The following is a 58,119-nucleotide window of genomic DNA, read 5'->3' on the forward strand; positions in this document are numbered from 1 at the left end:
AAATGGATGCTACTGTATAATGTTAAAAAATTTATCTTTGACCCTTACAAAAAGTTGCATAAATATATAGAGACTGTCTGAGAATTTTTACTTTGCTAAATTATTAATACATGATGTCTAAGTCATAATTGTAATAATAATAATAATAATAATAATAATAATAATAATAATAATAATAATAAGAAGAAGAAGAAGAAGAAGAAGAAGAAGAAGAAGAACAATACATTAAAATAGCACAGTTTATGAAATGAAAAAAAATGTGAAAAATAAATAGAATGAAAAGATGGAAAACCTAATCAAAGGGTACAACCTTAAAATGCACAGCACATGCACAGAAACCCAATTGCATGAGAAGACAGCACAGACAGCAAAAGAACCTAAAAAAATAAAGTGAGACCATGAGGAGCAAAGGTAAGAACTGGAGTAACAAAAAATTAAATAGAAATATTTAGAAAGATAAAAACAAAACAAGTGTCAAAATAAAGAAAATAAAATAAAAGCTATGATGATCATAAAAGTAAAAGTCAAAAGATGAAATACTAATAATATTTTTTAGTTTAGTAACAAAAAAAGTAAATGAGTAAACTGGTAAAAACAATAAACTATTTATCACAAAAATATAGATACAACAATAAGATAAAACAGAGTAAATCAGACTAAAAAACTTCCCAAATTTTTAGTTATTTTACCCTGATGCATTCTGATTCGGTAATAACATCATACAGCTCTCACACCATTCTGGAAAACCCCATCAAAACCTGGAACCATACAGTTTACCAATAACAGGAAGCCTTCATAATCAGATATTATCCTTTCATGTATTTATGGCCTATTAACCGCACTGATGTTCTTATTTGTTTATTCATTTGAGCTTAAAGCTACACTGTTTCACGGGCAGAATGTGAAGCCATAGAATAGATTTAAAACAACCACACAGCTACGTGTCGTGACGTACATGCCGGTGTTTACTGGTGTTTTTGTTGTTGTTGTTGTTGTTGTTTTTATTTTTTTAACAGAGATGATTTAAATTTCCTTTTTCAAGAAGCCCCCATTGTACAGCACTCTCATACCTTTTTAATCTTTTGAGCTGATAAATATTTGTGACTGCTGAACTGAGATATAGATAACAGTTAAAACAGGTGATTAAAGTAGGATAAAACTTGGCTCCTGTGGCTGCAGTATTCAGTCTTTGACTTTTAAAACATATGTCAATTTAAAAAGTTCAGTCCAGACTCAGACACAGACATAAAGTGAATCTACTTGTTGGGGTTAAACCATCTGTTCAGAGTAATTTTCTTCAATCCAAAATATTCAATTTATACCATAATGATGGTAAGACTTTAGTGCTGTTGCTGCCACCTACAGGTGAAATGCTGAATGTCACTTGGTTTGAGATGGTTGTGTCAGTGTTTAACCTCATTTTATCAGCAGATGGCAGTGTTGATTTTTAGTGCAAGCAATGAGTGAAATGTAATAAGAGCATATTCAGACACCGGGTTATTCTATCTGCATGTAATTTCATTAGCTATTAATACAGTAATTTCTTCAGAATTTGTAAATAAGCCATAAAATATTTTAATCTGGAGAATTAAACAGCATTTAGTTAAAAAGTGAACATGAAGTGACTTCATGTTGCACTGGGGCGATAAAAATCATATTTCAGATTTATCAGGACAAGAGTTGCAGATGTGCAGCAGCTTCAGAGGTGAGGTAATCACGGTAATGCTAATTGGAGGTGTTTTACATCCCAGCTGGGTGCGGGACACCTGTGGGTTCTTGTAATGAATGTGTCTTAATTGTAGCAGGCTATTTGACATTTGAAAAGTCCGATGATCCCTCTCATTCTTGAGCATCATTTGCATTTCCGTCTTTAAGGTCAAACGAGTATGAATAATACATTAAGGAGGTTCTTAAGCTCACAGCAGCCATACCTATCCACACAAAGGCACCAGCTGAGTGTTGCTAAGCCTGCTGAATGTTACCGAAACAATCAATTAATTTCACTTTGAGAAAACCACATGTGAAGCAAACACTGCATCCTGTTATTAATGGGAATATAAGGTCATGAGTCAATGGAAGACACATGGTGATGTTTATTCTACTTGGTCTGATATTATTCTTCGCGTGACAAACTGAATACTGTGAGGACATACTCAGCAACACCCTGAGTTGATGGGTTTTTAGGCTGGATAGTGTGTTTTTTCTGTTGTTACCCATAAAAATGAACCCCCTTTTTTCATTTTAATCACATGACAGCTCTCTGAGCATTATTACGCATGAGAACTACTCAAGGGTTAACCTGGAATAATTTCAAGATCAAAGGAAGGCCCAAAAAAGAACCTTGGCAAGAGATTGGAAGAATTTAATGAGCAAAAATTAACATGTATTAAATCTGACCTTGTGCTTACATGGCAGATGTTGAGTGGAGCAGCAACCAGGTAGGTTGTTCTGGATAAACAGGGGTGTATAACACTCAGAGAGGAGCATGGGAATTTTCTAGGTATCACACATGTATAGATATTTACTACAGAATAAATGTGAGGAATTTCAACAATTACATTTTGAAGAGATTTCTTTCAATTTTATGGCACTGATGGGAGATAATAAGCAGGTCAAGGTAGGGGACTGTACTTATTAAAAGAAAAACCTGTAACCAGCACATGTGAAGTCATTTGGGGACCGAGTTTCATTATTACAGTCCTGTCTGAGGAGAATCAAACGTTGCTCTGGATGTCTGGCCTTGAGGAGGCAGATTTTCAGGCTTTGCTGACAACTCATTACCTGTAATTTCTCTGACGGACCGGTGAAATAGGCAGCGGCAGCAGCAGCAGCTCAGTGTGGCGATATAGTGTGGTGGTTTGTGTCTGGAATGATGTAAGATAGATTGGCAAACAAGCAAAGGGTTAATGCGGCTAATGACTGCTGAAAACAGAGCAGGGAGAGGTGACAGAGAGTGGAGCCACAGATGCAAACACATCTTCAGTCCACCTCTGTGAAGCTGTTTTTATTCATCTGTGCTATTAATCTGATGCTCTGACAATGAAAGCAGTAAATGACCAAAGCATCTGAACAGCTTGTAGATTAACCTCAGTTCATTTTAAGGTATTGCTGTTGCTTTAAATCATGTAATTGGCAGTGTCATTTGACAGACATTGTATGCTGATGATACTGTCTATTACCTGGACTCTTGTCTGTTCAGGTTAATTCCACGATGTGATGGAAATTATAAGGCAATATTTTCCAGGTGCTTAGGGGGGGCTCGGTGGGCTCTTCCAAGCCACCCCCCCTGCCCTGATGTAATTGGTCCATCCCTGGCACCACTCCTCATCTCCAAAGCCACCAAAAACTGTAACCTACCTTGTGTATTTTTCACTAATTGAAATGCCTAATGAGGTCCCAAGGGCTCCATCCCATTACCTCTGAGTTAATTAAAGCCTAAGCCGCGTGCCAAACGGTGAATAAAGATGCAGTAAAAAGTGCAAGAGGAACAGGGAACCCGAGCAGGGTTCGGCGTGTGGGGACAAGGTTGACCTGCTTTTCTGTCATTGTTGTGGGACGCTGCACTCCGAGAGGGAGCAGATGTCTATTATTTTTTTATTTGTATTTATTTTAGGCTTCACATTTTGTTACCCTGGATCAGACGCTCATTTTCCACTGTGGTTAGCCTCATTCTGCTTTATTAATCATTAAAATCTGCCACCATCAGCAGGGCTCTAAAATGATGATCCCTGTTTTGAGTTGAAGCACAACAAGGTTTAAAGAATGAAAGGTGTGTTGTGGACTTTTTCTGTCATGTGTGTGAGGCTGTTATAAATTATAGGGCTCATTTAATCTACGATACAACGCCTACAGAAGGCAGTTATCATTTTGTTGTGCTCCGTGGTTAAAATTATGAGTACACTAACCCAAACCGCATGACCTTGTTAAAGAAGCGTTGTCTTATTAAGTGAGAAAAACAAGGTGAAAAAACAAAGAGACATTTCTTTTAAGAAACAATTCAAATGTTTATTTAACAGGTCAAAGAAGGGGCACACACTCGTGAATTGAAAAGGAGGGGCTGCAATTATTGGCCAGTACTATGACTTCAACTTAATACTAACATTAATCAGCTTTTGGCTAAAAAGAAAACATGTTTTTTGTTCCTTTTTGTGTTTTATAAAGAAACTTTATGTACAATGGTTCTTTTATACAAGAGGTTCAATGGATAAATGCATCAAAAAAAGAAACCAGTTCTGCAGTAAACTTTACAAAAAATACATTTTTGTTTTTCATTGAGAGATGTAGAAAAGGAGACGGTCAAATATTGACCAATAATATTTCTTCCTTTTCATTATTTAGAAAAAAAACTTGTTCTAATACCTATTTAAAAGAAAAGCAATATACAGCACAATAAATGAGGGAAAAAATGCCTTTGCGGTTTTATTCGGTTGGTTTGGTAACCAAGGAGAGGGGCTGCGACTGGAACAAGGCATGATGGGAGTGAAGCGCCGCCTGATGGAAGGGGGAGGGAGGGGACAGCATGGAAGGGTGCAGGGAGGTGAAGGGGATCGGCCGAGTGAGGATAGGTGTAGTCGGCTGGCTACCTGAAGTACCAATGGGGATGGAGATGGAGGGTTGAGAGGAGGATGAGGAAGAGGAGGAAGAAGAGGACGTGGATCCAGAGGCTTTCCCAGCTAAGGAGAAGTGGTGGTGCATGCGCCCCTCTGGTTTGGTGGTGAGCGATAGCGGCTGGGCCTGTTCAGAGTGGGTGGCGGCGGGAGCAGCAGGGGAGGCCAAGGCTGCTGAGGGAGTGGCGGGCGAGTCCAGCATGCTGCCATGAGACGACGCAGGACTGTCACACATCTTCTCTGAGGGCAGGTACTGCACGCACTGCTTCTTGCTTCTTATGGAGAAGTCTGTGGGAAGTGAAGGAGAGGAAGAGGCTGAATTATGGATCTGCTGCTGGATGAAAATCTGGTTCAAGTCCCTCAATGGGGCCGAGGACTGAAGTGAGCAAGTGGGTATTAAAACAGCAACAGTGATGGCGGTGAAAACTGTGAAACATGACATGCTCAAATCAACTTTGTATAATGTTACCACGGGGAGCGGGAAACAGGATGTTAAACAGATTCAGATGGTATGCAAAAACACCACACACTACATCAAAACGTGCACTGAAGTGTGGAATGCTCTCTTATTTTGGCGGATTACAATGTTCACCAAGTTGCAACACAGCAGACATACCTCCCACTATTAGCACTGAACCTCATAAGCTGCTTGTCAAAGTATAGGAGCAGGGAAAGAAGTTGTGTTAGTGAGGAAAAAGAATGCATGCAGAAAACAAAGAGAAAAAAGGAGCAGGGTCACAGTTTGAACAGAAATACAAAGCTCTCGCCACTAGTTTCAACAACTTTTCTTTCACATTCGAGTCAGTGCAGATTAAATAAACAGAGGTGGTCAGGAAGAAAAGGCCTCTTACCTTCTGGTTTGGAGTCAGGTTTATTGTCTCTCTTCCTCTTTTTCCGCTTTCCCTGCGCAGATAGAGCAAAGCCGTTAAAAATGTTTTCAAAGTGAAAGTAAACGACCCAAAAGATCGTATCATTGCTACAACAAAACCATACTGGGATGATTCATGTGGGAATTAAAGTGTTTGTATGAGATTGGATCTATGCTCATGTGTTACTCACATAGTTATCTCGTGCTGACCATCCTGGATAGAGCTGCGAGTGCAGTTGCCGCTCTTTTCTTGCCAGCTCATAGTATTTGGCTTGTTCCTCTCTTGACAGGGAATGCCACTGCAGACACAAACAGGAGACATCAAAGGATTGTCAAAGACACACACACACACACACACATGCTCAAAAATATATAGAGCAGACTCAAAAGCACATCTGTGTCTGTGCCACTTACCCGTCTTCCCAGGATCTGGTTGATGGCGGCGCTCTCTTTCAGAGTGCACTCTGCCACCACTTTGGCTCTCATCTCCTTCATATACAGCATGAAAGCATTCAGGGGTTTCTTTATATGCGGCTTCTTGTCCTCTTCTTTCTTAGGAGGAACAGGGGATTTCCTGCTAATCGGAAAGACAGAGACAATGCAGTTAATAAAGTGTGAGAAGTGCTGGTGGGTCACAGCAAACAAGGGGTAATATTGTGCACTCATTGATAGGACTATTTCAGATGTTCTTACGCATGCATCGAGGCGCTGATGTTATCACTGTGGGGCTCCTGTTTGATAGCCGGAGAGACGATGGCGGGGTGGGGAATGCCGGTCTGGTGGAGGCTGTGTGGAGGCGGAGTCACCATGTGGGGGGAGAAACGGCTGGACACCAAACTGAGAGGGCAAAGAGAGGAGATGACTTTTTAACAGAGGACGTCCATTAATCTGACAAAGCAAAGGTTCAGTTAACTCTGCACACTGCTGCCCTGCTTCACCCTCAGGCTGAAACTCACAGCGCCTGCTGCATCCGTCTAGACCAAATTCACACACACGCACAATGAAGGAAATGCTTGCTTTTAGTTCAAATAAAGACTTTTTCAAAAGCTCCTTTATTCAGACATGGCTGGAGAAAAGTGGAGTGTGTTGTTACCATGGCGATAGCATGGCCGTGACACCTGAAACCACTTTCCGTGCCACGTTCCAGACCACGGAGCCGACCGTCCACACAGAACACCTTCACAAAGTGTCTCTCTCCGTTTCCAATTGTTCACACAAAGGAGCATTGTGGCGATTGATGGGGAATGAAGCCCTTTACGCTTCTATCACAGAGCAGAGTTAATGATGGTTTAAGAAAAACAACTGCTCTAACTCTGACATGACACAGATTATCATGAGACACAGCGCTCAGTGAAGCCTTGCGCTCACATGAGGTGAGGACAGTCATCGGCTTTACCTCATGTTACACCTACGATAGAGAGTAAGTTTTCACTGCTGAAAACAGGCTGTTTTAACTGTTTATAAGCATTGAAATCATCCACATTCAACCTGATAAAGAGCTTATATGCTCTTTAAAATAGAAAATGTGAGTGAAAAACTTAAAATAAATGTGTCACTGGATAGAATCTCTTCAATTTAGCGTGCTGCTTTTTTCATTTTCTAACATGAAAAACCTCATGTTGCAAGGAGGTGCTGTTTTATGCCTTTGCATTCACTGTTTCACAACTCAGTAAATATCCAGATTAGGCTAATGAAGTACCAGCACACAGGCAGGCTTCATATATTTAACCTCCTGAGGCCTTCTGTCCATGCTCTGCCTTCACTTCTGCACGTTTCCACAAAATTTACGGATACAGGCAAAACGGAGCACTACCACCATAAACCATGCGGCGGTGTTGGTTACCACCCGGTACGTACAAAGAAGAAACAACAACGGCAGAACTTTCACATTGTATTTAACGGCCTCACCAACCACAACACTGGCTCTGTTTTTGTTTTTTAATGCAAGGGGCAACATCAGTTTTTTTTTTTAAATGAAGCCTATATGGAAGTGCTAAAAGTTGCTGTCCAATGAGGATCCGCTTAAGACTAGAAGTCAAATCAAGCCAAAAAAACTTAATTAAAATCATATTTACAGCCTGGTTCAAAAACAGCTTGGGTCTGGAACGCTGATTTCTTTATCGACACACTGTACAGTGGATGATTTTTTTCTAACTCGGTGGTTAAGAAGATATTTGTATCATTTGATTGTCCAATCAGAGACACAGCTCAGCTCACATGACTGACAGGCGCCCTATAGCTGATAGAAAGGAAACTCAAAGCCCGCATCATATCCAATATGGCCGCATCCACAGATTGGCTTCATTTCACTGTATCAGAAACAGACGGGTGATGTTGTGGAGACAACGTCCATATTTTATACAGTCTATGCCTTTAAGCAAGAGGTACATTACCAATACCTTCGCCATATTTGTTTTTGAGTTTGTTGTTGTCATTAACTTTTGACTCTGGGCTGCGCCCCCTAGGGGAAGTATTGGTAACAGCAATACCAGCGTAAAGGAAATATGTGAGCAGTGGCGGTGACATCATCTGAAAAGGACGTATACATTTTTGTACAGAAAGGGAGTAAAAATGGGCCTTTGGAGGCATTACAGTGACATTACTTTTCTGCCTCTCAGACACATAATAATTCATTCTTTAAAACTTTGACCTATTAGTCACATCTAGGGACATTGTGCATGTCGGGGGTTATATGCCAAAGACTTCTAGACTTGTAAAATAGAGAAAGGTGACAGATAAAATTCAATAACATAAACAATAAGACTGATAACTTAATAATACCACAAACAACTAACAACTTCCTCTACAATGACCAAGTTTAGTTATTATCCTATGATGTATTACTCATACCAAATAGCAAGGAGAAATAAAAAATGCACACCAGACATAAGCTCAGGTCTCAGGAGGTTAAAATAAAAGCTCCCATTAGCTTTCATGTCTTTTGGTCACATTCAAACAAACGAGGCTGGTGCCATTCTCTTTTTATCTTTCACACTCTTTATTTTTCTCTACAGAAACACAGCTTTTAAGTTAAATCTTGTTAAGTCATAAGAACAAAATGCCAATATAGAGCAGGTCTCCAATTGCATGAGACAGCAGTCAGGCCTCAGACATGAAAACGTTTCGATTTGTGAAATAGCGGATGCTTCAACTAGTGCAACAGAGCCCCTATGAGCTATGTTCCTGTGCGTGTGAGCCTGTCCCAGGACAGAGCTACACCTGCTATCGATCCCACAGAACCCTTTGAATATTTCCTCTCATCCTACCAGAGGAAGGCCAGCTACAAATCTTTTCTATTTCGAAAGAGGGCGAGAGAGTTAAGTCTGATGGGACGTGTAGGTTCAGATGAGCTTTGATTTGTCCTAATCGATTCTCGGCCCTTTCATCTCTGCATTATGTGAGCGTGTGTGTGTGTGTGTGTGTGGTTAAGAACACTGGCCTGACCACAGAAGTTTAGCTCTGAGAGAAAGACAGGAGAGCAGAGCTGAATGCCAATAATGTGTTGGTTCTGTTTAAAAAGCTGGACCTGTCAGCCGCAGACTTAGACACTGCTGATAGTCTCTGACCTCATTATGTTTTTCACAAAACACTGTGTGCGCTATTTTATGTCCAATGTTGCTTAAAAAGCTTAAAATGAGAGACAACCAACCAAAAAAAAGCGGCTTGCCAGCTTTCTATTTGATTTAAAGTCCAAGGAGTCCATTAAAGAGCAGGAAATGATGAAAAAAATAAGAGATATTGGGTGTCACCCTCTGGGAGGGTCAGGGTGTTGCTGAATTTGATATGCTCACCTGGACATGGATGCGTTCATGGCTAGCGCTGGATAGGGGTGACGGAATCCCCCCGGAGGGATGGAGTACATGGACTGACCCTGCCTGAGAGACAGAGGGAGACAGAGGAGGAGAGAGTGAGTGAAAACTGCGAGGCGAGGTGGATCAAACAAAACTGACAGCTAGCCCAGCGGCACTAATCCTCTACTCATCAACTCAAATCCCAGACTTGGGGAACAGCACGGTAATAATTAATTTACCAAAGCTGAAAAAAGCCATAAATGATCGTAAGCTCTTTCTGGTAAATGTTTGAAATTATTATTCTGCTGATGATGTGCAGGGTGCAGTTTGTGATAAAATACATCTGTAAAACGTGGGATCACGTTTTATTCAGCCTCCTTTTATGTAATGAGTTGAATTTAGCGTTATTGCCAATAGGGATGTCCTGATATTACATTTTCACTTCCGATATGATACCGATACTGCAGCATTGAGTATTGGCTGATACCGATATTAATCCGATACGATATCAGCATTAAACATGCATACTTTTGTTACTTATTTTGTAGTATGTCTGTCATGTTAGAAAAGGCTTGATTAAGTGATATTATTCAAACAAAGAACAGTAATCAGCAACAGTAGGTATGAGGAAAAACTGACCCATTTATTATTAACCAATGGGTAACAGAAATCTTAACATTAAATATAAGAATATACTAGTAATTGAATAGAATGAATAATAAATTAGAAGACACAGAAAATAACCTAAATAAATCAAATAAAAACAGCGGGAGCGGAGTCTGGAATGGACTGATTATATCGGAGATTTTAGATGCATTCCGATACCATACCGATATTTTTTTTTTTTGCTGATATTGGACCGATATCTGATATCAATATCGGACTGGGACACCTCTAATTGCCAATCAGTTTTTCTTACCAGATTTAGTTTTTTCACAAATGTAGGCTTAAAAAAAGATTTATCTTGTAATCTGGGTCGGCATTAATAAGAGTTAATATTGTAACACGCTCTTCAGTCTTAAAGCAAATAGCTGGTATGATGACATAACTGTTTGGAAAAATCAGATCAGCTGTGTGAAAATCTGAGCTTTAGAGACACTCACTGCTGCATGAACCAGCCCAGAGGGTGTGCGATGGAGCCGACGGCACCGGGAGACAGGGGGTAGTACGGGGAGAGCTCTGATGGGTGAGGCGTTCGAGGAATACCTGCAGGTGTCATGCAGAGAAAGGAAAGCAGTTATTAAAAAGTTTGTGAAGCTGACACGCTAGCACAAAATAATTCATCATAAAACATCCCTGAAAAGTTTCCTTTCATCATCTTGTTGTGCTTTTATTGCTCCATCCTTTATTTACATCTTAAGACAAGAAGCTGTATGACTCTCAAGTAGCAGAGGAGAGTCTACTTTGAAGGTTCAAAATGTGTTGTTACACTGTAATAAGTGTCTACAATTACATCCTGTAACTGATTTAACCTGCCTGGGGACACAGCTAACTTTTTTATGGGCTCTTCAGTGCTTAAATTATCAGTTTCATGATTGACTTTAAGAGATATACTGAGGTTAAAGCAAAATCCATCTAAAAGGGTTTACCTGTCTTTGGGTCGAGGATCTCAGGGGAAAGGTGTGCTGGAGGTGTTCCGGGGGAGAAGTGTTCATTGCTGTAGGTAATGAGGGGCGTCAGTGGGTGCACGTGGTGGGCGTGCTGTACCACAGGGACTTTATTGGACTGTTGGTGAAAAAGAAACAGAAAAAAACATAGATGTTAATGAGCCAGAAGTGAACAATGAGTAACAAATACAATTACATTAGGGATGCAGGATATTATCGGCACAATATCAGTATCGGCTGATAAAAGCTTAAAAACACGTTTATCGGCAGATATGAAAATTTCTGTCAATATGCACAGCCGATAAGGTGCTATTCAGTTAGGATTATTATTATTTTCCATCTGAAAAATAAGCTCCTTAAATAAAATGTAGCACTTCATTTATTTGCACTGCAGAGCTCTGTGTCTGTCACCAGGTTGTTACAGTAGCTCTAAAATAATCAAATGCAACTTGGTTATGTTTAAAAATGCATTGTACATTTAAAGTTCATGTGATCTAAAGAAATTATTTTTCTGTATTTCAATACTGAATGTCTTGAGTTTGAAAAAATAATACATTTCTTATTTATGGTAAAATCAAATGTTTTTTGTCTTGTTTTATGTGTGTTTCTTAAACAAATTAGACCGTCACAATAAGAGTAACATATAAATTCCAGTACAGGATAGACTTGGCTTTCTTTACAGTGAAATAAACAAACTTGTGATTATCGGTATCGGTATCGGCCAAAAGGGGTTTCGATATATCGGCATATCTGATATCGGCAAAAATCCATCCCTAATTTACATATACAACATAGGAATCATATATGCCTGTAAACACACACACACAGGATTTCTGACTGTCATTGTTAAGGAGAAAGGATGGCAGTAAACAGGCCCTCGTGTGTGAATGCCCTGCATGGCAAACATCACAGTCTGTGCGTGTGACCAGCCCTGTGATGCAATCTGGACCAGCACCAAGCAACACTAAAAAAGGCCTTACTGACACATGCCAAGACCATTACAGACATTTAGCCGAGGAGGGAACTGTTTGTTCAGCCCAACAAGAAAAACAACAGTGCCACCGAGTCCAAAAGTCACAGCAGAGCCACAAACAAACACAATCACACAAAGGTAAACCAGGCAGCCGTAAACAAGTGGAGACATCATCTCCCACTCTGTCTGACACACATGGATGGATTAAACCGCCATGTGTTACTACACTGCAGTACTTCTCTGCAGCTTGAGATGGATTGTATCTACCATGGTGATGATGATGATGAAGACAATAACAATAATAACCAGCGTCTCTACTTTCATTAGGCCTCGCTCAGCCTCGCAGTCATTTCCCCTGGCTGCAGCGCTGAATGGAGCACTTGTTGGCTCGACTTGTCACATGGGAGGGTCAAGGGGTGGGGGGGAGAAAGGAGTCTTGTTCCTCTAGGCTAACCTTTCTTCAATATCCCTCCCCAACCCCCTCCTCAACCTCTCGTCTCTCTCCAATGTGGTCTGCTCGGGAACAAGGTTTGCATTGAGACTTCTGTACACTCTCCTGCTTCACGCTGCTCAGAATTGTTCCAAATCGTACCTTCTTTTCCTGCCACCCATTTTTTTTTTCAAGTTAAACCCAACCTTTTCCTCCTTTCTTAAACCTTTAGCAAATTGGTTTCTCCGCGATCTAAAGCACGCTTTGATTCTGCTAATGCCAAACGGAGAGAGGGGAAAATATTTACTGGTGTTAAACATTGCTATATTAAGATCTCTTTGCGCTCTTGGTTTTCTCCAGGCTCGGAGCATACGAGGTCAAAGCGTGTGAAGATGCGCAGAAAACAGGATTGAACACAACAACACAGGAAATGCTTTGATAGAGCTTCATGGCAGGAATAGTGTTGACTTGCTGGGTTTGAAACCCCAAGTCCCTCACGTCATGTATATTTGAGTTGTGCTTTGTTGTTTGACTTGGTGTACAATATGCCTGAGTTTCTCCCTATATTGTGAGGGCTGCTCGAGACCTCTAGACCTGGGTGCCAGCACATTTTGGGAAGCACTTCAGTGAGAATTTGAAATGATGCCTATTAATTATTCATATCCTGGAATACACCAATCGTGCGCTCTCTAAACACATTTCTAAGTTTGAAGGCAGGAGTTTTGATTCAGGGCTGCCTTTCACATCAGAATGTGGAGGAAAAATGAAGTTAGCAGGTCGCACACATGCAAAACTAGTCTGAAATGGATCCTACCTGCTTGAGTTTTTCCATTAAGAACAAAGATGGCTAATTCATCAGGCAAATTCCTCTTTTTTAATGAGGACATTTGTGATTTAAATCACATTTTATCATCTTTGAGCTAATTTGGATAATAAAAAGCTCTCTGGAGCTCTGAAAGCAGAGCATGTGTTTTTTTTTTTTTTAAATCACCACTTTAAACTAAACACTCATGTGTCAATGCCGTCTTTCACTGGGCCTCATGTGTAGGGGTTATATTCCTGAGGCCCATGACGGCTTCATACGTCTGGTTTCATGAGCGTAATAAGGAAACCACAAGGAACATGAGCCGTGTTTTAAATATAAACAACATCTACGTGATAGGACAGATAAAGGGCAACCTGGAACCAGATGGTATCTCCATCCACGGACAAGAAATCATGCTCTCGACATAGACGGGCTTGTTGCAAACAGGTCTGCAGCCGTGCATAACTCTGAGCTAGCAAGTGAAAACACCCAGAGCTGGTTTTAGGGAGATTAGACGTGGTAAGAGGAAGGTTTAAAGAGGAAGAAAATACAGGAGAAAGTTGCTGAGGCGGCGCAGAGAAAAGATGTCCGTCTCTTAAGTCGGTTTGAGAGTAAAAAGGCCGAGGTGGCAGTACCTCGCCTGGCTGTCCAACTTGGAACGGCGCTAAGAAAAGCACAGTCCTTGGTCAATGTGGGTGGAGGGGTGGATTTCATTCAAGCAAACATGTTTTTGGATCCTGCACATCTGAATTGAATTACTAGGCAAACAGCCGATGGGGAAGAGAGCTTAGAACAAACTGAATAACCCCGCAGCTTTGTGTGTCTTTATGCTCGGTGATTCTGGGTGGGAGGCTCAGAGGCCTTTCAAAACTCCAGGAAAGACGGGGCTGAAAAGAATGCCTGGCATGCTGAGAAATCCAAGCCTTGTTTGTCAACGCCAACAGGAAGCGGACATGAGAGAGGGGGGACCGGCCGTGTCGTATGTCCTTAAAATCAACGGCTCTCAAAAAGTATGCCATTCATCACAGAGACAACGTGTGCTTTGCGTAAGGTCGTCGCCTCTGAAAGGCTGGATGGCGGTAATATGCTAGCTTAAAACAATACGTGGCGAAGCGGCGTCAGGTTACCGATGCGTATCCTCAGGGGTCACTGGATAAATCGGAGAAAATGAAAATTTGTGGACATAAATGTGGACAAATCTCTGCGGGATCTACTGTAAAGATGAGCATTTGCAAATAAACATGTTGAGGTTATTTTCATCTGTAATTTCACTCATTCTGCCAAGCTGGCTCTGATCGTTTCAGAGTTTCCTTATCACATTTCTGTAGAGGATCTCATCCCTGCAGTGGCCCAGCAGGGCTGCAGACCCTCAGATCAGTATTCAGTTCAGTCCTCTCAAAGCCTTTGATTTCATGATGGATCCCGGTTGTTCACTGCCTAATGCAAAGCGGGTAAATCTCACCGGACCCCCAGTCAAAGGTCTGTCGACAGAATATGGGTCGAGAGAGAGCACATGTATCGCTCAGAGAGGAGGAAAAAACAGCACATATTCAATTAACATCTCAACTTAAAGCGCCTTAAAGCTCCGAGAGCGGAGGACTGCACATGCAGGAGGACAAAAAGGCATCTGAAGAATGCTGCTCCAGACCTGAGCACTTGAATTGACTTAAACAGCTCAGTGAGTAAGTGACTTATGACAGGCTGACGGGACCAGGGCCCTCTGTGTCTCAATTAGTCCAGACGTAAACACAGTATTCAAACAAAGAGGGACGTTCATGTGAGTGAAGATCAGCACATTTCTGTGTCCTGATCTGATCAGTCTGTGACACACGGACTCTCAGGTCAGGTCTCCCTCATGAAGGAGTCTCAGCCCGGGCTTATCCGGACTAACAGTACGAGTCAGTGTGAAGTAAAGACACAGAGAACAGAGCGTCAGGAGAAATGAAGTGACTGAGCTAAGAGGAGGAAGAGAGCAGCTCTGACATCATGACCAGGAGAGTGTTAATGACTGTGAAGTGTCGTGTCCTTCAGGATGAGTCTGATTGGAGAAACAGGAGAGACACATGTACTGCCCTTACTGTCTGTTTCTTGTCTAAGGTAACATTTCTATTTCTTTCTTTCTTTCTTTCTTTCTTTCTTTCTTTCTTTCTTTCTTTCTTTCTTTCTTTCTTTCTTTCTTTCTTTCTTTCTTTTCACTGTCTCTTCTTCTCCCCTTTTACTTTAATTTTCCTTTCATGTTCTGTTTTCTTTTGGCCTCCTTTCATCTTGTCTTTTCTTTTAATTCCAATTTGTTCAATCTCTTATCCACTTATCTTATTATCCTCATATTCCCTTCCCTTTCCCCCTCTTTCATCTGTTTTCCCAACTTTTTCTCTTCCCTCTTACTCTTTTTTTTAACCTTTCTTTACTTAATTCCTCTCCTTTCCTTTGCTTCCTCCAACCCCCTTTTTCTTTACCCCCTGCTTTATTTTTCTTATCTCGTAATTGTTCCCTTTCTTTTCTCCTTTTCCTCACTCTGCTTCCCAGTCACTTCCATCCATGTGCTCTCATCTCCTTTCTTCTTTCCTTCTTTTCCTTGAACCTACAGAGTAGCTTTCTTTCTCGTTTCCTTTTCCTCTTTCATCCCCAAAAATGTTATTTACTTTCTTTCAGTTTGTTACCTTACCCATCGTTTCCTCTTCGTCCCTTTCCTCTCCTATAGTTTCTCATACTCTTTTCTCATTTCCTGTCTTTTTTCTACACACGTTACTCTTTCAGGTCTCTCCTCTCAGTTTTCCTCCAATTCTTCTCCTCTCCTCTCATTTCCTCTCCACTTCTCTCCTCACTTCTTGTTTCCTCCCCTCTCGTTTCCTCTCCTCTCCTCTCCTCTCTGGTCCAGCTCGGACACTCCTGACGGGCTGACAGGTTCCTGTGCTGGCTCACCTGGCCTGCTGCCTCTTTGATGTTTAATTCATGAAGAGGCAGACCTCTGAACATTGCAACTTATATGGGGGGTTTGGGGGTGCAGGACATGTGTGTGTCTGTGTGTGTGTGTGTGTGTGTGTGTGTGTGGAGGGCTTTGGTGTGTTCACAGGAAAGCTGAGTCCCCCCACCACACCGCCCTTACTAGCAAAAAGCAGTACCTACTGAATGCTAAACAAACCTGTCTGTTGAATAATTGAGGATCTCAGGCCGGAGCGGACTGCGATTAGCATACAGGCCTTATGGACCCAATCTGGGATGTGACACCACGGTCTTCCCCTGGACTCTCCCTATCAGCTGAATGCTCTGATTCTCTTTTTTCCAACATGCTCTTGGCCTGTTGCCAAGCTCACTTGACATGTCAAAGCCATTTTTAACTCTAATTGTGTTGATCTCTGCAGGCTAACACAGGAATGTGAGATGATATCATTCAGACACAAAAAAATCAACACGGTGTGCATGTGGTGGCTCGCCGTGGATGACTTAGGGATTCACAGAGCTGCTGAAATGAATAGGCTTCTAAATTCTATATCTGGTAAACAAACATCATGCATAGTTGACATGCATGTTACATATAAGACACACATGTGGCTACAAGCAGGTCTTGACAGATATTCCATCAGCAAAACAAAACAAAGCTGTCAGATTTTACACATGCGTGCAGAATGACTGCAGGAGCACAGGTCTGCAGCTGGAGTCCACGCTGGTGTCTCCTCTCCCTCTCTCTGGCTCCTCTTGGCCCTGGGCAGTAATCCCTGGCCCCCCGTGTGCGCCCATCCGCTCCCCCTGATCTCATTAGTGCAGTGTGGGGGCCTGGGGAGCCTGCAGGCCTGGGGAGCCAGCCTGCTGCTCCCACTCTCCCTCTCCCCACCTCCACTGGAGTAATGAGCACATAATCAGCCTGGCTCCCTGTCAGCAGCAGCACAGCAGAGGGGCATGTGGGCTCCTGGCCCAGAGTGGGGGGTAAGGCCACAGCGGGGTGTATCGCTTTCTATCCTCTGTGCACCAGAGTTCACCGTGCTCCGTATCAGAGCCTCCCAGCACACATCAAATGACCTGCTCGCACAGGTCAGCAGATCAAGCAATGCTGCTTCCTCTTTTAGTTTACATACCGAAAGCTGCTGCACTCCACATGAACTCCCCCTCCTTTAAAACGACTTAAAGATGAGACGTGAACATGAAGTGAGAATAACGTCATGTAGTATTAAGTTCTGGCGTTTTTAAGTGTTTCATTTGATGTGTTTGGCTTGTGGAGTGGAGTTGCGCAAATCAATGCTTGTCCTAGAACAAAAAGAAGTCTTGTCCAGTTAACAGCTGATCTACCGAGATATTCATCAGCTTTAATGTGCACATCAAACACAACCAGGGAAACATATGTGAGAAAAGGCCTCTTCACTTTCTCAGACTTGTACAATGTTTCTTCCCGTGTTTACTTCTCTGGTTTCATGATGTTTAAAGAGACAAAGGCAGAGCAACAACAGAAAAACACACAGCCACATGAAAAGTAGCAGCAACCAGCGAAGGACAGAACAGAAACAATCCAATACAAGAACTTAACCTCAGCCAACGTACTTTCATTTCCTTTAAATCCAACTGTACTCGTTGTTTGACCTTTCCTCTTAATTCTTCCTCCCAGGTTTTTAGTGTGACACATTCGCTGGATTAGTCAAAAACGTGTTCCCCGCAACAAAACTTCAAACAGTAGCTTCTTTGTTTTAAAGGAAGGGTCGACAACAGGTCAGCATTTCTTCTAATAAAATATCTCTAATTGGTTTCTATTGAGACTTTAGTCAGTCCTGGATTCCCATGAGCAAACTCAGTATCCTTAAACAACAAGTTCTCTTTCTGTGTGCTCAATGAGGACTTTGTCATGTGCATCACTGCGATTATGTGATCCAGCGAATCAACCACAAACTCAGAGAGCGCGTCTGGCCGGGATATGTAAGGTCAAGCAGCTGAGTCACAACAGCTCTTTTTTTTCTGCTCAAGTGTGGTGATAGTGGTTTTTCTGCTAAACAAGACTTCCTGGACCTGAAAACACTCCTGATACAATCAAACAGGTGAGATGCTAGATTAACTCTCCAGGCTTTGTGTTATCTCGTGTTTTCGATCCTGAACACACACACACATCCCTCAGCCAGAACCACAAACCAAACAGGTCCGCTGAGGCCCCGCATTGTCTAACCCCAGTGAGACACCCTGATGACTACTTCACACCTGTGTGGGAAAGTTCAGGAACGACAAGGAGGTTCAGACTTGAGAGATTTATGATGGAGACTGAGTTACTGTGGTAAAGACAGATGTAGTGTTCAGCGGTTCAGCCTGCGGGTGCTGCTGGGGTTGAGTAAGGGGGAAAGACGCGCACGCAGACAGACGAGAACCAGGGATTTTTAAATGTGCACAATGACTTCATTATCAGCAATAACCACATTATGGTGAGAGTTTGATTAATGCATTTATACGCTTTGCAGTAAACTGATTGCTTCAATAAGTTGACATGATTTGTCTGATAATTAGATGAATGTTTCGTAGGAGGAACCCCGGAGGAAACATCTTATTAGTGCTGCAAAATGAGGGAGGGAAGGCTGCTGGTGTGCTCATTCATAAATTCACTCAGCTCAAGAGTCAAGTCATTTTACGAGATGAGAATCTGACTGTACCAGTGTTTCTTCTCTTTTCCACAATGTCATCTTATGGATGCATGCAGCCAGTGAAGGAAAGAAGGAAAGAAACTAGTGTATGCACATAAAAAATCTGGTATAAAGAGGAGTATACACAGAGTTTTAGGTTTGATAAAGGATGCACTGATCCAACTTTTCTGGTCACTATACCGATACCTGACCAATCCTGATCTGATATCTGTGTTTTAATAATAACTTGCACACCCAGCAATGGGATAAGACTGGAAGACTTTTGAGTAAAAGACAAAAAATGATCACATATGGAATTACTGAAGTTGATATTTTTTTTTAACTATCGGTGTTTAAATGATTACAAGCAGTGTGGTTAAAACAATGCTTCAGGACTTTACTTTTCAATTGTAAAATTTTATACCCTGTAAACTAATTCATAAATCAGTCATGGTGTCAAGTCCAGACTGATCCTTTCCCCCCGGATACCCGATCCAGCTTTGAGGGGCTGTATTGGGACACCAGGATCGGTGCATCTCTAGGTTTGATCTAATAATTAAAAAAGATTTGATTGTTTTGAAAGAAAGAAAGTATCCACTCACTAAATGTCCTGGTGTTGGAGAACGAGAGTCTTTCAATCCTGCAGATCCGGGGACGTCCAAAAGAGGCCATTTCATCTGCAGGTACTGTGAACAAAAGAATAAGAAAGTTATTTTAAAACAGAACCAGAAAAAAAAAATCACATTGAAACTCTGAGACAGATTTGATAGTTTCAGTGACCCCTGTGATCAAAGTGGTTTCTCTTATTGCTTTCCTGTAACTTGTAAACAGAAATTAACTGTGCAGTGGGAAATGTGGGCAAAGACAATCCTGATCTGTGTCCTATAAACCACTTTAAATGAAACTTGTATGCAAAAAAAATAATAATCTTTTCCCTGTATGTTAATTTGCATCTGTAGCACATATAGAGTAATACATTTTATTTTTAGCTGAAAACTCCTCGCAGTTGGATTAAAAAGTGCATTGAAGAGAGGGACATGATATGGAGGTGATAAAAGGTCAGTCTGAGAGTCATAAAGGAGAAACATGTCTCTGAGTTTACAGTCTGAACCTTTTCCTACAGTGTGTAAACTTGGACTGAACGGTGTCAAGCCCAAACACCTGTACGAGACCCGCACTGCTGCTGGAGTCAGACAGTCAGTTTTGGCACGGGGGAGAGCAGGCAGAGCGATGTGAACACAGCGGACTGGTGGACGACTGTGAAATTGCCGTTTGTCAGGGAAAAACAAGAGGCCAGCTGTGGGCGCCCATCGCCGAGCGGGTGGGAAGAGACAGCTGGAAGGAAGCTGCATGTACAGAGCAGCTAACACCACGCTCACTCCTGTCTGTTTGTCCCCTTTAGTCTGGCCTTTTGACACCAAAAGAAACAGTCTCCTCACAGCTTTAAGTACACCATTTCTCCACATGGGTATCAAAGTTATCGTGATGGTTTGTGCAAGTGTTTGCTCTTTGCAAAGGTTTCCACCATACTCCTCCAGCTGCTCCGTGAAGCACTGCAGAGGACTTTTTTATGATTTACTACTTGATGCAACAAGCTGAGCATGTTTTTTTTTTGTCCTCCAGCGATGGAGATAGCATGAAGCCAGAGCTCCAAAAGCACGGCTCCACCATCTGGTTTATGAATCAGTTTAAATACCGGACACAGCAGCTTGTCATGCATGTGGATTTTTCTCCCTGGTGCAATTTCAAATTAATTAAAGAAGGTTTTATATCATGGGTTATGTTATGCTCATCCAGCCCCATGTTGTGCAGTTCTTTATTTAAGATGCCTTTTGGGTACGGAAGTGTGTTATGGGTTATAAATTCAGCCTGTAAGAGGCTGTTGCAGAATCTCAGCACGCATCCTCTGTTATCATTCTGCGATGTATACTCTGGTTATTTACATAGCACAAAGTGCTTATGAATTCCTGCGCACAAACACACTGAGGTCCACCAAAAGCAAATATCTGATGGAGGGAAATGACAAGACATGAGGCCTGACACTTAAAAAATGACTGAGAGAAACAGTTAAAAAATATATGCAAAGCTTTGTCCACGTTTCAGGAGCTGCAGCAGACAAATGATGACAAACAAGCAAACTGGAGGAGTCATGCATTCAGGTTGTGCTTTTTAAAACTTCATTCATCACTCCGGGTTTGTAAGGAGGAAGGAAGCCTGGACGACCGTGGGTTAAAAATGGAAAAGACATTATAGCAGGAGGGGTGAAAAGGGAGAAGGGAAGGAGGAAAAAAAAACATTTTCAGGAATGAGTTTGTCGGAGCAGGCAGAGGGTATTGTTTCCTGACAGCTGGGGTCCAACAGAGCGCCCAGGCAGGGGGAAGGGGACCCTTTTTCCCTTTCCAAAAGAGGGGGAAATTCTTGGAGTTGACATCAGCCCTCTTCATTTTCACTATACTGCTCAGGGCTGAATCGCAGGTTCCAACTAATGGGCCCGAGTCCATACAACTGTCAGGAGGCAGTTGCTTTTAGAGGCTGCTAGCTCCCTATTGAAACTTTCCTCCGCTGTGTGCAGGGTGCCTAATGAATGCTGCTCTCCGGAGAGAAAATCCAAAACAATGCAGTTTTCTCTGTCTAATCTATGTCAATCATGAGTCCTTCCACAAATGAAACAAGCGCTATTGTGAGCGTTTGGTCTTGCCCCGGCCGTGCCCACCCCGGCTCTCCCACCCGATCCGTCCCTTTTTTGACAGCTTCTGCCAGCGCGGAGGAACATACCCCCGGGCGCTTTTTTCTGAGCGCCTACTTTTCTTTTAATTGCCAGTGTGCCCTGTGGAGAAACTGTTCACACACTTTCACCCCCCCCCCCTCCTCCCTGAAACATCCAGCCAGGTAATGCCAGCCGCTCACTGTCACATTAGCTGCTCGCAGCACGCCGCTCACCAACACATGAGAGGGAGAGAGGGAGGGAGGGGGAGGGTGTTTGGGTCTGTGAGCTGTTTCAGGAAACAAAAGGCAAGGAATTGTGGGCCATGCTGCTCAGCAAAAACTTTCTCAGTGTTAAAGAGAGAAAAAAAAACACAAGGGAAGTGCGAGGGAAAAGTTTGAATGAGAGCCAGCGCTTAAAATGGAAGATTCAAACAGTTATGACATGGCTTAAGTGATACTCAGTGTTTTTAGAAGATTGAAACTGGAGATAGACTAATATCAGTGCGTCTGTCAGACATTTAGTAATGCATCACACATGCCCTTATTTCATTGGAAACAAACACAGACATATGGTTGGGCCCATTGCAATGTCTGTTTCAGTCAGGGAGCTGGGGGCTCGGCTAAATCGACTCGGACAGAGTACTGAAGGAAACCAAAGGGAAGTTAAGCTGATCCATTTTTTCATAGCTCTCTAATTGTCTTCCAGCTTTCACTGCTGCCTCCAACACTCAGAATAGACATCAGTAGATTGTGCTACTTTTACAGGACCCAGATGCGACAAAGGTGGCAGTGATGCTGCTGAAATTTTCCAAAAAGGCTACACTGGAGCCCTTTGGTTTTCTGAACACAGAGAATGCAACATATGCTCAGGGGCATGTGGCCTGCCAGAGCTGGGTTCTAATTGTTACATCGCTCTCACAGAGCGCAGGAAAACTCAGCCAAGAGTCTTTGTCATCTCTGAAGTGTGTGCTGCCATACTGCAGACCAACATCAGAGCACCGAGAAGAGACAGATGTCTGGACATTTGCTGTCAAACTAAGTCAGACACTCTGCCAAAGGGGGAGAAAAAATCCCAAAGTTTGCTAGCAACTATCTGCCGCTTTCAGGGCTGAAGTGAGAAGTCGTAAAAAGTGTCAATCAAACAAAAAGTAAAGTGAGAAGTATTACCGAGGAGAACTTTTTATATTAGGAGGAAATGTGACCTGACGGTGTTTTAAACTTTCTCAACCTGGAACACGGGTTTTTGCGCACCATGCTAAACTGATTTAGGTCAATCAATCACAGGCAAACAATCAGACAGAGTCAAACAACAAATAAAAGAGCAAGCGTGTATAAAGTGTCAGCTCACACACAGAGGCCGGACGCTTGTGCAATGGCTTCGCCCGACTTGTGGTGAATAGCAGAGCAGCAGGAATGCCTCCATGGATCGCTCCAGCAGATAATGTCAATCACCCACTGTGTGGAGAACCCCTCCCCATTGTTTTCTTTTACCCCCCAACAGAAAACAAATGGGCTGCACAGCTTGCTGCTTGGCTGAGGTGTTAATTACCGTCCCCTGCCCATATGAACAGCAGCCTCAGACAATGGCCCTGTCAGGCCCCCTGCACCACGGGCCCTCCCTGGTTTGCTCTGCTGATATCACCTGCTCATGCAGGGCCATTGACACCTCAACCTGATCTATGCATGAAACACAATTAAAGCCTCCGGGGACAAAGACAATGTGATAAGCAGTCCCCGCCTTGTCTCGGTGTTTGCATTAAGGCTCATTGTTTGCCAACATTAGAGGCAATTACAGTGACAATTCTTAAGCAAACCTCTGCAGTCATTGTGCTAATTAGTGTGTAATTGATGGGGAAACGACAAGCGGCTCAGCCGGTCAGAGCCACAATGCACTATTGGGCCACGGCAAATTTTTCTGAATGGGGACCATGTCCTATTATCCGGCCCACTATGAAGTAAGTAGATTAGTCAGGGAGGAAGTTATTAATTAAAGCTATCTAAGAAGAGTTTACAATGAGAGAAAAACGATAAAAGTATCCAAATGTTCCCACCTCTGCTGTCAAATTTATTTTTTCTTCAACATTTGAACATTTTATATGAATCCTTTCACCAGAACACCAGGCAAACAGTGAAAACCACTTTTCCCCCTCTTTCTTCTCTTCCTAAGGACGTTACAGGCTGCACTCTCCCAACGTCGTCGACATTATCTCAACCCTGAGAAGTCTGCTGGTCTTCGGTGGAGATAGCATCCTGCTAATGGCGACCACATTTGAAGTGTCCATTAGCCCGTAGAGGAATGAAGTTAAGTGACTATGACAGGGCACTCCCTCAGTTTGCCGGGCTTCTATTGTGACCTGCTTGGTCGTCCCCGCACTCTTATTCACAGCCAGTAAAAAAAACTGGGTCAAAGGTCAGACATCCAGAGTGCTGTGGTTTCTATGGCAACATGGCCTATTAAGGCCAGGCTCATTGGCCTCTTAACATGCTCTTGTACACAAAAGAACTATTAGTGCAAAGAGGGGAGAGAGGAGAGTGAAGAGGGGAGGCAGCGCAGGGGAGGTCCTAACAACACAGCGCCAAGGTTTTTCCAAGATTTCCAAGATGGTCGTCACTAAGCCAGCAGCGGCGCTAACCTCGACGAGATGTGGAAGATGTCTGGTTTCACACGTTTTGTTCACAAATCTTTGCATATGAAAAGTGAGCCTTTATTTGTGCAAAGATTTTCCTAATTCTGACCTTAAGTAAAAAAGCGATGGTATCACCTGAGGTCTTCATGAATATTCAGCCCAAGGCCGAACCAGCAATCAAATTCAGTTTATTTGAGAAGTCCTGGGAGTAAAATTAGTGCTGTTTCAGTGATAAAGCAGCATTAACAGAACACAAGGCCAGCTTCTTTAACATTCTGTCCCACTGACTGAGCTGCCGCTTCAGCAGACGTTTGCATTTCTGCAACTCAAGCAATAATTTTTATCAGGTTTATTTTTTTTAGTTCCTGTAGCATGACATGACCCTGAGTTACTGCTTCCTGTATCCACGGCTCTAAGTATGGCAGTGAAGCTTGAATGAAGACACCACTGTTCTCATTCTGTCCCTCTGACTTTTCTGCTGCTCCTGGATCGACGCAGCTGAAGGAAAAGTTCTCCTCAGTCTGGCGAAGGTTAAAGTTAGGAATAAGTGAGTAATTCTGTAACACAGCACACCAGCAGGTCATATAAAACTCACCGTATAATTAAACACACCAGAAAATAATTATGCATCTGGTGAGAGCAAGGCCATCTCATAAAGACAGAGAGGAGGGTGCGAAGCTATTCAAGTCAATTATGTGGAGTCAGTTATGTGGTTTCCCGTACCTGGGAGATCTGCTTTCAACGGCGACAGAGCGCTTGGCTTAATGTCAGCGTGATCTGATGTCAGGACGGGCTACACCTCAAATGTCAAAGATGTCGTCTTTCTGCGTGTCCTGTGGCATTGTTTGTCCAGGAACACAACTTTTTATTGTTTGGGGAGTTGCCTCGTTTCATTGAAAGTCACAGCCATAAACGTCCGTATAATTAACTCCAGAACACGAGGTGGTTTCGCAGCGCTCGGCTGGATGTTTACTGTAAAGCTCCACTTCCAAATGCAATGTGTGCGTCGAGATGTAGGTGTTCGCACATCCAAGACTACGCCAGTGACACTGGAGTGAGAGCTGAAGTTTTCATTTATGACCAAACACAAATTGACTGGACGCAGCATGGGTTACCAATATAATGCAGCGTTTCTTGCCAAGGCTTTTAGGAGGCAATAATAAGTCCAGCATGCACCCCTCGCTCCGAAGAGGGCGAATGCCACAGCGCGGTAATCACTCCTAACTTTCTGCAAGACACAAAAAAAATCTTCAACTCTTCGTTTTCCAGATAAATATTTACCCCCATCCTCCAAGAGTAAATCTGAGTGCGTCTGCTAAAAGTGTCTTTTTTTTTCTCTGACAGGGCACAGTGGCTGATTGTGTGTGTTTTTTCTTGGCTTCTCTTGGCTCTTTTTTTAAACTTCCTAAAAGCAGCTGACAGTGGCAGTGAGACATCCTGAAGGCAGAACGTCAGTTTTGAAAAACTGAGGTGGGCATAAGTGGGTGTAGCGGAGAAAGCAAGCGAGAGAGAAGAAAAAAAAAAAAGGGCCTAAATTAAACACATTTGTTTCTGCTCTCACATACCACAAGTCTTATGAAAACAGAGGCCTGATTGTGTTCTCTCTGCAAGTCCACCCCTCCTCCTCCTCTTTCTCTCTCCCTCTTCACCACCACCCAGCTCCACACCCCCACCACCCTGTCCTGAGCAGCAGCACAACCCCCCCTTCACCAACACACACTCATACACTCACACACAGCTGCCTGCAGATGCCTCCTGTGTTTGCTCTCTGAGTGCAGGCGCAAATCTCCAGGCCCCGCAGACTTCTGGGCCCTGCCTCATCTCAGATTTTACTACCTGACATCCCTATCACCCCACTGCTAACCCCGCTCACTCCACTCCCTGCCCTCCCCTCCAGCTCTGACCAAACACACTCACACACAGCCATACACACACACACTGAAAGTTTGCTTCAACTCTCTAGCCTGAAATAAAACTAGGATCAATTTTAGAAACATGAAAACATCAGATGAAAATGGTGTCATCTGCATATTGGAAGACCAAGAAAAATACACACTACACACTGCGAAACTATAACACTTCTTCATCCTAAAAATAATCTTTTTGACATATAACACTCTGTACATCACACAGGACCCTGACTGGAAAGGAAAATATTCTCAAAAGTGGTTTCAAACTTCCACCAGGTTTGACAAAGCACACAGCTTACTACCATGACATTCCCCAGGATTAGTTATGCGTATTGTCAGCGTTCTGCAGGGAGGTCTGGAGCGTCGCCAACGCATTTTTATACCTGAAACATTTGTAAAAGTCATTCCCGCTGCTATGTACAGGCTTCATTTTCATCACGCTGAGCGCGGTGATGCTGAGCCTTAAATCAGGAGAACGAGATCCTTTGGCAGAAAATTCAATTTCAGGTTTACATCAAGTGATCGTCTTTCAGGCTTGAAACTTTGTCAAGAATTAAGTTTCCAGGAGGAACCACAAAGGTTTTTTTGGGGGGGTTGGAGGAATAACAAGACGAAGATGAGGTTAGGTCATGAAGTGCTCTGCCTCATTAAGGTTCAACAGGTCTCTGAAAAGCAAAACAATGGAGTACAAACACAAGAAAGAATGTTCTTTCTGCAGAGGATGTGACTTTTTTGTTTTTAATGAATGTGTTTATGAGAAAGAGATGTTTCTTAGGATCTAGCCTTGATTTATTCAAGCTTGCCCGGTTGCAAACTGTGTAAAAAACGTCCTCTTAACACTAACCAGACGAAAACTCAAGGCTGGACGTGCTATTTAAAACAATATATACAGCTGTTGCTATCTTTCAGTTTCAATTCAGTCTAACAAGAGCGGCAAGGTGATTACGATCTTGGGGCTGCTGTAAATATCAAATTCCCAGGGACAGAGTTTAGGAGGCCCCCTTACAATTACACAGTTTTCAGGAATGCAGAGCATGAACCGCATCAACACGGAGCTGAAGACAAAATGCTCATGTCCCATTTTGGACGTTGCTCCTAAAACCACGTGACGGAGAGAGTTTACAGACAGCACTCAAAGAAGAAAACAAGAGAAGTTTATCTTTCATGAAGTTATTTGTGAGCCTCAAATCTGCCCCACAATACAACAAACTTCTGCACCATCCAATCTGCAAACTTCTGCAAACAATTAGTGTTAACCCCAGAACTGTAAGCTGCTCAGAGAGAGGCAGAGGGGAGAGAGCGGAGGGGGAGTGACTGGCGAAAGAGAGGGCTGCTTGTGCACAATTACAGCAGGGATTTATGGCCTGAGAAACAATTTATAAATCACAGCGCCTGAGCTAATGTGCTCCAGATTGTTCTCCATGCAGCTGCAATTTTGGTCCGCGTGAAACAGCATAATAAACCTGGCTGGAGGACATGTTTGGGTGGTGGTGCTGGTGGAGGTGGAGGGGCAGGGAGAAAAGTTGAGATTGTGGGTGGTGGCTGATGCAGGAGAGGTTGAGGGCTTGCAAAGTTTCTGAGGTGTTTGGAACAAAGAAAAACAGGATGGTGTTCGGTTTCACTGAGGTTTGACTTTTTGATCAGAGAAGTCACGAGAAAGATGAGAATAAGAAGGTTTTTGGAGCATAACAAATCATGCCGTTAAACCAATTTGACTATGTTTTTACAGTAGCTGGAAAGCAAAAGCTACAAAATGGCCCGTATTACTGAATAATTACACAAGTTTCCACTGAAACAATTTAGGTTCAAAACCGTAACCAACAACAGTTTTATGACCTCATCGTGAAACCGTGAGGCCGTATAATTCTTGACACAAGTGAAGATTCATTTAGGGGTACAATAAGCAAAGACTGATGTTGCAAGCTGATCCCTTCATTGTGGCGGCCGGCCGGTGAGGACGGAGGGATCGGATGTGTGGTGGGGAAGCCTGAGCTTTTGTGGCCACTCAGCCAACTGGCCCTGAACCTTGACCTCTAACCCTTCACCCTGGGGGGCAAACAAAGCTCTGAGTGACATCTGAAACTAGACACTCTGTGGGGAGAGAGTGTCTGGACAGGACTCAAATAACCCCATTAACTCTGCAGAAAAGATTTATGTCTTTTTGTTTTCCGCCCCTGCACAGAAAAAGCTAGAAAGCTGAAGAGTTGAGCCGTGCTGTCTGAAAATGTCGAGGTGTGCGCCGAGACCCGTCTTGTTTACTGAGAGCCTCCGTCTCGCACCGAGATAAGCAAACGTGTTCCATAATTAACGACTTGGAGTAGAGTTGTGATTATCACTGATACACACATCTGCCAGCGGTTAGTCTGTTTCCACTAAAGTCTTCTTAACACGATCAACATGAAGCTCATCTCCAGGCGGTTTTAAGAGAGTCACTGATGCATATTCACCAGCCCCTCTGATGGATTCTGTACAATGGATTACGTAAACAGCCCTGGCACTAGCATGGTGTAAACAAAAACAGAGAGAAAAAGTTGATGGTAAATGTGCCGCGGTTGAATGCGAGCCTCCGTCGCCAGAATGCTGAAAGCCACTGTAGTATTTAAATCAGGCGAGGAGGGAGGAAGACTCGGCCAAGCATTCTGTAGCTCAGCTGTGAGGCTCTAAGCCGTTGCCCTAGGGTCTTTGTCCTGCCTTTCAGGGCAAGTCTGAGGTAGTCAAAGACCCTATTCATGACCGGCGCTCCCCCTGCCAACACACCCATACAGCCCCAGTCAAGTCAGCCGAGAGCTATAGAGCCTTCCCATTTCACACGAGAATCAGACCTGCCCCTAAAGCCTGCTTCAGGGATTTCCAATAGCCAGCCCCTCCAACCCATGTACAAATCAAACAAAAGGGCTCCACGGCCTACTCCATGTCATATAAGGCTGATTAGATCTCTTTTTTCCTCATGTAGCGACTCTAAATTTGAAGCAAATAAGTCAGGCACATTTGTAGGGATTTGGTATGGAGCCAGTGAAACGGTGAGGTGCGAGCTGCCATCCAGCCTCGCGTCATTAATCATCTGATTCGAGAATTCAACGCAACGAGAGCAACCAAATGCCAAACCTGAGTGCATCGGGTGATAAATCTCCGTACAGAGAAACTTAATCTTGCTGCTGATCAGCTGAGTTGGGGGAATCCCGCTAACACTGAAGAGTGTCTTGTGTCTGAGGGGCACTGCGGCCATCGCTCTCCACTCAGCCACATCATTAGTTCATCGTTTTTACAGAGAAGAAGAAGAAGAAGAGGAAGAAGACAACCGTACGTCACAGTGTCAGACCATCACCGTCAGACGACTGCACTGTTTGGTCTTGCGGGATGCACAAGTCTGGTTTCAGATAAGAAGGCTACACATTTTAGATGACTCGGGCCTTTCCTGGGCTTTAATCGAGTTAGTTGCACTGCAGAACATTGTGACTTTTTAACAAGCACAATTGGTTTATGAGGGTAACTGGGGGGAAAGCAGGGGCCACCCAGAGGTGAAGTTATCATCAACATTCAGCAGCCTGATCTCATGGGAAAACTGTTAATATGCTTATGATATATAACATTTACAGACCCCGACGCCAGTCTTTGACAGACGAGTCATTTCTCAAATCTTTCTGGCAAAGGAAAAGAAAAACTCAGACTTTTTTGACAATTTTTAGAAAATAAAGCAAAGAAACAGTCTTGAAAGTAAAATTTCTCAAGTCAGTCAGTTTATAAAAGTTAAGTGACAGAAGTTATAAAGGTTAAAAAAAAGAGATCTCCCTAAGATTTGATTCAAGACACAGATAATTTTCGACACCAATCTTTACATCACCAGTTTGAGCTGTTAGACAATAAATCAGTGTTAAATCTTCTTCTTCTCATGCCGATCAGCCATTAAAGACGATCAAGCATTAATTTGTTCAAATCTGTGTGAAGGAGGTTTCACGTGTCTCCAGGTGCAATGTGTTGACTTGACATGCGTGTGTCAGGGGACACGGGTGGCCCCCAGCCGTCCACAGTTACAGGACAAACTTGGTGGGAAGCAGCCAAACTGATTTACAACTTCTGCTGGAAGAGCAGCTGCTCCGCTCGCTGTCAACTAACCTCATCCTGGACGGATATCCATCCACTTCTTAATTTAGTATGACCACTACAACCAGCCTTTACCAGACGCGTACAAGGAGGGAACACGTCTCCATGCAGACTGACGCAGAACTGGATCCCAGGCTTACATGTTCTGATGCAACATGTGCATGATCTGATAGCTTCATGTTGTGTGCTGATCGGGCTGTGACTGAGAGGGAAGAGCAAAGCATTGTGGTCCACGGTGAAGAAACCCTGCTCTGTGGGAGACAGGATCCCTCAGATAAGTGAGAGCCTCGAGGTCTGGAAGTGGGCCCACTTCGGGATAACAGGCAGAGGACTAGCAGGACCCATATCTGCCCCAGTTTGTGCTCCCACCACCACATCTCATCAACAATCTCCCTCCCTCCCTCTCTGTCTTTCTCGCTTGCTCACCCGCTGCCTGCAGAGCTTAAACTGAAAACAGCTGCTTGGAATACCAGACTGATGAAACCCTGTTTAGAGCCTTTTCTTTCTCTTCCTGCCGTACAATCACGTTTTATTAGCATGGAGAGAAGCATTTAAGGTACAATTATGGAGGGAAAACATTTCTTTATGTGCACTAAACAGTAGTGGTTATAGCTATGAGAGGGCCAGATACACTGAAACAGGACAGTCCAGTCACAGCTTCCTGTCACTCCACCTCTCTGCCTGCCTGTCTGTGGACGCACTGCAGACACAATGACGTGAAGCTTTCTGAGCAAATCAAATACAAATCAATCTAATTTAGATTTATAAATTTAAAGCTTTATGTATGATATAAAACAGCTGTAAGCTTTTTTAAAGCTCCCTTGCAGAGTTTTTTACTTGCTATGATTTTAGTTGATGCCTATATATTGAATAAAACAGAAAACAGGAAGTTTTAGGACAAGACCAGCTATATCCATATTTTTCTTTTAATGCCTAAAACTAGGGCTGTTCGCTTCCACTTTTTTCTGACGGACACCGATACAAGTATTCCTTTTCAGGGCTCAACTAGTGTTTTTGACTAAAGAATAATCAGTGCAAAATAAAACTAACAATTTTAAGAGTTTTAGTGATTTGTTTTAAATAAACTGAAGACCAAAATGAACACTAACTGAAAGTTCCTCACAGGAGCTTTAAATATTGGGAGGAGCGTGAAACAGGTTTTGTCACAAATGTTGCTGATGATCAATAAAACTTAAAAGACTTAGACAGGCACTGGGAACACGTATAAGTCTTTAAGGAATAAAAGTTCTTGTCATATCAAGGATGCAACATCTGTATCACCTTTATTTGTTTTTATTTAGTAGCTGATTCTTAATGACTGAAAAACTGACAAGTTCATGTTGAAATTTCCTGTTATTACTGTTATTGAGGATCAGTTTTTTACGGACATTAAGAGTTTATTTCAGATACCACTTGATATATGCATCCACTAAAAAGTTAAAACAAAAATCAATAAGTGTGTGGCCTTTAATTCATGAAAAACATAACGGGAATTGTCTAGTGTTTATGATATGTTCCTGTACATTTGATCAAATTTAAAAGAAATATTTTCAATCAATGAGGAGAGAATGGAGGGTACAGGTAGAACAACCTTATGGGAAATTTTAAAGGATAAATGTGAGTTGCTTAATCCAGAAGCCCAGAAATTATTCACAACATGTTTCATTCCTGTGGTCGCCTGGGAAAGAGTCTGACCCCCTTCCTCCTCCACCCTGATGCACCCAAAGGCAGACCCCTCCCCTGCCTGCCTGCACCAAGACTTCAGGTAATAACCACAGAAAATACACAACTTAGCTTGCATGACACTAATGTACCACCAGCTGAAAATTTAAAAATTTACATGTAAAAAGTTCCTGGTGTCAGTCTTAGACCCCATCCTGGGTCTCATCATACCTCACACCCAGAACTGCACAGGAACATAGAAACACAAGAAGTCTTCACATGAAGCTTCAAAAATCATGTTTTGTGTTTGTTTTTTAACTACACCAGGAGTGTTTTGTCGGCAGGATGTTGGACAGGCAACAACGAACCTTTAACAGTTCCAGCGCCATAACGAGATATTTTGAGGTGCACTCAGACATGTTACAGAGCCCACCTTTAGCTAAGTGTTTCTCACCACAAAAACACTTTACTTCTTTTTTTTACAGGAAAGAGTAACGCACCAAACTTCACAGCAGCTCTGGCCAAACATCTCAAATGAGAAAAACACATTAATTGATAAAAACACATTTGCACACATATTCATCTCGGCACATCAAAGGGATTCATTGATGTCACTGAACATGGGGAGTGTGCGGCTGGAGAGGGGAGATGCTGGTTCTCCTTTCCTCAAAGGGTGCTGAGATGCTCCTGATGGGCCCGGCGCGCGAGGAGCCAGAGAGCGCTATAAACAGAATTTCTAATGCCAGGCGGGCGAGTGGGTGGGTGGGTTTAGGTAGTGAACTAGCAGGCGAGGGGTAGCAGGAGGGATTGACGCCAGCTCATGCTTTCCACAGAGACCAGCAGAGGGAAGGAAGAAGACCAGGACTGACACCATTTCTCTCAGTTTACTACACGAGTGATGTTCAGCATCCATCACAGAGGTTATACATGCAGCTACTTCAGAATATAGTTCACTGAAAGGTTTATAAAGACACATATTATATCAGCTGAAAGGATATTAAACATCAAAATGTTATCATAAATCAATTAATTTGGTTGAATTCAAGTTAAAGTTGTCAAATAATGCTCTAAAAAATACACTTTGTGCACTTTCAGGGCCCAAAACACAACTTTCTACTTTCTAAAACTTTTTAACTCTAACCCCCCCATGCCTTCCTATGATGGCTCAGACGTGTAGATCTTTAAAAAACAAGCTCTGTTTTTCTCTTCGCCCTCATCAGGAAGTCTTCCTTCAGTTTTTGGTCTTTACCCACTTTCAAAACAAAAAAATCTCTTCAGTTGTGAAAGAGACTATCTGAAGACGCCACTTTTTCCCGCAAGGAAATTATGACAAGCATATTTCACAACTTTCTGACACTTTATCATAAACACTTAATTGATGCCAGAAAAATAATCTGCAGATGAATCAGTAACGCAAATAACCTGCAGCTGCAGCTCTAACGATGTGGAAACATAAATTAAGAGCTCAGAAAACTAGAGACAGCAGTTCGTTTGAGTTTTGATTTATGAAATCGGATGAAAAAGCTTCTATTGGAAATGAAAAAGTCAAATATCCTGCTTCTTCAACGACAAAGTCGTGATTATTGTAATATTTTGACTCTTTTCTGCCAAATTCAATTAAATATGCTCAGCGAAGTTATCACACGGCTGTAGTGTTGAGCCAGCGATGGCATTTCTGTGGCTGCCTGCGATCTGTTTTTAATTGAACAGAGCCACCAAACTGATGTCGATGTGTTTGCCTTTGAAGGAAAAAATCTTTTAAAACCTATAAACTTAGTCCAAACTGTTGGCTCTGTTGACACAGCGCTTGGCTGAGAAAATATTTGCGCGCCAACCTTCAGGAACACAACACCGAGGGTTGTCAGAATGTGAACGCAGCACACTGTTCCCTCTGTTGCAAAAGTATCCACAGAGCCTCACCTGAACGGCCCCCACCTCCCACCCCCGCCTGCCACCAGACTTTACACACACACAAACGCAGCAAGGTGAGTGAGCCACCTGATGAAAAGACGGCTCCACACACACACGCTTACACACACATGGGGTTTGCTTATGCAGGGAGAGGCCCCTTTTCTTCAGCAGGACAATGTCTGTGTTGACTTTTTCTTTGTCTGCACATTTTTAAGCACCAAAAGCTGCAGAAAGAATGGACGTCAGAGAGGCATGCACATACAGCCGCTGACATGTTCAGACTTATTCAAGCCCTCCATTCATATCTCAAACTATTCTCCACTTGACTATCATACTCAGGAGCAAGAGTTTGTCCTGAAGATAGAGATACTTGACCGTCCCCACCTCTCACACACATGAGGCATTTCTCTCTTTAGTGACGATGATGATGCACCGGCGGAGCAATGCCAAAGTGCTGATGAAGCTGACAAGTGTTGGCGTCAAGCTCGAGTGTGTGTTCACCAATTAAATCTGGCACCAGTCTGTCACTACGGGAACAATGCGGCGATAATCACTTCAATGAGTCGACAAACAATGAGCTGGATTTGTCCTGGAAAAAAAAAATCTCCCTCTCCCTCTCTGTTGCTCCCAACAAGCAGCAAGCGGGAGTGTGATGGTGGAAGGAACATCTCTGCAAACATTAAACCTCCTGCTCAACTCTCAGCGGATTACAGCAGAATGTCAGCTCGGAGCAGGCTTTAAATCAGTTATGCTCGGCCCTCAGGGGAACTCTGTGCTGATCCCATGTAGGCCTGTCTCTCATTGCTCATGAGAGGGTTGCCACATCCAAATTTGAAAGTTCAGGCCTCAAATCCTTCATCACGCAGCACATTGCAGAGTTTGATCACAGTTAAGAAACACTGAGTCTCTTATTTTTAGCACTTTGTCCCTTTACATGCTTTAAATTTATTTTACATGTGTTTTAAAAACACAGCCACTCATTTTAAGATCCAAACAAGAAGAAGTCCAATTTTTTTCTGCAAATATAGAATGCGTTGTCTGCAATTAATTTCATGATCTGTTTGCGAGGCAGAACGTAAATGTGTCCCATGTAGCACAAGAACAACCACATACCACACCACACTCATAAAACAAATCTGTCAGTCCCAGCAGGCCTTTCCAAAGACACACACTCTGATAATCAAGTGTTTGCAGGCTCTGGGGATTGTTTGTATCTGCACTCCTGAGAGGTGGCGGCCCAAACGAGGTTACCCCCATGGGCAAAATTTTTTATCTTACGAGCCAATCTGCCTGTTCCACACTGTGATTATGCAAGATAAATGTTAGCCCGGAGCTCATTAGTTAAACCAAGATGTCGACCAGACGTGGGTGCAGGCTGTTTGCAAAGATCACCCAGAAACCCTGGTCTGTAGGTCTGTACTGAACTAAACCCACAGGTGTAAACAAAGCAAACCTAGAACGCGGGGCCTCTAAAGGTACCACAACCAATAAATCAAGTGTGCGGCATCCAGGCTGAGCCATGTGCAATGCTGAGACCTTAAGACGGCTGCTAACTATGCCAGCTATTGTCTGCCTGCATGTTTTCTGCCACGCTGATGATTGACAGTGTCAGCTCGCTCTGTCCCATTGACCTCATTCTTTTTCTTTTCCTTTCAATATGGAGGATTATTCCTCTGAGTTTTAAATCCTCTCCAATTATTTGCTACTTTGCCTCGAGCAACAGGATCAGGCTTTTTTTTTTAATTTTGAACTTTGTTTTAGCTGGACAAAACACAAGGAAACAGCAGACACAAACAAAGCAGAAAGTGGGTAATAAAGTGGTGAAACAAAGAATTTTAAACATAACTTTAAAATCAGGTTAAGAATAAAAAACACTTAAAGTATGATGAAGCATTTCTATGTCTCTCTGCAAAATCAACAAGAAAACTAAAATGCAACAAGAGACGCTCTCTGCAGATATGTATCACCTAGTGCGGGCAGAGCAGCCATTTAGTTAATGAGCCCCAATGGAGACCTCCAATGAAGCCATCAGGACTGCTCAGAATAACAATAGTCAACTAACGCCTTTCTAATTGAATGGAAGGTGAAGGGAGGCGAGGGGAGTAGTGGGCCTGGAACAGTGAAAAGGGGACAGAAAGAAAGGAGGGGGAGAGGAGGTGGGGGTGAGGGGGTTGTCTTTTCAGTCAGATGCCTGCCAGGCCTTAACGAAAGTACTTGTTTTTTGGGGGGATGTGACATGAGTTGGGGGAGGGACAAACTCGAGGGGGTTGTGGGGGGGCACAGATCTCCAGCAGGGATTATTTCAAGGAAGTTTGCATAGTCCTGTACAAACTGTAACACCAAGTCCCGTTGTTTTAGTGCTTTAAATCTTGCAAATTTGTTTTTGAATCAGTATCAAAACACCCCTTTAGACAGTCAAACATCTTATCTGAGCAGAGTCTGAGCAGGGTGTGGGATTCATGTATGTGAAATCAACAATTAGACACATTATTGTCATTACTTGCTACTGATGAAACATTTCACAATCACCAAAAGCTTTACTGACTATTAAAAAAATGCAAGAGTGAAAAGATTTAAAGCAGCTTCTGCATCACAAACACCTGACTTTTTAACCCCTGCACAACAGCTGTCATGGAAATGTTATGACTGTGTACTAACTGTAGGAAATAGCTTCAGGAAAAACTTTTTTCTAAATTTACCACAGTTAGTTTTTTATTGTATTGCAAAATAAAGGCTGTGGTGAACACAAACTTCCCACCAGCAGCGTGCATGCACACTTATCCTTGGGGGGAAACTTTAAATTTCTCATAACTTTGAAACAATTCTGCACAAGATCTTAAGCCTCCATTCTGTGAACTGCAAGTCCCTGCAGGAAACTTATAGTGAAAGCACATAAATCAGCTTTGGTAAAGAGTATAATCAAGATCCAGTCTGAATGTTACAGCGTATTTTCGACATGGAGCTGCCATAAATCCTTCAAAATAACAAAGAATGACTAATGTGTCTGAACTTTGAGCCAAAATGAGAAGTTGTCAAGCACAAGCCCTGCAGAGGGTGTGTGGCAGTTAGACATGTTCGCTATATCCCCCAAAATAAGAACAAAGAAGTAGTTAGTACTCCTTGAGAGGCCACTCAGAGGGAATATGGCGGTCTGGCGGTGCACAAGGAACTTTTACGCACGGAAAAAAAGTTTTTGTAGAGTGTGACAAAATGAGAAAAGAGGAGAAAGGGCGCATTAGATGGGCCTTTACGTAGAGACACTTACTGTTCTTGCACTTGGGGACAGAGACCCGTTGGATAGGTAGGGGTTGGTGAGGTCTGGGATCATGAGAAACGGGTAGCCAGGATAGTGAGGGCTCTTAAAAAAGCCTCCATCTTGCTGCCTTCTCAGTGCTGCAAGAATAGGGAAAATGTCGAGTTAGTCAAAGCATGAACGGAGGAAGAACTGCATCTAAAAGGCAAAGATGGTGAAAGAGTTTAGAGTTATACCTTCACTGAAGTAGTCTCTTGTTTTCTCATAACTTTCTAAGTCTGGTCTGGTTCGGGGGCGCCGCTCAGCCTGCTGACACGGAGAGAAACACACACACACACACACACACACACACACACACACACGGAGGGGGAAGAAACTGTTGAAACTTTCAACACTATTTAACCGTATTTCTTCCCATGCAGTGAACTAAAGGGAACTGGCTCAATACGCTGAGTTTTCTCACCTCGGAGTCAGACGAGCTGCTGTTGTTTTCCGACTCGTTCACTAACGAGGATTTCACATCATCCAAATCCCTTTCCGCTGACACATTTTCGGATATCTTTTCCTCCTGCTCCCCTTCGTCTTTAAAAGAAATCATCTCATCATTCGCCCCCAAATCATCCCCACCGCCGCCGTTCAGCTGAGGCATTTTTGCAGAGTATTTAATATCGCTGAGAGGAAAAACAATCGCAAGAAGAATTTGCGTTTTTTGCTGGATCTGAGTAGTCCAAACGCGTCTGCGGAGTAGTAAACTAACTACAAGAAGCTGTTCATGATTCAAAACTCCATTTTCATCCACTGATCAGGGTTCCTCGGTCCATGGCGATGATAATCCACAGATAAACTGGAAAAAAAAAGAGAGAGACGCTGGGAGAAAATATCGATGAGTGTTTGGCGTCGGTGGCCGGATGCGCAGAGTTGGCAAAGTTTGTGCTCCTTCGCAGCTTGTGGACAACTTGTGGCCCCTGTGTGTGTCTCCTTGATGTGCTGCTGAGGAATGGGATCTCTCTCACCTCCTCCTACAGAGCCCGGGGACCACATACACTTCAGTCCAAGCCACCAAGAGGGTTAAAGGAGAACAAGAAACACGTCCGATTTCATCTCCTGATATCCATGTGTGAGAAACAATGGCTGGAGTCAGAAAAAAAGAAGCCAAACACAACACGAGACGGTGCGACTGCAGTTTCCTTCAACTCACTGTCTCCTGCTTTCTGCCATGTACGCGACGGTTCTCCAACACAAAAAGTTTAGCGATGATAACGGAGCATTCAGGGGGGATTAAAGTCTTCAGCTGGACGTGGTCGCCCTTTCCCTCCACATTGCTGCCGGGGAATGCGCCCTGAAAACTACTTGGTTGTTCAAGTGGAAGAAAAGCGCAGCCCGTCCGTCCGTAGGGGAGGAGTTTGCGCTGAAAACCGACACTTCATTCAGCAGCATGTAGATCAGCAAGTCTCCAGCCTCAAGCCAGCACACCATGAGACTGAAAAGAAGGGGGTCTCATGCAGAAATACTAGAAATACTGACATGGTTGTTAATAAGCAAATGATATAGTTGCTGGAAAGGAGTCACCTTTACCAGGGGTCAGCCTTAACTGTGCAGAAATAAACACAACAGCTCCAAAATGATGCATTTCCCTCATTAGAAAGACTCTAAACTTGTATTTCATCATGTGGTGTGACCAGCTGATTCCTCCAGTATTACACAGACCACACAGCCTCCATCTGTGAAAATGACAGGCCAGGCTTCAGCGAGAAAGTCATAATTACACACTGCCATGTAAATTGCACGTCTGTGTGTCCTGAACAATACGCTGGGAAACACAAAGGACAATAACACCTGGGATAAGCATGGTTCATTATGGCACAAATATAGGCATGACAGAACACCCAGGCCTCCTGTGACAGGAGAAGCACGGCTCACTTCTTTCTCTCCAGCTTCAAGTACGTCGTTGTTGTTTTGAGGAACAGGATTGAAGGCACACTTTTGGAGGAAGTCTTGAAAGAATTAGGGATGTGGTTACAATTCACAACCTGTGCATAAATCTTATCACGACCAGGATGTGCTAAAAAAAAGTTTTCCACAGAAGTAAACTTTTTACTCTTAAACTCTTGCAGCACATTTCCTTATCCACTCCTCTCTCCTCTTCTCTCAATCCAAATCCAGTGGACCTCAGACTTGTCTTTACATCTGATGCAATCGGACAGGCCTCCCCTGTTTGAGAAAAGAAGTCATTGATGTTGTCGACTGCGTGTCAGCAGGCTGAGCGTTGACTGACAATTCAGCAGGGTCTCCATGGGCCTCATTAGATCTCCACTCCTCCTGGGTGTTTGTGTGTGTGTGTGAAAGAGAGTGTGCACATCCGTGTGTGTATTTGTATTCAGTTTAAAGCAACATATATGATGGTTGCATCCTGCATTTTCTATGAATAGCTCGCAGGGTCGTTACGGAGAGAGGGTTTCTTGTACACAGCAATGCACGTTTACACACACACACACACACACAGGTGAATATTTGCCCTCAGGGTGCTGATCATTGTTTTCCTGGGCCTCAGTATGCAGAGAATGTGAGCGCTTGCTTCTTCCAAATGATGCTCCTGCAACATTTTGTTCATCCCACTTGATGATGCAACCCTTAAAACTGACACTGACCCACAGTGCATGTTTTCTCCAAGCAGAAACAGACAGAAACTTAACAAATAGTGATCATTTACTCTGAATCCATCTCATGTCAGAGACTTAATGGACTATGCATGTCCCAGCAGGTGTAATTACAATTATTCAGTGCTCATGCACCGCAGCCTCATGAATGATTAAACAAGAAATCAAATATTAAAACGAGTCAACACAATGAAACATAATAATGACATGTTTGAGCGGTTTCTGACCAGGAATACCGCTTAAATCTTGATACTTCGCACACAAGCACAACTTTCAGCTGGGTGCTATTAAACACCACCGGCATGCAGTGTGTCAAAGTAAGCTGTAACAGCAGAGTGAGAAGTTGCACATCTGTGATAAATGAAATGAACAAAATCCAGTGGATCTGGAATATTTCATCACAAAGTAAGAGCAACAATACAAGAAAACAATGATGATCAAAACCAGTTGGAAAAATAACGACCCAAGTGAGTTCTTCAAACTGCTTAACGTATCATTCACTCTAATAAAACACTGGTGAATACAGAGATATAGTTTGATGTGCAGTATCATTTGATATATTAATCAAAATGAAATTGGACTATATAAACAATACAACACATTGTGGGGTGATAAATATTACAATACAAGACCAAATGCTAAGAAACAATGTGATAAGATATGATTACCTTGAGATACATTACAATATGACAGGCTATGATATGACACTGAGATACAATTTGATACAGAAGTATTGTATAATAGAATACAACATACTACAATATACTACAGGGTATCTGCTAAAATCCTGAGGTTGATTTCAATACCTTTTTAAGACTTTTTCAAAAACCTTTAAAAAAGTTTTAAGACTTTATCGCAACTTTCAGTTGTTGTTGGCATCCACTTTTTCACAGTTGTAGTTTACATTTTTACAGAAATGATGTAAGCTAAGGAGGAATAAAGCTTAAAATAAATACCAAATGAAACTAAAGGCAGGTTTATCGACACTCCCACAACAAGAAACAGCAGTTATTCAAGGACAACTTTCTGAAGAAAATGAGAAATTATTTAATCATTTTTAAAATTTAGGACATGAGCCTGAGATAGTGTGATTTGCTTTATGGTTGTATTTAATTTCTCTTCATGAAACTAGAAATGACATTAATTTATAGTTGGTGTTTATACCGCTCACAATCCTTATTGTTGTATTTTATTGTAACTAGAGTCTATATGTATTTTTTTTTATTCTATTCTTTTTTATTTTTGTATTTTTCTACTGACTCCATCGATTTCTGCTGTTAACACAACAATTTTCCAGTTTGGGATCAATAAAGTAACTCTATTCTTTTCTATTCTATTCTATTTTAGAACTTTATTGGCCCAATCAGGGGACAGTTGCAAGGAGGAAAATAAATATTCATGGATATTTTTTGGGTCAAAGCGTGAATACCTTATAAAACCACAATTAAGGCTTTTTAATACTTTTTAAGGCCCTTAATTTTCCCAAATTTATTTTTATCAACTTTTAATACCTTTTAAGACCCCGCGGACACCCTGTACTAGGATCTAATTAACTACATAAAATACGATTCAAACAACGCAATTTGGTACCGTACAATACGATGTGATACAGTATGAGACAATATGTACAATGTGATAAGGTGCGGTACAGTACGGTACGGTACAATACAATACAATGCAATTGGGCACGGTACAATAAGGTATGACAGGTATGATCTGACGTGGTATGATGCAACATGAAATAGTAAGATACAACAAGATACAACACAGTGTAATACGGTAACTATATAATCGCTTTAAATTTGTCACACTATGATTTGTAATGATACAGCACTATATGTTTTAAAATGTTTTGTTTCACATGCTAGATCAATTGAAGAAACAATAAACCACACATTAACATGGGGGAAAAATAAGTACTGCAAACAACATGCTCGACACATTTTCAATTTTGCATGTTCCCCAAAACCTAGACTCTTTGAAATCTGAATTTAGAAGATACAGGAATCTTCTGAGTGTTTTCTTTTTTTTTCTTTCCTCCATCAGCCCCAAAACACTAATTTATTAATCAAAGAAGGTGTACTTCTCCGTCAGCCAAGCATTTGATGGTAATTAATTTCCTCAGTCCTGCAAAAAGCAAAAAAGCTTTTAATTTCCCTTCAAATTTACCTTCCCGTCCCTCCTTTCCCCTTTTTTTGCTGCCTCGTTAGAGCAGGATTGGTTTTAACTGGGAGCTGATGAGGGGTCAGGAGAGATGCGAGCAGCCACAATCTTAGCCCGCGGGCAGATCGACTGGTGGCCAGAAAATTTATTCAGAGGGTGCTGTCCCTGCATCTGCCTTACTTTGAAGTTGCTCTCTCTACTCCAGCTTGTCGTACGTGACTGTGTGTTCATTTTTTTTCTTCTCCCTCACTAAAGAGAGCCCTAAAAAAAAGCAGAGATGGAGCACTCGTGTGTGTAGATACCCATGTATGTGCTTCTGTCTCCTAGTGTCTGTGTGTTGCATTGTGCATGTACGAGTGTGTGTGTGTGTGTGTGTGTGTGTGTGTGTGAGAGGAGAGGGAGGAGAGAGGGAGAGATGCTGTGTGCCAATCCATACTCGCTTTGGAGAATTCAAGGTCATTCTTTCATGTTTTGCCAACCACCGGTCAATCAGTTCCCCAATCAAAGTGCTGCTTAATTCAGCAGTAATTCCCATCCTCCTCATCACGCTCTCGCTGCACTGTTTCCGAGGTGCACAAGCTTTTCCCTTGTCTTTCTCTCTGATCTACTGCAGTGTGTCCAACACGTCCTGCCAGGGCCAAACCCGCGCTGTCGAGCTCTCTAATAATGCTAGTTAAAGTGTGCGGAGGACATGTCAGATCACACATTGTGCTGCTGCTGCTGCTGCTTCCACCCATCTCACTCCAGAAGATGTAGGTCTCACTTGACTGTCTTTGAAGCCTACCCAAGTCATGTTCTTTTAGTCATCCAATGAAAGCTACAGAATAACGTGATTTGGGTTTTGTAGAGTGAGAACTTACAAGAAAACTGTCTGAAACAGAAATCTGGAGCAGTTATAGTGGATCTAGACCATATCTTTGTACTGATGTGTCTTTTAGACGCTTAAAATGCTTTAATTTAATTGTGTAAATCCACCGTTTTCAACTGATGTTGATTCTCTTTACATGAATCTTAAAGGAGTTTACCCCCCTCAAAAAGAAGTGGCGTAGTAGCTCAGTCCATAGGTTGTAACTGGAGGGTCTCTGGTCCAAGTCCCAGCACGAACCAAGATCAGGGATGGGGCTGATAGTTTGAGAGGTGTTGGTATAATTTCCATCGTAATGTCATGGAGCCTTTGAGCAAGGTAACGTACTCCCTAACTACTCAACGTTGTATGCTGCTCTGGACAAAAGCGTCTGCTAAGTGAAATTGTAAATTGTAAATAACCCTCACACGAGTCCATTACAGAGGGGGGAAGGCCTAAAAAATAATATAATTTTTTTTTTTACTTTTGGCGTGGTTACATAAGCCAATTACAGCACGCCCGGTGAGTAAGTGTCTTTGCCTGTTGTTAATAGCAAGTGGAAGAAGCTATCCCAGGCAGCTACAATAGTGGACGTAGCACGGAGCAAGAAAAGCACAATCAAAGTGAAACAAAACACCAAACAGATAAAACTTTTTCTGAATGAGGGTGAAGCTTGGCTCAACTTTCACTCACTTTCAGGCACTTGGAGAGCAGCTCGAGACAAAAAGCAAGACGCAAGTTAGCTTTCTACTGAGCAGGTATGTGTGAAATACCTTGATTAGCTTGTGCTAACATGCTAAGTCAGGTGCATGGCTCTCAAGTCTCTCCCAAGTAGAAACGCGATGCTACAGGTGGTTGCTGGACTAGTGGGAGTTTTCATAAAGTCATAGTCAGAGGCTGTGGGTGTGCGCTGCTGCTGGCACTGATCCAAGGAGGAGGAGCTCGGCTTGAATGTTGTGTTTACTAATAAGTAACAGAAATTCCTGCAGACCCTACCTTTAAACAGGGATATAAAGTAACAATGCTTGGTGTAAAAAAAGTCAACATGATCTTTAAACTGGTTCATGACACATTGTAGTGGTGGGCCTCAAACACCAAGGTCTGCCCATAGCTCTGCCAATAGGGAGGGGGGTCATGGAGCAGTGAGCCTTAGGGGGCGTTTACACGACGATGGTTTAAGGGTGAAACGCAAAAGTTTTGCTGCGTTTCAGCCTCGCATTTACACAGAAATGGTCGACCTAAAACGCAAACTTTTGAAAACGGCCTCCCGAGTGGGATTTTACTGAAACGCTACAGACACCGTTGCCATGTAAACAGTAAGCCAGCGTTTGTAGTGAAAACGCTAACATCACACTCCGCCTCACGCACCCGCATACAACAGGAAAACAGTACCGTCGTTACGAATCGATCGTCACGAACTACCGTGTTGTGCTTGTGCTGCTCAATCTACTGTATCTGCTGACTGTCTTCATACAAAATGTGCATCTTTTGCTCCACTTTTTAGCTTAGTATTCCCCAATACACCAGATGACCAGCTCAACTCTACTTCAGTGGAGGTCTCCCGAAGGCGGCTTCTGGACAAGACAGTTATAGCACCACCTACAGGCCTGGCATGCTTACTACAGCGTTTTGAGTCCATCGGCGTTTCCGTGTAAACGCAGATTATTTTCACAGCGTTTTCACAGCGTTTTCAGATGAAACATTGTTGTGTAAATGGGGCCTTAAAGCGACGGCAGCTGAAATGAAGGCATTTCAGACAGACACCAGTGTTAGAAAAATAGAGATTGTTTTATCTGTAAATCATGTACAGCTACTGTGGGGGGTACCAGAGGGCCAATTTAATGCCTTAAAAAAAGCACAATACCCTCTCTTTGAGTAAACATCCAACATAACAGGATGATAAACAGATGTGGAAGACCAGAAGAATCGACTATTCATTCCTCAGACCAAAGAGTTGAATCTACTGCCTCTGAACTTACACAACTCCTTTTTTTGCATCACCACATTAGCTCACCTCCTCAGTCATCACACTAAGTCTGCATGGGAGTGCCTCATGCAATCATAGATCTCGCAAAAATAACCTCATATCCGTTTTAATCCTCAGAAAGGTCCCCTTTCTAGGCTGGTATGGGCGTATATGGCATTTAAGACTGTGTGAGGATATGATTAGACGACAGTTTTTACTGCCTACAGGGTGTAACTGAAACACTAAACTGTGCAGTGAGGAGGAAAGAAAAAGAAAGTTTCAATCCTGTCTTTCTGCCTCTCGCTGGTGCTTTGTTGTATTTGTGGTATCCTTTTCAGAAGGAGGCTGCTTTCAAGGCAAGACGGGAAAAACACTCACTGTAGTCATCGTGGTTTGATTCAGCGAGTGTTGACTTTGTTCATTTCTTTATGTTCAGATTAAGAATTAAGAGAAATTTTATTCTATCATGCACTTAGCATCTCTACAATCAAATGAGAAACTGAATGAAGAGTAAAAAACACTTGATGCTGCTCATGTAAAGGATGTAACATCATGAGACCTAAAAGACATCAAACATGTCAAGGTTGTCCAATAGGAGGGTTGGTGCGAAGACGCTGCTCACGCCTCTTCACTGAATTTCATGTTGTTCTGTATTGCAGGGGATGCTTTTAAGGAGCATTATTCCTGAGAACTTCAAAGCCTGCAGAAAGCACTCTCCTCCTGGAGTGTGCAGCAGCTTGAAAATGTACTTATATTTTCCAAATGGACAGGAAGAGGCCCTCACTGGTATTGAGGTGATGCTAATGCAGTGTGCTGCTAGTTTTTCAGTGCAACTCAATTTACTGCAGAAAAATACAGCCCGTATTAAGCGCTATTAATCTTTTACAGGCTTTGGTTTGTATTAACTTTAATTTCCCGTATTTTTAATTACAAGAGGACAGTTACGCTCTTTATTTTGCTGTGTCTATATGGAAATTTAAGGTTTAAGGGGGAAAAAAAGCTCAGCCAACAATGCCAACAGGTCCTCCTGGACATTTTTGTAACAGCTCTGTGACTACCATAATTGTCCACAAAGCCTGACTCAGACTCTTTCCACACGCTGCACCCAGGCTTTTGGTTTTATTGATCCAGTTAACACTATCGCTCGCAGGGTCACAGTCTTCATCCGTCTGTGTTTTCACAGCTGAGGACGTGCTGCACCACTCCTCAGAGGGACTGGAGATTCTTTCCTGTGATGTAAACTCCCTTCGCCTGAGCGAGAGGCTGTTGTTGACTTTATTTAATACGTCCGCCAGATTTTTATGAGCATTACGCAAATGCAATGGTTTGCATTATGTGTGAACCATACATTCCGCAGAGGCATGCATGGCTGCAGACAGCTGGAAGTAACTCGAGCCACTCGGTCACTTATCAGCGCTGGCATCCCTGCCATTTCCCATAGCCATCTTCAGGCCTGAAGAATCCAGCCATTGTTTCTGACTCTGTGGGCCCTGTGTTAACTCAGCACTGCCCGCTGATTGTTCAAGAGATATTAAAGAAAATGGTAGATTTGTCTTTGTCCATATAACCCTGTCTCGTGACATCTAAGCTCTATATGCATGTGTGTGTGTGCGTGTGTGTGTGTGTGTGTGTTTCGAGGGGGTCTACTTGATGCGGTTGAAGAAAGCAGCTGCACCTGCTCTGTATGTCAACAACAGGGTCTGGAGCACACACTCAAGAAGAGAGGTGGCTTTCACACCACGGGCCTCGCTGAAGCTGCTTACTTTCCAAAGACAACAATGACCACGCTGCTCTGCGGCGCAGCAGAGCCTCTCAGGCTCTATAAGCTTGGCGCCTGGACTGTGTGGCCTCCAGATTATCTCCTCTGCATACAAGCTTATTGGACTTCCTCATGTCCTCTTGTTTTTGTGCCTCTAAAGTTTCCAGGATGCTTTTTGACTGTCTGTTTTACACATAGAGACAGGCTCCCCCGTGGGGGTTGTTAAGAGGTTACAGGGGGGTAGTAAAGGGGTCAGGGAGAAACTGTCAGTCTATTTCCTTTCTCTGGCCTTGGGAAACTTGCACCACAAGTTCTTTGCATATTTTTAGCGTCCTTGCATGGCGTTTGTCTGAGTGTATCCACAGGAGATGACAAAGTTATTCCCTGACCATGAGGGCTTTTCTTTCTCACATTAGTTACTTATTAAGGGTCTTGTTTTTTTTTGTTTTTGTTTTTTTAGGTAAACCCTCCATAGAGTGACCGTGTCCAGCAGCATCCACTCAGAATAATGCACAGCGCCTGGAAATCATCATGTTTATGTGTTGCTGCGTAAATCTCTCTAGCATAGAATAACTGCTGGTAGTTGCCTCATACTTGAGTGTGTGCAGCTGGTAGTGTGTGCACAGTTACAGGAGGAGGGGCCGCTGTGAAGGAAAAAGAGCTCATATCTGTGTTTGAAACCAAACTTGGTTCACTTTTATCAACATTTTTGGATACAAGGGGTTTACGATGCGTCTGAGCAACAATATCCTTGAAAGTAGTTGTTTCCAAATCTGTTGATGTGGGATGAAATTATACAGTCAACATCATGTGATAGGATCATTTTCAGGGCAATCAAAGTGAGCTCATGTCTTCTGTGAGACTTTGAGTATAGATCCATTTTGCTGATATTATTCAACTCAATTTCGTTTTTGCAGTTGCTCAACTGGTTGTGTACCGTTTTGATCAGCTGTACTGATAATGGATGGAAGATCCGCTTCTTTCAAACTCAATTGGACAGATTGTTGGGAAAGTGGAAGACAAATGTGCTCTCTGGTTGGGGTGAAGTAAGGTTAGCTCGAGCCCTCATGGAACTGCTGGGCAGTCAGGTTAGCTCATATAATACTGCTCACAGACATGTCTTACCTGCTGCACCACATTTCTGTCTGTCTTGTCTTCAGGTGCATCAGCACCTCTCTTACTTTTTCTCACTCGTTGCAGTGTGAATGCAGCTCAGTGTGTGGTTTTCAAAACTTCTCCTTTCTGCGTGTCTGTCTATTAACTCAAGTAATTTTAAACCACTGTACATGAGTTTACATCAGCTTAAAACCATGTCTGCTATTATCACTTATTGTGTGAGACAGGCACTATTTTTACTGTTACTCAAGCGCCTCCGTGTCATACAGTAGGTGCTGCTGCTTGTACAGTGTGTCCTCTGAAATAGACTGTGGTGTGAGAAGAGACTTGTGAAAAGCTACTGTTAAAGTCCTCAGAGTGAAGACAACCACCTTGAAGATGTTACATAAACACAAAAAGCGTTAAACCACATTAAAATGATCTCAACCGGGCTGTTGTTCTTGCTTTTTTATTCCACAATACAATTATCACCCGTTTAATGGAAAGGTACGTGCCAATAAAAATAAGTCATTTCTGTTTTTTTGCCTTGGCCCACCTCTCTGTGCTCTGCAGCTGCAGTACGCAGTGGAAAACAAACAGTGCACTGCAGCTGGGCTCCTCAAGACTGCAAAAGGGGAATTTTAATCCCCTTTTTTTCTACTTTGGCACCAGTCTGATTTATTTGGTCATAAAGAAAGGAAAAGCACCCTACCATCTGAGAAGGATTGGGAAGTGAGAACGCGAATGATGCCAGAACCCCTGTTGCAGACGCAGAAACGCAACAGGCCAGGAAATGAATCCCCGATAGGTCAAAGAGCTCAAAGCACGGAGGCGTCTAATTAGCTCAGATAGTGACACATTGATGAGATACCTGCCCGGATCACCGTCACACACACACATATACACACAGGGAACACAAAGAGCAGACAGGACATGCTGCAGCACAGGTTTCCTTTTTTTACACTGATATTATTTACAGTTACACTTTTATCACCGTGAGGCACGTACAGCCAAAAGCTAACCTCCACATGTCTCCCATCCCTTCCCTGCAGCGCAGCCTGGAAACAAACTATCTCCGAGAGCCTCAAACCATTTCCAGCTGTCACGTCTCTGCTCCGGTCTCTCACTCCTAACCTGATATGACAGGGCAAGAAGAGGTGAGGGTCAAGCCTCCAGGAAGATTCATGGCATGTAACCCAAACTATGAGCATTATATTCATAACTACCTGCGGTTTAAAGTGAAGACAGCCAAGTGCTGCACCTATTGTCTCTCAGGTTACCATTATTAAGTTCTCATGTTTCATCAGACAGGACACGTCTTCCTACAGACAATAACTAGACAACGAACAACAAGATACCACAGCCGCTCAGTGCATTTATTTTTATACTTTAACTGACAGCAAATCTGACTTAACTTCCTATAGTGTTCATATTTTTAATAGATTACACATGAACAATACAATAAATTACTGTGTTATAGTTGCTTCATTGTTATAGTAATTATTATTTGTGATTATTAGTCAATAACCAATAATACTGGGCAATAAACAGCCACAGATATGTTTCTCTGTATACCTCTAAGCAGATGGTGCATGAGATGCAGTTGAATTCTGCATCTGATAGAACTGCTAATAGGAAAACTGACGTAAATAAAGGAAAATTTTAAGTTTAATTTTCTGAATCAATAAAATAATCTTAAAACTGGGTGTCTTTTTGTTTGTAACTTCATCAATGATCAGAGCCAGCAGCAGCGTGCACCCACAGCCTCCAACCGAAGCAAAACACACGCATTTTCCCACCGGTAGCATACTGAAGTCAAGCCAGCACACAAGTAGAAACACTTGGTCAAGCCAGCCCACACGTTGTTTTGTGGTGCGCATATATGGCACATTACGGTAATAACGGTAAACGCCTCATTTCAAAGTAAAAGCAATCTGACTGATGGTACAAGACGTGCGGATTAAACTCAAATAAAAATCAGCTCATTCTGATGTGGAATTTCACAATAAAGGCCTTCTAAACTTTCATATCTCACTATATTTCCTCAATATAAAGATTTATAATATAAAATAATTAGTAACTGAACCATTCTACTTTAGTCTGATAGGGCTTGACCTCAGGATGACACTTAGAAAAAATCAGCTCATTCTGATGTGGAATTTCACAATAAAAGCCCTCTAAACTTTCAAATCTCAGTGTTTTGTCAATATTTAGATTATAATTATTAAAAACAATCTGTAGTTATAACTGGACGATTCCACTTTAGACTGATAGTACTTAACCTTAGGATGACACTCGGAAAAAAATCTGCTCATTCTGAAGTGGAATTTCAAAATAAAAGCCCTCTAAACATTCAAATATCACTGTATTTCCTCAAAATATATGGCTTTTATTGTGAAATTCCACATCAGAATGAGCTGAATTTTTCTGAGTGTCATCTTGAGGTCAAGTACTATCGGTCTTAAGTCGAATGGTCCAGTTATAACTATAGATTTATTCAAACTTATAAATCTATATATTGAGGAAACACAGTGAAATTTAAACATTTAAAGGGCTTTAATTGTGAAATTCCACATCAGAATGAGCTGATTTTTATGAGTGTAATCCTCACATCTTGTACGATCAGTCAGATTGCTTTTAATTTGAAATAAGGCGTTGGCCGCTATTACCGTAATGTGCCATATACTCGCGCACCACAAAACAACGTGTGGGCTGGCTTGACCTTGTGTTTCAACTTGTGTGCTGGCTTGACCTCGGTTGTAGCATCGCGTTGAGAGACTCGAGAGCTGTGCACGTGACTTAGCATGTTAGCAGAAGCTAATCACCAGTATTTGACACATACCTGGTTAGCAGAAAGCCAACTCGCGCCACTCTGTGTCCCCCACTTCTCTCCAAGTGCCCAAAAGTGAGTGAAGTCAAACCAAGCTTCACCATCATTCAGTAAAAAGCTTCATTTCACTTCTGTTTTGTTTTTCTTGCTCCATGCTTCCTCCACTATCATTGCCTCTCGGGATAGTTTCCTCCACTCCTAATCAACAAACAAAGTCACTTGCGCACTGGGGGCGCTGTGATTGGCTGATGTAACCACGCTGACTCTCCGCCCAGAAACGTCCAGAAACAACCAAAACGGCGACATAAAGACAGAGGAGAAGGTTCAAGCGATTCGGGACACGATTGAGCAGGATTATTTCTGTGAAAGTTGTCATGTTATTTTTTATGGAAATCTTGCAGACTCTACCTTTGAGTTTGAAGTTAAAAGAATCCTGACGGGATGAGATGGGATACAACTACCTACTTTCTTCAAACTGCAAGGACAGATTTGGATCTTCACTTGCTAAATTCTCCATTGTTTTTACTGTCTAATGGTGTCTGCTTTTTGGGTATTGAGCAGGTAAAATAAGCAGAATGTTGGAATAAAGTTACAGGTTGCAGCACTAAGACCTGTAAAACTGGGCTCATGTCATCACATCCCCCTCTTCTTGTATAACTGTGACGGGCCTGCACGCAGGTCAGATAAACACCCAAATTAAACTAAGGGTTTAAATAATTTTCAAACCACCAAAAACATGTATCAACATTATTTACAGCATCCCAGCCTTTAAGTTAAGTTGAATATTTTATCACTTTTTCCTCTGTTAATAGCTACAACACTGACTGCAATCTTCAATAATGAAACGAAAACAATGTCAGTGTCATGTTGTCCTGTGAACTTGTGCAACTGCACATGTATCAGGAAATCTGTTACCCCAAATGTGATATAAAACACAGATGAAATAAACCACATCAGCCTGGGGATGGTTACAGACATGAAGGATCACAGCTTCTTTCTTTCTGTCAGAATACCTTGGATAGCAATCCATTAGTATTAAGCAGATAAACTGCAATGCAACAAGCATCTGGAATATTGTTCAATGCTCTGGTTAGCTTAGCTCCATAAAAAAGATGAATGTGTCCCTGTGAATGTCCAGAGAATAGCATGTCTCCTCATTCCTTTCCTCCACTCTGAGGCTCAGGACAGGCTGCAGGCCCTGAAGCTCTGCATTTCAAGTGCAATAAAAAAAAATAAGGCTTTGGCTTCTCTTCAAAATCATCTACAGGGTACATGGCTCTCAAAAACTCAAAATTAAGTTTGTGTGCCTTCTCAGGAGAGGTGTGAGAAGTTTCCATATGGCAGAGCAGTGTCTCTGTTTATCATAAATGTCTGCTGCTATAACGTAACATATTTAATTGGGCTGCAAAGCAGCATTTTTATGGCTGTTTATGTGCTCTGCTGTTTAAAAGGTCAATGCAATCAGGGGGATGTATCTGCTGCATCGTCTCAGACACTGTTTAAGTTCCATCTGTGGTTAAAGTGTAACATTTGTGAGGTGAAAGCAACAACCACCTCTCTTTGGCTGGTTGTGACTGAAATGATATGTTTTACCTTGTGTTAGCAGCTATTAGATTCCAATTTTTTGTTTGTGAAAGATTGCTGGGACTTGATTTAAGATATGCAAAGAATCCAGGCAAGCAACAGAGCTCTACACATGCAGACTAAAGGCAGTCAGGACGGAATAGTGAGCTGGAGCATTGTCCTAATTTCATTTCCTGAATCTCTTGATAATGACTGAATGAAAGATGGTGACAAGAGAGGGAAAAAGCTATCTAATGTTTTGTTTTTTAAGGAGTGCAGGCGCAGAAAGAGAAGGGGGGTCTAGCTCTTTATCGGGCCTTACTATCCAACCTCTTACCTCCTCTTTTCGAGCCTTTAGGAGCATCCTGTGACCTCCGACCTCTTGGACAATAGAGGCCAGGACGTTTCCCAGTGAGCGGCGATGGAGCCAACAACAGGAACATGAGGGGTGCTCCTGGGAAACAAACTGTTTATTGTGCAGCAGGATGGACAGCCCCCCTCCCTCGCTGCCTCAGTCACTTACTTTCACACACAATCACAGACTCACTCTGCACACCTCTGCATAGTGAAATCCTGTCAAACAACAGGTGGCTGCAACCGGAACTTCTAGAGAGAGGAGTTGTCTACTTGGCTTTAGAGAAAGAAAAGGAAAGAGACCAAAATCTATTTTTTCTTTCTCTGAGCTCATAAAGTAAAACCACACACTGTTACTAAGATGAACTTCTGTACTGATTGCATCATTTCTCTTCTTTTTAAAAGCAATATAACAGCCAGTTTTACATCTGCTCTGTCTCAGGCTGCAGAATAAGTTTATATTTAGTGGGACTTTAAATTTGATAACAGCACCACTCAGTTTGTTGGTGCTGCCACTGCCTGTCTGTCTGTTTCAGAGGAAATCCCTTCTTTGTCTCTCAAGGAAGCTCAGCAAACTGGGAAAACCTGAAGTTGTCATCAGAACTCAAACAGCTGGAACGCATTTAATCACGGAGAGTCATCGCTTAAAAGTATTAGTCAACACTCCAGACTAGTTATTACCTTCGCTCTCTGGAGTCTACTCATTGCAAGAGCAGCTCAGTAAAACCGTTTCCAGAGCTGTCAATCACTGTGCCAGAACTGTGGTGCAACACAGAGACACGGGGGGCTCCGGGGGATTGCTCTTTAAGTGCTTAACCCTGAAGGATTACTGGTTCTTTATGACTATATGTGTGGTTTGTGCCTGTGCTCCACATGATGCACATCTGATAAGGGCGGATCAGAGGTGACAGTCACAGGGGACGGGATCTGAGCTCATTCTTTCTGCTCTCTCTGGGGAGACATAAACAATTAAAGAGGAATTAAAAAGAAACACATAAATCATTTTCAGGATGATAAATTCATAACTCATGTTTACTTTTTAGTTACAAAAATGTTTGGTGATTTTGATCCAAATGTGAAAAGAAAGGCAAATTTGAACGAGATCTGTAAAGTTTGGAAAATATTCTTCATCAGTACATTTCGGAGGAACTTTTCCACATTTACAATATTTACCCACTAAAGCTGTCAAATGCTTATTAGAAGAGAAGCTAAGAAACACTGATGCACTTTAGTGTAATCCAACGAATGCGAGATACTCTCTGAACATTTATACTAAAAGTATTTAGAGCTAATTTTACAGAGTTATTCTTTGTGTGTTGTAAACTAGTCCAAAAATGATATCGAGAAATAACTAATTACTCAGTCTGACATTTTTAGCTGTTTGGTCTCTAAAAACACTCAAATGTAGTATTATTTATTTTGTCCCAGGACCCCTGCCTGCAAATGAGACCCCACGTAACCAGCAATGCAATTAGAGCAATAAAACCTGCACAGCTCTCTATGGCCACAGTTAAAGCTTATAATACTGTTTAATAAGCACATCCTTCAAGCTATAAATGTTTATATGATGACATCATTCAAACCTTGTAAGCCAAAAGAAAAAACAGCCATGTACCAGCTTGTTCAAGTGTATAAACCACAAAAAAGACAAGCTGAAGCTGGGGGAAATTATTTACCACACTTTTACTAACCAATCTGAGGTTTTAAACTCAGCAGTACTGATACCCACAAAAGCAAGAGGAAGATATGAGGACTGATTCTAGGTCAGATGCCACCTTGACACTGAAAATCAAATCACGGCTAAGGAAATGAGCCATGAAACACTGATTGCTCGGTACATAAAGACCATTTTCTCCACTCGCCAGGCTGAAGAACTATTTGATTGTGTAGAGTGCTGACTTCACTGCAAACATGAGCACTGCTTGCACATATTGCATGAGTATATAATCAAATCACGGCCATTGATACAAAGGGTGAACAAATATCTCTTAGTACATGGAAACAATGGATCTTTGTTCCATAAGAGAGCTCTCAGAAAGCTAATACACTGACCCAAGGTAGGAACACCTCTAGGGACTGTGAGCCCAGCCTGCGCTCAGCATTAATTTGTGGGGCTTTTATTGGATAATTCAGACATTACCAAGATCAATTTAAGTCAATTTTGAAATTTATAGTGAGCTTGTGTGCTTTGTCATGGCAAAGCCATGGGAAAAGTGCCACAAAGAGGAGCAGACTTTAAGTCAGACGCTGCTTTGGCATAATTTAAACAATAAGCGGAATGCTTGCTGCGTTAAAATGGCTCTTCTTCTACTGATGATTCATGTGACCAAAAAACACATCTCTGGAGTTTGCTGAGTCTATGGTTTCAAATAACAGCACTATAGGCTATTTTCCTCATGAGACAGGTCAACCTCCCCCCACCCATATCATCCCAGCTGTGACACTTTCACACCTCGGCTCATACATCAATTCAGAACTCGGAGCGCCTGTCCTGTAACAAAAAACTCAACTTGTTGAAAAAAAAAAAGGTGGGAAATTCCCCACACAGGTCACTGATATGTTGCCTTGAAGAAATAAGACATTACTATCTTATTGCTTTATATGTTTACAGAGTAGCATCGTAGCTGAAGGGCTCACCAGTGTATTTGTCAACTACAAACCCTGAAGGCTTTGACAGTAGCAAGCAAACCAATGTGATTTGAGATTTCAGAGGAAACTACTGTATGGAGACTGTGGGAGGCTTTGTGAACCGAGGCTTTAAGCCAACAAAGTGTGGGCTTGACTTTGTCTGAAAACCTCATGCTGATAAATGGCCTCTCCAAGTAGACAAACTCAGACCACAAGGCCCCTGCTGCACAAGAGCCAAACTGCTACCTCTGCTGCTGCTGGCTGAATCTGATTACAGGCAGGCCCGGAGGACAGGCAGGTCATTCAGAGCACAGAGATGAGCAAACAATAAGATATTATCTGAAGGAATCTTCAGCTTTCCAAAGGAAAATGGTCCCTCTCAGTGTCACATTGACGATAGGATCCTCAACCTGACACTGAATCAGCCATTTAAGAAGAATGAACACTGCCACCCATTCATACACACTCACTAAAATAATGAGAGCTCTTTTTTCACTCTTGTTTAAGACATATAAAGGAGAGCTCATGAGGCTTTGCAGGACAAGGCTGTGCAGAAACCGGAGCACGCAGCTGACTCTGATGAATATGCCTTTACAATGACTGAGTATTGAAAGAACAATTCTATAGTCTTTTTCTTTATTCTCATGTACATGTATATAATACACGTGTTGGGCTTCATTGTACTTTGCTGCCTCATTGTTAAGCACTTTAGCACTTCAGAAAATTACAATATAAGGGGTTCCCTTCCAGTTGAATCTGGGAATATTCGAAATATAAAATGTGATAATGACACTGTGAAACTTGCAGATGAAAATAGGTTGCAGTTAAAGTTGTACACAAAACACTTTTTTCCCTGGATGTGTTTGTGTGCTTGTGCTCTTTTCAAACAGTGACATCTTGTGGACACCTGCTTGGCTATGATAAAATAAAAATCATTTATACAGTACACGGTTTGGAACCATGTATTACTCTGTTCTACAATGGCATGAACTAATCATAATCATAAATAAGGGGATCTTTATAGTAGGTATGATAGTTTTATCAATTGTTCTGTCATTTCTTACAAGATAAATGGAGAAAGAAAACAAAACTGGTCTAAATAACAAGGTTTTATAAATTGAGGAACAGAAGGAATGATAATTATAATGACGTTAAAGTTAATGAAAGGTATGAAAGTATCTAGTAATGTTGAGGAGATTGATTTTTGTTTTACAGCTGCCTGGATAAGTTGTAATTTGATAAAAACAGGTTAAGTCAAACGAAGATGTTTTATTGGAATATTCAACATAAATACCTTAATGTGTAAATGAAACTATTGGTATTTCAATTTGGTGATTTAAACAATGTTAAAATTACCAAAATGTTGGAAATGTATATTAAACTACAACAATGGACGCTCTTCCTCAGTTCACGCTTGAAACAAAAATCTCGCGATATTACCCAAAACTGTTTGCCAGGCACGAAGAGGAGTAGGGATGAGAGAGGAGAGCAAAATATCTCGGATGTTGTTCAACGTTAGCATTAGAAATACCGAAATTTATCACCCATTTGCTCTCTACGCTTGCTGTATTCATTTTAAACCCCAAGCCTTATCTATGTTACACGTTATTTGGTGATTATACGTTGTGTGAGATTCGTTAGTACGCGGCTACAGAAGCCAAATTGTATGTTTGAGGCGCTAACAGTTAGCTGACAGGCTACTTAGCATAGCCATTGATGCAATGGCGTTGAAAAGAATTCAGAAGGTGAGTGTCTATTTCTTTCATGTTTTTGTATCGTCTTCTTGGTTACGTATTTTTCTGTGTGTGGGACGCTACGTGACAGTAAAACCGCTTCGTATCTTTTTGTTGGCGCAGGTTAGGCTTACTTGGCTGCTTTTAGTACTCCTTTTTAATATAATTCAGAAACAAAGACGAGCTGACAACTGGTGGCTCAGTTGGTGCAATGCAACAGAACGCGATCAAAAACCACTCAAACGAGGCCTTTATTCTGACAGCTGACAGTGGTGTTCACTGGTATATCATTTATGTTCTTTGACTCTCTAAAGCACTTCAGCTAAGATGACTAGCGTGAACAAATAAGTCAAACAGGGTAATTTGACATAGCAGTGTTGAGCTACCTTGGATGCTTTGGTCAGATTTGATGCCTTGACATGTGCGGGGTTTGTTTTAACTTCGTAGCCCGTCAGTTGTCTTTATCCTTGTTGTTGTGCACTTACAGTAAGGCTGATGATATGTCTTATAACTGAATGACAGCTGCTTGCTGGTTGCCAAAATTGAACCCTAGTGTCAGTGTTGCCATATATGGATTGGTAAATGGGGCACTGGAGCAGGCCACGGTGTGTATTTATATAACAGAATGGATACGCCGCTATTCAGGAGATGTTAAATAACGGGCTTAATTTAAATTTAACCATCTGTTGTATTGTTGTCTTTGCTCAGTGTCATTACATGGGGAGTTTATAATGTGGTTGTCTTGGTACGAGGACCTTACTGCCACTGGCTATTTTTGCTCAGCACGTTTAGCTGTGTTATGTTGGTAACATCTGTTGGATAAACTTGAGTGATGACTGAAATGTTAATGAAGTCATCTGTCCCAAAAGCTCCATTAACATGTCAACAACTCTGGATAATAGTTGTTCAGCAAACATAGCTGCCCTAAAAAGATTCAGCCAGTCTAAAATGTGTGGTTATACCCACAAAAGTTAAGTAAGCCCTCTTTACATGAAGCCAGACATAACATGGATTAAGCCCTGGTAGAGTACCAAAGAGGCTAGTCTGTGTCTCTAAATCCCTCATGATGAGTGGAAGTCTTCTCAGTCTGAAATTATATCATCCACTGTATTTGCAGTTTAGCTCTTTTGTTTGATAGCGGCAGTAAATCCACGTGTTCCCAATATAAACAACCTTTGTATTTCAAACTAATCTAGAAATGTAATTTTAACCAACCATTTTATCTGATTGTACACTTTTTTTGTGTGGATGTCTACTTTTAGGAGCTGTCTGACCTGCAAAGGGACCCACCTGCTCAGTGCTCTGCTGGACCAGTTGGAGATGATTGTGAGTTAAAGTAATATTGAAATGTTGCCTCTAGTCTCACTTTTAGATATATCCCTGATCTTAATCCACACTTTAAAATGAGATTATCATCACCAATATAGGTTATTCCTTAATGCTACTCCTTAGCTTCCCGATTGGGCTGCACAGGACTGTTTTACAGCACCTTAAAGTCTCTATGGCAACATCACATGGGCTGACAAAGTTTAGTAGTAAGAAGAGAAGAGTGTTTTTCTCTGCTGAAAACAGTTTCCTGGATTAATTTTGGGGTAATGTTGGACACTGGAGCCTACCTGTCAGACAGAGAAGGACAGCAGAGCAGAAGAAAGCTACAGAGGAGAGTGATTCAGTCAGAGCTAAAG

General features: G+C 42.3%; 2 protein-coding genes across 6 annotated transcripts in view; one reads left to right on the plus strand and one right to left on the minus strand.

Annotated features, from left to right (window-relative positions):
* Nucleotides 1-4,019: 4,019 nt before the first annotated feature.
* tcf7l1b (transcription factor 7 like 1b) lies at nucleotides 4,020-38,266 on the minus strand. Of its 5 annotated transcripts, XM_074671022.1 has the most exons (13): nucleotides 37,306-38,266; nucleotides 37,079-37,151; nucleotides 36,855-36,982; nucleotides 19,275-19,358; nucleotides 10,856-10,991; nucleotides 10,370-10,472; nucleotides 9,267-9,350; nucleotides 6,169-6,312; nucleotides 5,890-6,052; nucleotides 5,667-5,774; nucleotides 5,459-5,510; nucleotides 5,224-5,252; nucleotides 4,756-4,895 (listed from the first exon to the last, which is right to left on the minus strand). In XM_074671022.1, exons 1-12 carry the CDS (start codon nucleotides 37,489-37,491, stop codon nucleotides 5,233-5,235), a joined length of 1,281 nt encoding a protein of 426 aa, XP_074527123.1. In that variant the 5' UTR covers nucleotides 37,492-38,266; the 3' UTR covers nucleotides 4,756-4,895; nucleotides 5,224-5,232. The 5 variants fall into 5 exon arrangements, with proteins under 5 accessions (XP_074527121.1, XP_074527119.1, XP_074527120.1 ...); XM_074671020.1 differs by lacking the exon at nucleotides 5,224-5,252 and having other exon boundaries at nucleotides 4,020-4,895; nucleotides 5,890-6,049; nucleotides 37,079-37,148; nucleotides 37,306-38,263; XM_074671018.1 differs by lacking the exon at nucleotides 5,224-5,252 and having other exon boundaries at nucleotides 4,020-4,895; nucleotides 37,079-37,148; nucleotides 37,306-38,263.
* Nucleotides 38,267-56,137: 17,871 nt separating this feature from the next.
* Nucleotides 56,138-58,119, plus strand: part of ube2d4 (ubiquitin conjugating enzyme E2 D4) — a 7,205-nt gene continuing 5,223 nt past the window's right edge. Inside the window, exons 1-2 of the mRNA XM_074670389.1 lie at nucleotides 56,138-56,446; nucleotides 57,697-57,760. Coding sequence (XP_074526490.1) covers nucleotides 56,423-56,446; nucleotides 57,697-57,760 — 88 coding nt within the window. The 5' untranslated portion in view covers nucleotides 56,138-56,422. The remainder of the gene's footprint in view (nucleotides 56,447-57,696; nucleotides 57,761-58,119) is intronic.

The sequence above is a fragment of the Halichoeres trimaculatus genome, unplaced genomic scaffold (assembly GCF_033239565.1).
Source record: "Halichoeres trimaculatus isolate MK-OKI-2021-1 unplaced genomic scaffold, fHalTri1.1 fHalTri1_scaffold_5, whole genome shotgun sequence".
Taxonomy (NCBI): Eukaryota; Metazoa; Chordata; class Actinopteri; order Labriformes; family Labridae; genus Halichoeres; species Halichoeres trimaculatus.

Coding starts and splice junctions, on each gene's coding strand:
- tcf7l1b (XM_074671017.1), bottom strand. CDS start 37,491: ATGCCTCAGCTGAACGGCGGCGGTGGGGATGATTTGGGGGCGAATGAT. Junction 36,983..37,078: donor AAGAGACTACTTCAGTGAAG/GTATAACTCTAA, acceptor CTATTCTTGCAG/CACTGAGAAGGCAGCAAGAT. Junction 6,313..9,266: donor ATGAACGCATCCATGTCCAG/GTGAGCATATCA, acceptor TTGCCCTCTCAG/TTTGGTGTCCAGCCGTTTCT.